Here is a 72,089-nt window from a genome sequence, read left to right as displayed (position 1 = left end):
TGGGTGTTAGTGTATCATTGTGACATTTGAAGAGACATTTGTTCCTATGGGATGAAATTCTTCAACAAAAAAAAAACAACATATGTCAGATCAAAAAGCTGTATACAAGACCAGATCACGCAATCAGACCTAACAATCTGGAGTTGGAACATTTTTAAAACACACACAAAAATAATTATGTGTAATCATAATAAGAAGAATATGATGCAATATGCAACCATAATTGGTAAAATCAGTCACCAATTAGTCCAAATATCTTATAAAAATTGCAGTTGCAGAACAGAACCATAAAACCATATGGGGCACAGGGCATCATACAAGCTAGAACCAATGCACAGGCATCTGAAAACTCAGACTGCCAAGTTTACCTGGTAGAAATCCCCTCACACCAGAAGTCTATAGACATACAGCATCCTGTATCACAACAGCTGAACTCTGATACAAATAAATAAATAAATAAATAAAGACGCACTGAGAAACATTTTCATGTTGAAAATACTATCTAGGGTGCATAATCAATAATATCATCTCACGAGCAAGAATACTAATGCTATCACCATGGCAACATTTGCATGGCTGCATGCCACCTTCATTACTGCATCAATTATAATAACTTACCACGTTTTCTTTTCATAACACAGGAAAACATCTCTATAGGAAACACAGTAGCTCAGAGCAGTAAGTCTCAAGCATCAAGTGTCCAAGTCTTCAGTGGACTGTTTCCAATTTGTTCAATCAAGTCTAAAGTCTGGAGTGACTTGATTTGAACATGATTCAGAGCCTCCAATTCTGCGAAAGGATTGTCAGAGAGCACAGACTGCATGGTCCGTCATTACATGTCATTAGTCCTCCTACTTAATGAAGAAATAATACAGTAAACAAATCACTCCAAGTAGCATGAGAAGCATAATTACAGCATTCACTCATGTTGACAGGTTGACACCTCTGCTCTGAAGCAGCACACACAGACGCACAAATAACCCTGACTTATTATCCATGTTTCATATGAACCTTTAAGGTCTTCTCTCAAAGGTCTATTTGTTATTTTCTCAGATGCAGTAATCGGATAAATCGCCTGCACATAAAGACGTGTTAATAGGTTAAACTACTATTATCAAACAGATAATGCTGGTTTCTCTGCAATGAGTATCTTAAAATATTTCTGGCCACTTTATTAGAAACACCCATCCTCTGCTTCCACTCGCTGGCCACTTTATTAGAAACCTTCATCTTGTACCTCCACTAACTGGCCACTTTTATAGAAACACCTACTTTATACTGCCACTCACTGGCCACTTTATTAGAAATACTTACCAGGCATTCCCACTCACTGGTCACTTTATTAGAAACACCTACCTTGCACGCCCACTCACTGGCCACTTTATTAGAAACACCTACCTTGTACCCCCACTCACTGGCCACTTTATTAGAAATACTTACCAGGCATTCCCACTCACTGGTCACTTTATTATAAACCTTCACCTTGTCCTTCCACTCACTGGCCACTTTATTAGAAACACCAACCCTGAACCCCCACTCACTGGCCACTTTATTAGAATCATTCATCTTGTACTTACACTCACTGGTCACTTTATTAGAAACACCTACCTTCTACTGTAGCTCCACTATATTGATTTACAGTAACCGACAGCAGTTTACCCCAACACCCAAAAATAACCAGACAAGAGTGACTCTGGTCATAAACTGACCACTGATTAAGGTCTTGAGCCTCAAACAGAATCTCACCCAAACAGACAGAACTCTCAAATCCTCTCAATTTACTTTGTATATCTGAACCGGTTTATGTACATGTAAAATTTTAGTTTCGGCTTGAGGATGCTGGCTTTGCTTTCCATAAAGCGCTGTACAAACACACACACACACACACACACACACACACACAAACACACACTTCTGTAGAACAGTAGTCTCTTTGAGTAATGCTAATCTAGCCCTGCTGGCCGGTGCGTGGGACCTGTTGTATTTGCACTTGATACTGTTGTTTTCTTCTCCATATAATAGCATTTGTTCATGTAGCAGCAGGAGACAAACACAGGTAAGGGGTTATTGAATTTTAAAGCCCTGTACATGTTCACCTACCACAGAGACGTCCAATCGACCCTGACAGCTATGACAAAGCCAAGGCCACTCTGAGGACTCTCACGGCCCGATATGTAACCAAGAGAATTAAGGAGACAGAAGGAAAAGTAAAGAACTCAATTTAAAGCCCCATTTCTTTTGAGCCTTTGAGTTTTTGAACTGATTAATGGTGGCTATGGATGCGAATCACGGTCAAAAAACCCCACACCGTTCATTTATTATATGTGTATTTAGCTTCCTTAAAAATGCATTAGATAAAATAGGCCGTTATACAGAGAAAAGGAATACCTTGACCCAATGGAGGTATCCTGTACACAAACAATTACCACTAGTGTAGCTCAAATGAGTCAAAGCAATCTATTTCCATAAAGAGCCAGAGTTAACCTTCACACTATAGAATACAGAATATGTACCATAATGGCAGCTATGTGCAAATCCTTTGGGTATATTCAGCTTCAGCAGTCATCTTCACATTCATCAGGCTGTCCTCTTTGAAGAGCACATTTTGGTGAAATAATGGAAGGAAGGCTTCACATTCTGAGCTGCCCTGCATATTAAATGAATCACGTTGTTTGAATTCATTTGCATGGAGTTCAGCTCTGATAAAAAAAGGAATAAGTCCACTGTGGTGCATTCCTGCACCAGAGCAATGTAAGTCATTTTTACAAATACACAAAGAAAACGTGCTCATTTTTATTAAAGAGATTCTGAAAGGGTGAGTGTCCTCAAGCATTTGGCAGGCGGTGGAATTGTATGACTAAGTTTGTCAGACTATGCGTGGGTGAAGAGGACTAGAAGAACCATGCGGCTACCCATACCTTATGCTTTCCCTCGCTGGCCACTTTATTACAAACCCTCTACCTAGTGCTTCCACTCACTGGACACTCTATTAGAAACAGCTACCTAGTGCTTCCACTCGCTGGACACTTTATTAGAAACCCTCTACCTAGTGCTTCCACTCACTGGACACTCTATTAGAAACAGCTACCTAGTGCTTCCACTCACTGGACACTCTATTAGAAACAGCTACCTAGTGCTTCCACTCGCTGGACACTCTATTAGAAACAGCTACCTAGTGCTTCCACTCGCTGGACACTTTATTACAAACCCTCTACCTAGTGCTTCCACTCGCTGGACACTTTATTACAAACCCTCTACCTAGTGCTTCCACTCGCTGGACACTCTATTAGAAACAGCTACCTAGTGCTTCCACTCGCTGGACACTTTATTAGAAATCCTCTACCTAGTGCTTCCACTCGCTGGACACTTTATTACAAACCCTCTACCTAGTGCTTCCACTCGCTGGACACTCTATTAGAAACAGCTACCTAGTGCTTCCACTCGCTGGACACTTTATTAGAAATCCTCTACCTAGTGCTTCCACTCGCTGGACACTTTATTACAAACCCTCTACCTAGTGCTTCCACTCGCTGGACACTTTATTACAAACCCTCTACCTAGTGCTTCCACTCGCTGGACACTTTATTACAAACCCTCTACCTAGTGCTTCCACTCGCTGGACACTTTATTACAAACCCTCTACCTAGTGCTTCCACTCGCTGGACACTCTATTAGAAACAGCTACCTAGTGCTTCCACTCGCTGGACACTTTATTAGAAATCCTCTACCTAGTGCTTCCACTCGCTGGACACTTTATTACAAACCCTCTACCTAGTGCTTCCACTCGCTGGCCACTTTATTAGAAACACCTACCTTGTGCTTCCACTCGCTGGACACTTTATTAGAAACACCTACCTTTTACTTCCACTCGCTGGCCACTTTATTAGAAACACCTACCTTTTACTTCCACTCGCTGGACACTGTATTAGAAACACCTACCTTTTACTTCCACTCGCTGGACACTGTATTAGAAACACCTACCTTGTACTTCCACTCGCTGGACACTTTATTACAAACCCTCTACCTAGTGCTTCCACTCGCTGGCCACTTTATTAGAAACACCTACCTTTTACTTCCACACTTGTGCTTTATTAGAAACACATACTTTGTGCTTCCACTAACTGCCCACTTTATTAGAAACCCCAACTTTTTGTCTCCACTCACTGGAATTTATTGTTTTATTTTTATGTTTCTGTCATTTAACAAAAATAGAACTGTTAGTCGGAGTAAAACATGAAATTTGATCCTTTTTTCTCACGTACGTTTTCTGTGTAGCCTGAAGTAAATGTCTGATTTGTCATTTTTACAAATCAACAAAGAAAACGTGCTCATTTTTATTAAAGAGATTCTGAAAGGGTGAGTGTCCTCAAGCATTTGGCAGGCGGTGGAATTGTATGACTAAGTTTGTCAGACTATGCGTGGGTGAAGAGGACTAGAAGAACCATGCGGCTACCCATACCTTATGCTTTCCCTCGCTGGCCACTTTATTACAAACCCTCTACCTAGTGCTTCCACTCACTGGACACTCTATTAGAAACAGCTACCTAGTGCTTCCACTCGCTGGACACTTTATTAGAAACCCTCTACCTAGTGCTTCCACTCACTGGACACTCTATTAGAAACAGCTACCTAGTGCTTCCACTCGCTGGACACTTTATTACAAACCCTCTACCTAGTGCTTCCACTCGCTGGACACTCTATTAGAAACAGCTACCTAGTGCTTCCACTCGCTGGACACTTTATTACAAACCCTCTACCTAGTGCTTCCACTCGCTGGCCACTTTATTAGAAACACCTACCTTTTACTTCCACTCGCTGGCCACTTTATTAGAAACACCTACCTTTTACTTCCACTCGCTGGCCACTTTATTAGAAACACCTACCTTTTACTTCCACTCGCTGGACACTGTATTAGAAACACCTACCTTTTACTTCCACTCGCTGGCCACTTTATTAGAAACACCTACCTTTTACTTCCACACTTGTGCTTTATTAGAAACACATACTTTGTGCTTCCACTAACTGACCACTTTATTAGAAACCCCAACTTTTTGTCTCCACTCACTGGAATTTGTTGTTTTATTTTTATGTTTCTGTCATTTAACAAAAATAGAACTGTTAGTCGGAGTAAAACATGAAATTCTCGCGTCCGTTTTCTGTGTAGCCTGAAGTAAATGTCTGATTTGCCACCTCAGGGCAACCATGACATATAAGCTATGTCGGAGAACATGTCAGAGAAAGTGTGAGAATATCTGCTATAAAGCTGAAACTAAACCACAAGTGCCCTTTTCAACCTGCCGGTAAACCGAAATCACTCAGGGAAACCCACAGACGAACAGCTCAAGGAGAGAAATAATGTGAAATGCATACAAAAAGGTTTCGTTCTGATGCTCGTATGACCAATACTGATGTGTAGCAAGTGTTTTTGACATGTTTACTTAACCCTTTAGACCCCAATGAAATTACAGAACACTCATACAGTTGGAAGCTGATCCACTTTTTATGTTTGTTTATTGAATTTTAGAATACCTGACATTTAGAAGACAATTGAAATTGTATTTTGCAGTAAGAATATGAACCATCAATTTAAAAAACAACAGTTTACCAAATCAGTACAGCTGAGAAAAAATAGAGTAAATAATATATAATGCATTAACATAAAAAAAAAACATTAAATCCATGGGTCAACTAAATTAAATGAAAAATTCATTCTCGACATGGAGTCATATATCTAGAATCCTAAACCTCTTAAATTGTTCTGTGTCTACACCCTTTTTGCACATTTTTCCCGCTGTTACAATAGTAAAGAAACACTGACACGCCCTAAATCAAGCTGCACGGTTGACGGCTCGCCTAAGATCACTAAAATAGGGCCCATTGGATTTTAGTTAGACTGCCTTATAACCAAATGTTGGTACTTTATGTCAATATGACTTTGGAGTTTGGTTCCTTGACATCACAACTAAAAGCCAACAAAACATTGATGTCAGCTATTGTCACTATCCTATATCAAAATTATGTCCGTGCATTAGATGTTGTCCTGACATTGAATTATAGTCACCCGAAGTCACACCCTTACATTTAACCAGATAACACTGTCTATCAACACTGGTGATCAGTTTGGAAGTTTCCATCATGCTATGGAGAATCTAAGCTATTGTGAGAGTAAAAGGAGGTCTTCCTAATATAAGTATAGTGTATAGACCTTCTATGTATTGTTGCATCTTTGTTTTCATGCCCATGTGGCCTGTCCACACAAACTACAAACATACAGAATATGCTTGATTTAGGTCGTCAGTGTTTCTTTACTATCATAATGGCGGGAAAAGTGCGCCTTGCGCGACTCGAAATGCGCAAAAGGGTGTAGACACAGCACAATTTAAGAGGTTTAGGTTTCTAAATATATGACTCCATGTCGAGAATTCATCTAATTAAGTTGACCCATGGATTAATGTTAATACATTATATATTATTTACTCTAGTTTTTTCTCAGCTGTACTGATTTGGTAAACTGTTGTTTTTTGATTTGATGTTTCATATTCTTGCTATGCAAAATACAATTTAAATTGTCTTCTAAATTCCATTTTATTGATTGTAAAATTTTATTGATTGTATTTTAAAATTCAAAAAACAAAATATCGGCTTCCATCTGTATGAGTGTTCTGTAATTTTATTGGGATCTAAAGGTCCAAATCCAAATCTGAACAAACACAAACCTAAAACACACACTCGAAGGGAAAACGGCTCTGTCTCACGGTCTTGTGTGGGCTGAGCTCTCTTTGAAGAGCTGACTGTAATTCTTATTCTGTATCCTGCCTTCATTTCGAACTTTCACTGACCTTTGGCCACTCCAACACAAAACGAAAACATCAATATCTGCAGATAATTGGCCTGGTTATCATGTTGGTCATTCAAGGGGCAAACAGAGGAGCACTAGCTACCAAAGCAAACACTCAGAGATACAGTGATATTTGTCCTTGGCTTAGAGTGAGACAATTTCCAGTCACTCAGTTGTGTTCATTGCGTCCTACAGGGACAGAGGAGGCACCTTTTTGTAGACATGTGGCTAAGCTGAGACAATACAGGGCAGGAAGGACTTAGGTAAACTAGCTAGCACTGGCCCTTTCTAAATTAACTGACACCACACACACAGAGTGCTGCCATAGCAACAACCTCCATGGCAACTAGGATGGATGCTGTGACCCAGGAAGAAGGGTTGATCTGATGTGGACGGAGATGGAGCCACTGTGGTGTAACGGACAGCCTGCAGAAGAACAGGGCCTCAAAATTGACCCAGGTGAGGAATGTCTCCGGTGCTGCTGTTTCAGTGCTTCACTGTAATAATGATTTATTACACCACAGAATCAGGTCTTAGCGAATACTCCTGTGGCTAAGGAAGGTTTCTTGGCAAATCAAAGTGAATGAACTTACCTCAATGTCCACTTTATTAGAAACCCCTTCTTTGTAGTTCCCCCTGCTGGTGTTCAGAGACTGTAGATCATCTCTTGGTGTACAGTTGGTGTTAGTTGTACTTTAACCCATCATCAGTGGTCAGAGCCACTCTTGTCAGGATATTTTTGAGGGTGGACACACTCCAAACCTTACAATGACACTGATGTGTGTAAAAACCCCAGCAACACCACTATGCATGATACTGTTGACCTGCAGTTGGACCCTGAGGTAGATGAGTTGCAGTAGATGGGGGCTGATGAGTTGCAATCTGTAGCTGTACACCTGTAGTGGACTTGAAGAAGAAGACGAGAGTTTCTAAAGCAAGACAAGATAAAATTCCAACAAAATGAAATGACAATTCCTAGTGTTCACACATAATAGACAGCAATGGATAAAAAAAAAACCCTAAAACAATGCTAAGGTAGAAGATTAAACTAAGAGTTTAAAAATGGTAACATTTTCTTTGCGTGGTTCTTCATAGATGGACGAATACACTCTTAATAGAGTATCAGTAACACATCAATAGCATATCGATGCAGTAGCAGCAGTGAAGCATCTGAATACAGTGAGGTAAATTTCTAGAAGAAGTTCTGTTGAGGCATTACTGACATTAAGTAGATTTACTGTTAATCTGTTACATCAATTCTTAACCTTAATCTTAACCCCAAACATAATCATAAAATGAATCCTGGCCCTAATCCTAACAATAACCCTAACCTCATCCCAAACACTAATTCTAACCCTCATCCTGGCCCAAGTCCTAATTTTACTTCAACCCAAAAACATCAACCCTGGCCCCTTCTCAGCTTAATCCAGTTAAACTCCAGTTCCATACTGATGTCAGCCAGCAGCAGGTCTTTAGCAGCTGGTTGAGGATGTTGGGATGGTCTGTATTAGACCTGTTAGATGATTTCTTAGATGAACATTTGCTGAACAGAACTTGGGTTTTCCAAATAAAGTAAAAACCCTGAATTAAGCATGTATTATGTATGAAGATAATTCACTGCTGCTATATCACTGATATGTGGTTGATGTGTTACTAAAAGTCTGATAGTGTTTATTTATCCTAAAAAGGACAACTTAAAGTAGCCTGAAAGTTGAAAGTATAAATGTACTATTAAAAATATTTATGTTAAATATTTTACACATTTCTTTGTGATTTTCTTTATATGACTTTTTCAATTGTAATACCTTTGGACTGAGTGGTCAGTTATTGTTTGTTTCTGCCATGCCTGCCCCTGTTCTGTCATGTCTGCCTCTGTTATGAGTCTTGTCTGTCCTAGCCCCACCTGTCCATTAATGTTCCCACCTGTGTCTCCTTTGTAACCACGCCCCCTTGTTACTTCCAGGTGTTCCTAATGTTCTTCCTATAATTACTCCTTTGTTTCAGCCTTCCTTTGTCTGGTCTTGTGCATGTCTATGTTGGTTTCATTGTGATTCTTGTATTGTTTATTTGGTAATCTTAGTGCTTGTTTGGTTTCTGTTTGTTTTATCTTATTTTCCTTTATTAAAAATATCCTGTCTGTACATCCATCTCCGTCTTCAACCTTTACAAACCGTAATGTTTAATTTTTCATTATTAATATTGTTTTTGTTTTTATTAGTTGGATTCTTTCTTTGTTTAAATTTGATTTATTATATTTTGGTAATTTATTTTTTGTGATTATATACTGTAAAACACTGCATCAGCTGAATCTTTGATGTAAAATGTTTAGCTTTGATTAGTTTGTTAATTAATTTTTAAAGTTTCAGAAAAATCAAGAGAGTAACTAATGTGATCACTCTGAACTGCTGCTCTCTCGTAATATTGTGAGCAGCATTTAAAACACTGCATAGATAGAAAGGGCAAGCATTGCTGTTTCTTATTATACTGTATGTACATCATGTCTGTAAGTTAAACCAATCCTGAGTAATGAAGCCTGAAATAGGCACTTAGAAGTAAAGGTGCTGAACAATGCTATAGAAGAACCACTTTCGTTAAAACGTTAGTTACTTAAGAGCTGAATGAGTGTGAAGAACCTTTACATTCTAACAGCAGCTTTAGTTTCTTGTAAGTGACAGTTCTTCAAGGCATGTTTTTTTCATTACAAACCTAGGGCCTTATTCACCCACCATTCCTAAGAAACCAACTTATGCAGTTTATACAAAGATTCTGACATTCACCAATGTTTCCTTATTTGGAATGTGTTCAATTTACAAGGACAATGGGATTCATCATTATAAGAGCATAGCTGTGTATGATAGGCCCACCCTCATTCTTTAAAGTTAGCAATGTGTTCTTTTCAACTGTTGTCTTGACCTTCCAGATCTCATCTTGAACTCTACCCTAAACTGTCCTTTCGTAATAAACTCCCACATTTCTCTTAGTCTTCCCTGCCTTGTAGGGATTAATTACATTTACTGTTTTAGGATCTTTAGACAGTTGCTTAGAGGAGCCCATTCTTGGTGTTTGAAGAGTCATAGATTTCATAAAGCTTAAAAATTAAATTCAACTGACACTTCCTGATTACAGTTGGTGACATGTCTCAGGCCCGGTTTGCAAATCAAGATCAAGATATCTGATATATTTGTTTTTATTTTACTTTACATTTGTATTTTTATGGACAGATAGACAGATATTTAATTTATCTGGAGAGGTAAAAACTGACGTTTTCAGATTATTATTCCTGCCGTATTTTTGTGGCCCAAAGCCCAAATGCCTGTAAGTTTAAACTGTGTGGAAAGGTTTGGGTAGTTTAAAGGAATGTAACAAACTGTGTCTCAAGAAACAGTCTAATGTCTAAACACTCCTCTGACACAGCTTGTTTCATTTTGTAGCTAAATTCCTTTCATTCACACCCTCATCAGCTATCATAGATGACAAATGTCTAAGTAACTGTTTTGTTTGTCAATGAAATGCCAATACCACCCTAGATATGATAGATCCACCCCCATGCTTCGCAGTTGGCATGGTGTTCTTTTTATGAAAAGCAGTAGTAAAGTGGACAGTGAGAATGTATGGAAATATTCAATGTGGGGCACAACGATGTGCCCAAATATGATATGTTTTAGCAGTGTTTTAGATGCTTAAGGGAAGTTGAAGAACTGTGGGTCAAAAGAAAATTCAATGTCTAAACACTCAACTGTCACAGCTTGTCTCTTCCCATTACTTGGCCAAATTATCTTGTATATGTTTTAGTTTTTATCTTGCTAGCCTGTTCAGTTCAGAATTATAGACTTGACAATATGAAAATAACAGCTAAAACAAACATCCTAGAAAGGCTAACATAAATTGCATAACTCAATATACATTTGCATTTAAAGCTAACAAGGGTCTATTAACTATTTTATTTATTAATCAAATAGCAATATTAATTAATTTATTTATTAATTCAACCTGTGTTCAATTCTCCTGTTGGAAAAACCTAAAGCTTCCTGCCACTTTGCCTCCATGATAAAACTCAGGTAGCATCTACATATGATTTAGCTTTCAGTACAATGCCAGTGCTACTAAGTGTCTGCTTTTAAAAATGTCTGAAATTCCTGCAAGCTCTGCCACAGTCAATAGGCAACCATCTTGCTAAAGTGAGTTTGAATATTTTATATTTTATAGCTATGATAGAAACTCAATCCAACCACAACAACAGCAACAGAATCGTGCTGTAAATATTATAAAGCAGTCCATCAGGTGTCTGTTTATACTTTTCTAGAATAACAATATTAGTTACAGATTTGCATATTCACTTAGTTATCAGCTACCAAAGACCATTGGTATTCAAGTAATCTTGGAAATTGATTGGTTTAGTTCACAGCAGCATTTTTTCCTATGGCAGACTAGGGTTCAATATCCCAGGCCCAGCACATCACACTACACCAGTAATACGGCAAATGTGATTTCTGTGATTTTACACTGTCTCTAATGTCTAATACATCTAATGTGAGAGTCCAGAACAGTGCCATAATGCTGTGGTTCCCAACCCTGGTCATTAATAGGCTATATAATTTTATGCTGCCCATACAGACATATTACTGTTCATATTAAAGCAGCATTATGCAAGAATTGGTGTTTCTTGGGCACCCTCTACAATCACAATTCACACTTTGAGCCACCCCTACAGGACACATTTTTTCTGGTGCCCACTTCATCAGAGTTGTAGAGCCCAGAGTAGTAACAATAGAGATGCTATTCTCCTTATTACAGGTCAGTGTAGCGTCAGCATGAAGCTGTTATATTAAAATAAAAATTTTACATAATGCTGCTTTAAAATAACAGTTTAACGAAATATCATAGAATGGCTAGCAAAAACATGGCTACTTATTTTCATTCACTCTTTGTGACATTTTTATCATTTTCTTTTTTTTTTTTGTTCAAACCCTAGTCTGCCATGGAATAGGTGCCATGGGATATGTGCCATGGGAAAGGTGCTGTTGTTACCCACTAAACTACCACAACATATATATATATATATATATATATATATATATATATATATATATATATATATATATATATATATATATTATTGTGGCTTGGGCAGGCTGTGTGTGCAGAGTGGATTTAATAGGGGCAATCTACTAGGCCTGCTCATCATGCAAACAACATAGGATGAAGGGACAGAAAACAGACAGAAGGCAGATCCACAGGGAGTTCAAACAAGAGGAACACAGCTTAGAATTCAAGTAGGAAACCAAAGACGTCTTAGCCACATACTGAAACACTTCAGCCTGAAGGCGTGTTCAGTTAGGGTGGGCAGAGTCCTGGACACTGATAGAACAGCGCTAACACTACCTACATTACCTACAACAACAACACTAATGAGGCAAATCTTATATTAACTAATAACAGACATAATAATAATAAAAGACATAATTTCTGGTTATTTCTCAAAATTCATTAAGGCTGTCTTTTAAGGTAGACCCTGCATGTTTATCAATAGTTTTAGAACATTGTAAAAGTGGGATATCAGCACATTGAAAGCCAGTCAAGCCATTTAAATTGGTTTCTGTCACTGGAAAAATTCTACCATGTTGCTGCATTTTAAACATGTGCTGATTCCCCAGCCAGGGCCAGCTCAATCTTGAATATGAGTGGTTTTCTATTAAAAAATGATAAAATGGTAATACAAAGGTTAAATAAAAGTAAAGAAAACACTGAGGTGTAGCCTGAAGGCTTAGAGCAGCACTGCTGAGGTTCAAGACTGCTGCTGGGAGGAAGAAAGGGTTTTTCGGAGCTTGTTTACCTCCATTCCCCAGACTACATGCTGCTGTCCTCCAGCATGTGACTCCAGCGCGGCTTAATACGGGGAATGGTGCTGTGCTCCAAAGGTAAATAATAAGGTCCTGTGAGCTGCAACTGTAGGGACGGGCTCCAGGCTAGAAAAACGTTAAAAAAATAAAAAATGGGCAGTGACCTGTCAGACAGCAGCTACAGTAATTGGACTGCTTAAGAATTATATGCAATTTTCTGTGGTTATACCACACAGCACTTAGATATTTATAGCCAGTAACCCAGTTCCCATTTATCTGGAAGGGGAATGAGACTGATTAAGTCATCTACCTATCCATCGGTCCATGTAGCTGTCTCTCCCACTGTCTATCCTTTTTCACCATCTTCCTTTCCCAGTGATGCTTTTAATTGACTTCATTTAAATGCACACCATTTGCCCATAAAATAAATGAAATTACACGGGATAAGAGGATAACTTAATATCCCTGCAGCTAATCACTAGGGTTACACATTGGGCCCAGCAAGTAAGAACTTGCACTATGAGCTCCAGATAGCTGTGAGATGAGTGGTCACTAAACCACTGGTGGTGCAAGGGCTACAGTGGGGCTCTGCTTCCCCAAGGTGGTGTTTGGTGGGGTTTGTGCTGACTAACGTCTGGCCTTCAGGACTTAAATGTGATGTATTTGCTGCTTAATTCAATAAATGGTCTCTTTGCCCATGTTGTCATTGTCGCACTGAAAACCTTGCATCTTCAACACAGTAACTTTACAAGAAACTTAAATTTCATTGTCCTCAATGCCCCATTACTCTACCTACATCTCCTTAATGCGCCATTACTCCACCCTTATCTACTCAGCACCCAATTACTTCAGGCCCATCCCTCAACACCCCATTACTCCACCCATTTCCCCAATACCCCATTACTCCAACATGTCTTTTTAATGCCCCATTATTCCACCCCATCTCCTCAGCACATCATCACTCCACCCCATATCCTCAATGCCCCATTACTCCACCCTATCTCCTCAACACCCCATGTCTCTAAAGCCCATTACTCCACCACAGCTCCTCCCCAGCTCGTTACTCCTCTCCCAACTCCTCAATGCTCTGATAGGTCTGTTACTTTGTCCCATTTCCTCCAAGAGATCTGAGTAAAGTAAAGCTTTGGGTGAACCTTCCTCTGAGAAATTATATATATATATATATATATATATATATATATATATATATATATATATATATATAAAACTGGTCAGCTGCAGCTGACAATGTTCATTTACATTTTGTCTACTGCTCCTTTAAATCAATTCAATTTTAAATCAAGTCAATTTAATGCTTTACTTGTGTTTTTAATTTGTCTTCAATGAGTCACTGATCTGGTGTCTTACTGCCTTCTCAACTACTCCAAAAAGACACATTTTCTGAGTGTGAGAACATTGAAAAAAGCTTCAGCTCATGATGTTGTCATTTCTTTAGTGCTCTTGATTGTTTCCAGACACTGATCTGACATTCCGTTCCCGCCGTCTGCTCTCAGCTAATAATGACCCCTATTCAACCACAAGAAATTAAGCCGCAGCAATTTTCTTAATGGATGTCTCGCTATGAATTCCTTTAATTTTTCACTCCCATGGAAATGAAAATGTTGGTTGGGGCTGGCACAGATTGGCTGTAGGATTTATAAGTTAATCAGGCAGTTTGTTCAGGACAATCCTCGCCTCCTCGAAATTTGCGAGGCAGAAAGAGAGCAGGCGGGAGCGCGGGTTTTAATTTCAGGTTCGATTGGTCACTGTCTGTGTGCTCGCTGCTAAATTATCCAGACTTGACCTTTGGGTTTTCTACGCCGCCGCTCTGTGGATGGATTTTAATTTCTCTCGCAAGCGAGATGACAGTGTGACGGCACGGTTAAATTTATCCAGATTTAACCTTTTACTGCATGAGCTCATTCTTCCTACGCATTTGATTTCATACAGAGATTTCATGCCTTGTACATGTGGTTCCTTTTGTTTTGTTTTTTAGATTTAGAAACGTTTTGATTCACAGTAAATCTGATATTAGCGCTTGTATCTCTCAAAATATCTGTTTTAACAGAATAGGTTAGAAGTCTATAGTAAACCATAGAATTTAGTATTCTTTTAGATTAGAATTATTTAAAAGAACCATCCTATTATTACAATTTTCAGTCAAACGTTTATTTAAAATTTCAATAGCTGGACTTATACATCAGAATAACCATCAACATAATTCAGAACTGGCAGAGGAATGGACCAAGTCCTTATTTCCAGTGGTTGGGATTAGTTTCATGAGAAACATCACACTAGGTCTTCTGGAAGTTCTAGATGTAACCAGTTATGTATCCGTCAATTGTTTGAAATAAATAATAATAAATAAATAAATAACAGTGGCGGCAAAGCTCTTTTCTTAAAGAGTCACTGCAAAACTGCAACATACTGTCACGCATGTCTCTTTGTTTGGTCTTACCATGTGCTTCCTAGCACATGGCTCTGTTTGTCTCTTGTCATTCCTAGCCCCACCTGTACTCAAGTGTTCCCACCTGTGCCTCCTTTGTAGCCATGCCCCCTTGTTGGTCCCAGGTGTTCCTTGTTTGTCTTTGTATAAGTACCCCTTTGTTTTAGCCTGCCCTTGTCTGGTCTTGTGCATGTTAATGTTGGTACACAGTATGTTGGCTTGTTTTAGTATATTTCATAGATCTAACATGCTTTAAGAAATCACTGAGGGTCTCTAGCAGAAATTAACAATAATGCTGAGCTTTCCTTACTGGGATTTGACATTTATAGCCCAAAATAAAGGCGTAACGCTCGAATAGGTCACAGTTCACCACTAAAGAATACTCCTGCAGAGTGAGAAAGAGAGCTACAGTAGAGTCGCTCTAAAGGAGAAGAGTAGAACAAGCTGAAGGATGGCAGTGCATAGCTTGAGGAATGACTGAATCAGCACAGCAGTGATACTGAAATTATAGTGTTCATGAGAGCGTGTGTGGCGACAAGGTCACTACTAGGTTGCGAGTTTGTCTATACCCAGCCAAGAGTGGTTCTGCGTCAGAAACTGAAGGGTTAGATCAGGGGTGGGCACTTCTGGTCCAGGAGGGCCGGATTCCTACACGTTTTTTTTTTTTTTTTGCTTTTCTTGTTTAGTCCCACCTAAATTCAACGTAAATGTTAATTGCCAGGTTTAGAGGGTGTGTTAGAGCAGGGAAATCAGTGCTGGGCACTAGGCCCCGTTGCCCACGCCTGGGCTAGAGAATGGATACTGCAAATCATGTATCAGATGGGCTACAGGAACTGTATGAGCTGAATTAATTGGACCATTAATTAGACTTTCAGCTTTGTAGGATAAAATAATGAAAAAATACAGAACAGAGATGAAAGAAAGACACTTGTCAGCCCACCTCAGCCTGTCCTGCACACCTGAGTCCCTGAGTTTATTTTTAGCCACCTTATTAGTGTGAGACTGCTAATGTAGCAGTGTGATTTCACGCCGGTGTTAATCTGAGATGAAGGGTGACGGAATAATCAACTCAATCAACGCGTGAGTGCTAACTCATCCATTCTCCCAGAGTTTCGCTGCTTGCGTTACGCTGATGATAATTGGTTCGTTACTGTTATTAACAAGAAGAGGTGGTGTGGGATGTAGCAAGACAAATACACACCAGCTAATACGCTTCTGGCAGTCCAACCCACTTCTGCACAAATGAGCACATCAACAGTAAAGCACCGGTTAAACAGGCAAGGATGAAAATGGGATCCTTTCTGGAGGTGAATCAAGCGGTTCTTTGAGATCCAGTGAAAGTTCTTTAGATCTTTAAATGGTCCAAATGTGATTTGTTTCTTTATGGTTCTTCTGTGGCATTGCTCACAAAAACATTTGAAGCACCATTATTTTTAAGAGTGAGGATCTCAGGCCTGCTTGAGAGAGTTAGCTACTAGAAAGCTTAAACCACTAGTCAAGACCTTTAACCAACAAGATCTCATAAAACTTGTATATATTAAGTACATTACTAAAAATGTACCAAAAAACTATCGTCCACTGGTGGCGCTGTTTTGCCAAATACACAAAACCCAGCCTGCCCTGTTTTAAAAGCTGAATTGAGAAAACACTGTCATTACAGCTATATCCACGCTGCCTCTTCCTTTTATTCTTTTTTTGAATCAACCAACTCTTATAGAAACTGTAAGAATTCTACATTCTATTAGGGCTAGGGTAAGTGTAAGGGTTAGGTTAATGTTCAGGTTAGAAATAGGGTTAGGTGTAGTAGGTTAAGGTTCAGGTTTAAGTTGAGGTGTAGGTTAATGTAATACAAATACGCTGGTTGCTTTGTAACATTCTCTTTTTAAAATGTTTGTTTTCCGTGTCTGGGTTGTGTCGTTAATTTGTGCATCTGTACGAGAGTCAAACTATGTTTAGTGCACATTGTATGAATCCTGAAATGGTCTTTTAGTTACATATGCAGCTATTCCTCTTTGGACCAGGCTGCTTCAACATACTGCAAAAGCAGTACTACAAGACAAAAACCAATATCATGTAGGGTAGAACTTTTCTTTAAGGACTATTTAGAAAACATTTGGTTGTCATAGCACATGCATGAGTACTGAATTTATACAGTTGCTATTAACTGCAAGTCTAGTTTTAATTGCATAAACATATTTCTACTGCATACTGAACTTCCAAGGCATCAACTTTTTCCATAGAACTGATTAGAGGTATTCTTAACTAGACATGTCTATTACAAAATTATAACATTTTGTTGTAAATAGAAGAAATGTAAAATGTGCAATATTATTTGTTGTTAAATATCATTTTATTATCGAATTTACTATTAGTCTCCTTAATATAAGTCTCCTTCAGAGACATTATATGTGCATAACACTGGCTTATAATTATGCTTCATAACAGTGTTCTAATAGAATAAATAACTCATTTTAGTGAATGACCACTTATGTCCCTACAATGCCATGTGCTTTAATAAACATCCTTTGCCAACTGTTCATAAATACTTATCATATTTTATCATAATGGTCACTCTATAAATATCTTATTCAAAGCCTATGTATGTCTTATATAGTCCCTATGAAGGGAGCCTTAAAATAAAGTGGTACCAAATACACAGCCATGTATGGCAGGTGCTACTGGAAAAGATTACTGCTTTAGAAACTGCCCAGTTCTCTGCAAGAACATTGCACAGCCAGTCACAGGGCAGCTGCAGAAGTGGAACTGCTGCATCGCTTCCCGTTTGGAGCTTTTTGGGATGTTTGTCAGATGCCTGCTTGCTGAAGCAGATCTGGTGTGATTCTAACCCAGCTCTGATTTCCCTGAGGAGACTACAGACTTCGGCACAGCCTCCCACCTGACAGCATGACTAACCTGGTGCGTGCAGATGGCTCCAGGGGATACCCGCTCTCTTCCACGCTGCTGTTCTTCTGGATGAGCTCAAGAAAGAAAGGAAAGAGAGCGGGGAAGGCGGACTCATTCTCTTCGGGTGATTACGTTTATTGATTCCCTGTGAGCTTCTTCACACAATTATCTCGCTATGCTGGAGACGTATAAAACGTTATGCATCTCCCTCGACCTGGGGCACCCTGAGAAATGAGGCACTGGTGTCAGAGGTGCAGACCCAATTAGAGCTCTGAATCTGCTGCCTTCCAGTACACGGATTATAATCTCAGGCAGAGGCAGTAATTGGTGTAACCACATGTTTTTCTTTTTCCGAAAGCAGCAGTTACCTTCAACCTACTGGGTGTAATAGACTGTACTTGGAAGAGTGCAACACTGACTTGCTAGGGAATGTGGTTGTCACATAGTCACATCTTTTTCCAAGCTCATAATGGTGATAATTTCTCTATGTCTGCTGTTTATATATGTAATAATCCAGTGTTATCAGCAGACCATAGTTCCCTTCAGCCACCTTAGGGCAGCGTCTGCACAGTGTTTAGAGTGCTGGGTTATTGATGACAGGGTTGTGGATTTGAAATCAAGGTCTGCTAACCTGCCACTGTTTGGGACCTTAAGCAAGACCCTTAGTCCTCTCTGCTCTAGGGGACCCATAGCACTCTCTTTGAGCATGTGCTTTGACCCCAGCTTTTCAAGCCCCAGAAAATGCATCTTTTCTATAGCAGATCCAGATACAACCACCATCCCACAGGAGGCATCTGCAATTATTCATACCTGTGAATGAACCTGGTGCCCAATACTGATCTAGTTTCCCTGCTATGACTCTTTCCCCTCTTTGGACCTGCTTTATTGCTTCACCGGTGTGATGTTAAGATCATGTTAATGTCCATCACTTCTTGGGGAGTTTCCGTCCCTCTCAGTGATTCTTCCTCACATTCTTAAAAAGTCTCTTCTTTTGAGTCTTGGTTCCCCCTGACTAAGCAGAAGCTGATATGAAGAAAAAAATCTTATATATTTTTTTTTCACATATACCACTAAGGTGTACCCCAAGCAATTTATAACATTTGCACAAACATACATACATTTCATCCAGTATTTTGTACATATTTTATGATTCACAAAGAGCTTCTGTCCACTGGTGGTGCTGTTTTGCTAAATACATACAACCCAGCCTGTCATGTGCTCAAAGATGAATTGAGAAGACAGCAGCGCCACTTCTGCTTTTCTCTGTTATGGAGATTCTTAATAAGGAATTAATGAATGAAAACTCCCAGAGAAACTGTAAGAATTTCACATTCATCTGTGGATAAAATTTGGGTTAGAGTTAGGTTAAGTTTAGCCTATGTTTAGGTTAGAATTTGGTTAATCTGTAGTAGGTTACATTTAGATTTAGGTTTGGGCTAAGGTGTAGGTTGGACCAGGGTAAGGGTTAGGTTACACTTGGGCTAGGTTAAGGTTAAAACTAAGGTGTAGGTTTAGGTGTAGAAGGTTTAAGTTGAGGTTGAGGTATGGGTTCAGATGATACAATTTTACAACTTTCTGTGTTCAAATCATTTCATTTCTGCAGGTCTGGGTTGCGTCAGTACGCTGTAAATTTGCCAGTATTAAATTAACACTATGAGTCTTAAATCAGCACTGTACGTCTTCATTTTTAACACTTACAATGTTGATTTAACAATGGCAAACTTACTGTGTAGTTATGCATATGCACAACGGTCCAACTTTGTTTAGTACACTTGTGTGAATCCTAAAATGTAGGAATTCCTCTTGACACCAGGCTCTCCAAACAGTGATTCTTCCTCATAAGCTTAGGAAGTTTCCCCTTTTGTATACTGGTTATTCTTAGCCATCTTCTCCTCAAGCTCTTAGAACATCATTTTAAGTTGTGGTCCCTCCATGTTTGTTTCTTTAATAGTGCTTTATTCCTCTCAGTGGTTGTTCCTCATGCTATTGGGTAGTGTTTCCATTTTTAGCCTTGGTTCCCCAATGGGGAACACACATTGAACTCCGGAAATGTGCTCTGACACAGTGCCTGTTGTATAAAACGCTATTGAATATGATGATATAGCCAAATGTCTCTGGCCTCTGGAGCACAGTGAAAACGTTGCATAGCTTAAATTGAAACAGGTTTTCCTTTGCTCTGTTACTCTCTCTGCAAGCCCCAGGACCATCACAGAGGGTAAGCTGATGAAAAGCTAAATGCTGGCTGAAGGCTCTGTATGTGGTGGTACACAGTTACCTGCCTCCATCAATTTCAATTTGTTGCCCCAATAACTCCCTCATGCAGATTCTGTATTCACTGCTGAAGGACTGTTTAAATAATGATGCCGAGAGATATGGATTTTTAATTAAACTAGAATGAAACTTAGAACGTTGGACGGAAAAATATATTAATTATACTTGCCATCTCTTTCTCTCTCTCCCTCCGTCTCACCCCATATATTATTTTGGGTACACAGCCAATTTGCCAGTGTTAAATCAACACTGATAGTGTTAAATTAACACTGTGAGTGTTAAATGTGTTAAATGTGCTGTGTAGTCCAGTAGCCATTAGGTTGTTGATCATCACTACATCACTCTCTTTTACTCTTATTTACATACAAGCACTACAGCCACACGTCTGCCCATTCAAACACAAAATCATCTTCTCATTAAACACAAATACTGACTCTTCTACTGAACATCTCCACCATGTTCTCACATCTACCATCCTGTAAGTGTTCCACACAATCAGTAGATCATCCAGATGTTTATAGACTTCACCATCATTCCTCAGTGGGTTCTTCCTCTTTACTTTTGAGTCTTGATTCCTTTCAGTGGTTCTTCCTCTTAGTTTCCTTTTGAGAACATTGCACAACTCAATTTGAAATTGAACCATAGGTCACACGACTGCATATTGTTTACCAAGACCCAATAACCCCAGTAGACCACCTCTGTTTCTCTGATTTGTCTTTGCCATATTGTATCCACATATGCTTTGCACTTTCTCTCTCTGCCAGCCCCAGGACCTTCAGAGAGTGTGAAACGGAAGAAGTCCTAGCTGAAGGCTCTGTATGTGACAGTACGCAGAGTCATTCAGTTCACACAATCTGTTCAAATCTGTTACAGTTGAGGAAGCTCTGGAAGTTGTGGCCAAAGAAGCTTGACTGAATAATTGTCTTCAGACGACACTGAGCATTCCCACGGGGGGCTGCTTGCTATCGCATCCTTCCTCAAACACACACTGGCACTCCTCCACACCTAATCACTGTAGAAAGTTCATCTGAAGTTTAGGCCTCGAGGGCTCGCTTGAGAAGATGAGAATCTCTCAGAAAGTTAAAACAAATAGAGTTAAGAAAAACCAAACGGAGCAAAAGGTGCAGCAAAGGTAAATAAAAATGGATAATGGAGGGAAAGGTTTTACTTTTAATATGATGCCTATGCTGATCCACAACAAAAACTGAGGCTGAGATGTTGGGATTGGATCTTCTGTTCGAGTGCACAATGTGAAGAAGCTGATTTATGTTTCTGTCTTCTGCAGCGTCCTGTTCACTGAGATATCAAAAAATAAAACACTATCGACCAGCTACAGCTTGTACACAATGCAGCCGCTCGAGTTCTGACTCACAGAAGTAGAAGGGAACATTACACCTTTTCTTGCATCAATGCTCTGACTGCCTGTTTCCTCCATCATTGATTTTAAAGTTCTTTTAAATCTATAAATGGTATGGCACCTTCATAAATTACAGACTGTCTGACTGGCTGTATCCAAAAATCGAATCTTAAGGTCATAAACTCGCTTCCCAGAGTAAACAGTAGAAAAGCAGATTTCTGTTTTTAAGCTCCAAAGATTTGGAGTTCTTTGCATGCTCAGGTCTGTCATGCACCAGCTGCCAGGAAAAGAAATACCTTATGTTTTGTTTTTTCAAAGCAGTCTGTAGAACAGTTTATATGGTTGGAAGTGTCAGACAAAAAAGTCCTTATTGTTGTTATTGCAGTTATTGATTGAGTGGTCAGTGCTATAGACATTTGCACAATTAGCCATAATTAGTCACAATTTCTTAGTATAGACCATGTTCGTGGAGCTAAAAAGGGGTGAACTTGGCTTTGTGGACTGGAGTTCAGAGTAGCTTTGAGGTGGGTGCATGAAGCCGAAACCCCTATAGCTGAGGTGGGCAATGGGGAGGAAGGGAGGAAATGGGGTGGTGATGGGTGTGAAGTTGTTCCTTGCAAAGTTGGGTTGAGAATGGAGGGTTTATATAGGGCTGATGAGGAGGAGTTGGGGCAGGGTTCATCCCCCCGAATGTAATGTCATATCTCAGTCAATCACACCATAACAGTTGTGTCCAACCATGGGCGGATCTACCAGGGTGGCATAGGGTGGCAAATGCCAGCTTATAAGAGAGCCTTATCACCCCTGCTGCCACCCCAGTTGGCAGCAACGAATTAAAAGAAAAGCGATGGCCAATTTGACATTTATGAGTGTGAATCTCAAATGTCCGAGTGCAGTGAGCGCAGCACGAGATAAAGGCAGAGCGGCAAGAGACTGATTTGTTTGGAAAACAAGTGGCACAAAGCGAGGAAGCCTGGAGTTGCGAGGAAAGGAGACACGAGAGGAAAGAGGTTAAAAACAATTAACTATTGATCAAGAAATTAAATTGTAATGAAAGCACAGTGCTGGTGCTTTTCAGTGCTGGCAGTGGTGGCTCAGCAGTTAGAACGCTGGGCTATTGATAACAGGGTTGTGGGTTCGATTCCCGGGCTCGGCAAGCTGCCACCTTTACCCTCTCTACTCCCCGGGCGCTGGAGTTCACTAGTGTGTGTGTGTGTGTTCACTACCATAGATGGGTTAAATGCGGAGGACACATTTCGCTGTACAGTGACAAATACGTGCACCTTTACCTTTTTTTGGTATAGATGCGATGCTGATGTTGAGATGATGTTGCGAGAATGTTATTTCTCTCACTATACATGCAATGTTAGCTAGGTCTGATGCTAGTCATGTGTAAAGTAGGCTATAAAACCTAATATTGATTTAACAACTATCAAAGAAAACATTGTAAATGTTACTTACAGAAGTGAAGAGGAAAGAGGAAAGGTAGCATATATAGTTTTTCATAGGCGAGAGGATTAGAAAATGAAGGTAAACGGTGAAGATGAGGTGGAAGAGGAGAGAAAAAAGTGGAACAAGAGAGAAAAGAGGTGGAGAGAGAGAGAACGGAAGGACAAAGTTATTGTTGTTATTGTTGTTAAATGTCTCTTCTTTTGTAAATACAGTATAAATCTGTTCAAGCTACTGAGGGACAAATGGGGAGAATGTGTGATCTGAGTAAACAGTAAAAGCGATGTCCAGCAGCTTGTTTGAGAGCCATGATCCATTTATTTCCAGTGTATTTATGCTTAGTACAGCTCAGTCCATAGATCTTCATGGGTGAATTTTCCTTTGGATAGTTTCTTCTTGTACAGATGCTGCCTGCAGCGCTGTCACTCTACCACTTACTCTTCCTCACACACATCTACCACTCATCACCTGTCTTACCTTAATGCCTTTCCTTTGGTAATGCCCACCTACAGTAGTGATACCATACTTCTCTCTCCTATTAAGTGAGATCACATTGTATGGTCACTTTCCCTAATAGTTTCATGTGAAACTTCAAATGCAAGACATCGATTGCATGAGATTAAGTTTGTCTGTATGAGTTTGTAAATGGCAGCCTGTGCCCTTTTATAGTGTCTACATACTATTTCTCATCAAACTGTGATTAAATTCACTATATATATACGTCATATGTTGCCACCCCTCAAAAATTCCTGCCCCCTTCTCTCCTCCCCATACATATATTTCTAGATCCGCCTGTGTCCAACTTTCCAGTGTTTAATCTGAGGCCCTCCCCGGACTGTGATTTGTTGTAATCCCAAATTTGTTTGACATGAGACGTCCTCCTGACTCAGTTTGGTCCTGATAATTCCCTCCTTTGTTCTGAGACCTCTGACTCATTCTGATTGGTCATTCTCCTGGCTCTGACTGAATCGAATCACTGCCTCATTGGTTATGAGACCTCCACTGACAGACTAGTCCTAATCTCAGTGACGTTTGTTCTGAGAACCTTTAGCAACTGTGTTTGGTCTTAATCCCTGCATTATTCAATCAGAGACCTCTGCCTGACTATAGCTGTTACAAAGCCTAGGCTGCAACCGAGGTAGGGCCTATGAAAACCCCTTCTTAACAGCCTGTTGGTCACACAAATTAAACAGTCTAACCAAGTTGTGTGGTGACATCACCTGTACGATCCTGCCTCTTGCAATTGTGGTGCAAAACACTTGTGTTTTTTTTTTTTTTTCATAGAAATGAATGGAAGGATACATCAGTTGCCTCCTCCAAATCGGTCCAAAAGAAGGCTGAAAGTAGAAGGAAGAAGTCCTTCACTTCAGCTTATCTTTGTGGAAAGTTACTACCTCCATGGCTATGTTACTGTCCCCTGACTGCTACTGGTCGTATTGACTGCCTCATTTATTTTGAGGGTTCCCCCTGATTGTGACTGGTACTAAAAACTACCTTGTTTGTTCTCAGGCCTCCCACTGACTGTGTTTGATCTGATGCTGGCTTCAAGTCATCTCTGTACTATCGTATTTATGCTATAAGCACACATGAATGCCACCACAATGTTTTATTTAAAAGTGGGAAATGGGATTTTTAGTTTCATGGATTTTTCAATACTTCAATACTGCTGTAATTTAGTAGCAACAGATGAACACTGCGTAAAATGTACAAAACCTTTATTTGTTTTTCTCTCATTTTCCTTTCATCCACACACACACATACATACACACACATACATATAAAAAGGAATATGAAACTTGCATACAACTGTTGCTTCTTACTGGATAAAAATATTGCTCATCCAATGCTTTTGTCGTACTTGTGAGCTCCAAGGTCACAAGTAGGAATGTCAGAGAAGAATTTGAAGGCAGCATCTACTGCCGTCTTGTTTGTTTTGAGAGCTCCCATGAAAGTGAGTTGTTGTAATCAAAACCTTATTTGTACAGAGACTTTCATCCATTACAGGGCAGCCAGCACATCTCTTAATTGCAAAGTTATAGGCATCCACACAAGCCAACTTGGCTGGTAGCTTTTCTTACAGGATTACACCAAATAATTCACATTCATTACACCCTTTCCAGGATCTCCAGGAGACGCTGCACACTGCAGCACGCTCTAGCCTACAAAGTGTATATCTTCCTTTAAAAAATGCAAGAAATTAATATATCCCGTGCTGTTTTCCTGAGGCAGCCCTCTGGCACACAGCTCTCATTCTACACTCGTTTCCTCATTAAACAGCATCAAGAAGGATTTAACTAGAGCATTACTTATGCTCATATTCAGCAGCTGCCCTGATCCTCCTCTCTTCAGAAAACCTTTCAACGTCCTCTCAGTTACTGAGTTTCCTCTGTAAGCAACAATGCGTGTAGCAGTGCTGAGAACAGGATTGATTCAGGAATGCACTATTGGTGCATCTGTTGCATGTAAAACAGTGCGCCTCTTTCTGACAGGCGAATCCATCTTCATTACAGCAGACAACGGTGGAGGAGTCTGTGGCCCTCGCTGAGAAAGGGCCTATCCCACAGATGCTGTCAGCTGATTCATATCAAGCTCACTCTCAGCACCTGAACTGACAGATCTAACGTTCAGCCACTCGGCCACTGGGGAAAACTGATGGAGGGAAAGCAAATAAGAGTAATGAATTACGGAGCTCGTCAGTATTTATTTTGGCTTTGTCTTGCTTGAAGCTAGTCAGCTAAGGAAGCAGGTGTAGCTAGCTGGGTGCTAGGCTAAAACCTAACCCTACCAGACCAAACTACAATCTCTTCCGCTAGCTAACCGCATACTATGTCACCTGGACACCAAGAGGACAAAAGTGTTCTTACAGTGTTATAGTATTAGAAGCTATGTTAGGTTAGGCTGTGTTATGCGGCTGTGGGCTGCAGCACTGTCATAAACCAGCCAATATAAGCAGAGCTCATTTTTTTCCTACAAGCCCACTATAAAGGTTGGAAATGGGCTTGTAAAACTGCATGAACATTTTTTAACCCTGATCAAAGTTGCATTCTTTCGGTTGATACATTAAACAAGAACTTAAAATGGCAAAATGTAGGGAATGTTGAGTATTGTGGTCTCCATAATGATTTTTGTATTTAGTAGTACCTAAGCTTAGAGGTATCTTTTGAATCCTTTCCTACACAAACTAGCAATGGATATTTTCTGAGTAAACAGTGAAGCACATAGGTCTGCTAAATGCCTTAAATATAAATGTAAAATACATTCTCTGGCACCTTTAAACTTGAAGATTTTGAAAAAAACAACAACACACAATTAAATATTTTAATATTTTAATAAGGCCAGTACTGCATTTAACCATGTTAACACATTTGTACAAAAAGTATTAGAATGTATCAGAAAGTTCATGAAACATTGTTGGTTTCTGATCAATTATTCCTATATGTCTTTTTTTTAACAGCACATAACTGTATTACTATGTTATCTTTATACTAAATGTTTGGTTTTGGATATTTGGATGGGACTCTACAGTAATCTCTTGTGTTAACCAGGGCTGTATTCACATGATTCAGGTTGCATTGCCAAAAATAATGGCTTCTATGCAGATTATGAATTAGCCTGGTACAAATGCACAAAACCAGAATTCAATGAAATGAGCGATTCTGGTCATTTTTAAGCTAACTGGCTGTTACCTGTGCATTAGTTGATTAATTAGTGTTCTTTCATATCAAGATAAATGTTGTATCGTCAGCAGAGTGCTTGCAGGAAAAACAGAGAATGTGTCGAGTTAGCAGATATGTGTGCATTCATGGCCTGTATCTTCTCAGGCGATCAGTTGCCAGAAAATGTTTGCACTTCATCTTGGGATGAAATTACTTTTAAGGGTTTCATTACATAGACGTGATTACACTGGTTTCATGAACTGAAAAAGATTTATGTCATTGGAACACTTAAAAATGAAGCTGCTTCAAAGCTTTCCTCAAACAATGAACCATGAATCTGAATCATAAATACTTTTTTATTGATCCCAGGAGGGAAATTGTTACAGTTACAGTTGTTACAGTTGCAACCGTTTGTGTAAGAATAAACACTCTATAAAATAACATAAAAAAAAAAAAAAAAAAATTAAATATGTACACGTACATATATACATTATATGAAAAAAATAAAGTGGCAAAGTGGCTGTAACTGTGATAATAAATATGGATATAAATATGGATATAAAGCAGGTACAATTATTGCACCTCTGAGTTATTGCACACATATTAAAATGAATTGCATTACTATTATTATTGCACATTTGAACAGTATAATATGTAATATCATGTTTGTAAACGATGTGTGAACGTGAAGAACCTTTAAATTGATGAATTATCTAACATCATTTGAAGGTTCCTTAGACCTCTTAAACACTTTGAAACCCCTTTATTCATAATAGTGAAGGATGAGGAGAACACTAACCGCCAATTCTGTTACATCGGGCAACAGACACCCACACTAGCTAATGAATGGAGGTGAGAGAGCAAGGTTCTGTAGCAAATAAAAAAAAGGTTTCTGCATGTTTAAAGTAGCAGTAACTTCTGGCTCCTGCAGATGGCTTTGGACGAGGATGATTGGTCTATAAATACCTGTAAATGACTTCCCCTCACTGGCTCCTCCTCCATTACATATTACTATAGTGTCACGCCATATGATGAACATACCTGTAGCTGTGCAGGGCACTCCCAGTGAGGGCAGTGGGGTTGAATACTCTAAGCAGAGGTTCTTAATAGGCGGACTACAAGAATAACAGAGGAAGAAGAGAACATCCACAAGACCTAACAGCTGATATCGATACCTCGCAACGAAGTTAACTGTGCATTTTATTTTTAAACTTGATGGGTGCAAGTCATCTGAACCACTGTGCAAACCACGTAAGTGCTATTAGTATTAATATTTACAGCTAAATGGTTTCTGAAGAAGGTATATGCGGCTTGTCAACTCAACAGTCATCTGTGTTGGGGTGAGAGAGATTAAGCAAATGCATTATTAACATGTTTCCTCAAATAAACGCCAGTTTAATTAAAATGACCAACAATGTTTAAATGACTCCTTAAAACACCTATGGTCCTCAATATATATGTAAAAAATACTATTTTGGTAACAAGGACCTCAATTGATAGCAACATACGCATTGTCTAATAGATGGTTCAAAATTATTAATATTCTATAATTGTCATCCTCAGGAGAAGAAAAAAATCAATGTTGGAGTCATTTTCTATTAATCCATTCATCCAGCAATTTTAATACAACATAAAGAACAACTGTCAGATGTTTATATATATATATATATATATATATATATATATATATATATATATATATATATATATATATATAGAGAGAGAGAGAGAGAGAGAGAGATAATCCAGGTGCTTTTCTATGTGTCTTTAAAGTGGTAATGAGCACTTAATCAAACCTCCATTATGATTACCATTATGATTTTATTTTTTTTAACTTCCTTTATAGATCTGGATCTTGTTTTTGTGTTCTAGTTCCAGAATGATGTTGTATTCAGTATTTCCACTGTGTGGGCCTCCATTATAAGAAACACCATATTTTTTGTCAAAGTAATGGTGCCATTTCCCATCTTTTCTGGCACCAAATCCAAATACGTTTACCTGTGTATGAGACAAAAAGAGAGAGGGTGAGAGAGAGAGAGAGAGAGAGAGAGAGAGAGAGAGAGAGAAAATACCGCCATATTCATCAACTCTACTAAACACTAGTCAGTTCTGCAAATTGGAGTTATTATTATTATTATTATTATTATTATTATTATTATTGGAGTTGAGCATTTATTGTTTTTATTTCCACCCAGTTTGGTACTGCCAATCAGAAACTCTCTTTCTGAACAATAAAAATGCAGGAATGGGAATATAAGTTACAAATCATGTTTCACTGTAATTGTTAACAAATGAGGCTGTACTATGCTTGTACTCCAGTACTATTACTGTAATAATTGTATAGTAATTACTAATTCAAATCCAATTCAAAATCAAATCCTTTACAAATCACAAAACTGGAGCACTGAGCTATCCTTCTCCTCCTAAAATAGGGTAAAGAGTGCAGCATTGTAGCCAGTTTCATTATCTATCTATAAAGTTACTCTCTCCTCCTTTTTCTGCTTTATCTGCTTTACTGGTCAAAGTCTAACTGTTCAAGTGGATTGGAGCTGATCTAGGAATATTTTAATGAATCAGGTTTTGGCTATGTTAATACCAAGCCAGTTCCAGAGTCTTTGTTTTAACCACAGTGTTCAAAGTACCATTTGGTGCCCTCAAGGCGCCATTAATGAACATTATTCCCAGCTGGCAGAAGAAAGAACTTTCTCAGAAGGTACAGTCAAGCTGGAAAGTTTGCACACCCCTTCACTTTCTCCATATTTTATTACATTACACTTATTCTACTTTTAATAAATTGTGTTTATTTTTTGTGACAAGATTCACAAAATAGCCCACAAAAAAATTATCTGTAGACCTCCGAAACAGGAATGTGTCATAGCATAGATCTGGAGAAGGGTACTGAAACATTGCTGTAAATAGAAGAACTTTGGAACCATAAAGAATCTTCCTGGACATGGCCGCCTGGCCAAACTGAGTGATCGAGAAAGATGGGCCTTGGCCAGGGAGGTGAGCAGGAACCTGAAGGTCGCTCTGACAGAGCTCCAGTTTATCTTTTGTGGAGATGAAAGAACCTTCCAGAAGATCAACCATCCAGGCAGCACTCCACAAACCACGCTTTTATGGTAGAGTGGCAGGATGGAAGCCACTTGTAGTTTGCCAAAAGGAACCTAGAGGACTCTTAAACCATGGGAAACAAGATTCTCAGGTCTGATGTAACCAAACTTTTCCTTTTTAGCCTGAATAGCAAGCATCATGTCTAGAGGAAACCAGACACCGCTTATCATCTGCCTAATCCCATCCCTACAAGCATGGCAGTGGCAGGATCATAATGTGGGGGATGTTTCTCAGCAGTGGGACCAGCGCGACTAGTCCTGATAGAGGGAAAGATGAATGCAGCTAAGTACACAGAGATCCTTGGAGAAAACCTGCCTCAGAGGGCTCTAGACCTCAGACTGGGGTGGAGGTTTACCTTCCAACATGACAACAACCCGAAGCACACAGCCAAGAGAGCAAAAAAGTGGCCTCAGAGAAAGTCTGTGAATGTCCTTGAGTGGCCCAGCCAGAGCCCAGACCTGATTCCAATTGAACATCTGTGGAAGGATCTGAAAATGGCTGTGTACCGACACTCCCCAGCCAACCTGACAGAGCTTGCAAGAATTTGCCAAGAGGAATGGGCAAAAATGTCCAAAAACAAGTGTACCAAGCTCACAGCTTCTTTCCCAAGATGTCTTTATTATATATATATATATATATATATATATATATATATATATATATATATATATAATAAAATTATTGCAGAACTATCACACACATTCACCACTATAAAACAGATATTTCACATCAATAGTCAACAAACAACAGATACCAGCCCAGAATGTGTACAACAGACACACTCACACACACAGGAAGTGACTGTTTTAACATAGCTGGGAGCTGATTGGTCAGGGAGGAGAGTCAGACTGGATTATTATTATTATATTAAACATTTTAAGAAAAGGCTCTACTGAACCAGCATCAGACTGATACTAAATCAGATCTGTATCGGCTGTTTCTCAAATAGGTTGTTTCAAGTAGGCTGTGGAAGTGTGTATGTGTGAGGGTGGAAATACCTAGTTTGGGTTAATGTTATAGTCGGGTTTTGGGTTGAGGTTTGGATTAGGTTTTGGGATGAGGTTTGGATTAGGTTTTGGGATGAGGTTAGGATTAGGTTTTGTTTAATGGAAGTGTAATTAAGTGTAATTAATATAAAGGACAAACTGTAAATCTACGTAATGTCATTAATTTCTTTTTTGTCTCTGTCTTTTACTAATTACTAATTATATAAAGATGCTTTATGATGAAAACAGTTGTAAAAAGCGCTATACAAATAAATTTGACTTGACTTGACTTAATGCATCGACAGAACCTCTTCAATATTTTTACCTCAGTGTATTTAGATGCTTCACTGCTGCTACTACTGCACTGATCTGCTGATGATGTGTTACTGATACTCAATTATGAGGTTATTAATTATCTACAGAGGATCACTCCAAATAAAGTGTTACCAACATATGGAAACTGTATTTTACCAAAGTCAGAGCAAAGACAAAGCCTCGCACACCCACTCACTTGATTTTAAGGTTCTTCACACTCAAGTGTGCAGTGCCTTGTGTTTTATAGTTAGTTGACATGTGTGGAACTATAGTGTGGAAATTGTCATCCTTAATGGTCCTACCTGGTCACAGACATGTAGGGAGAACACAAGCATTATGAAGCCGGTGGACGGGTATTTGCCATGTTTTTGCAGCCAGTTCTCATGGATGTATCTGATAAACTCGGGGTGTAATATCATCACCTTCAACAAAAAGCAGGGAGCACTATTAAAGGACAAAATCAAACCTTTAAACCTTTAAAGGCACCAGCTGACATATTGGACATATGTACATGTACACATACTGAGCACTTTATTAGGAAAACTTACTCGCACACCTACTCATTGATGCAATTATCCACTTAGCCAATCGTGTAGTAGAAGTGTAGTGCTTAAAATGTCTAGTGTTTACTCATAATGGTGTAGACAAAAACACCTTGTTGAAGAGGTGAGAGCAACAGAATGGACAGACAAACTCCATATTTACCACTCTGTACAATTATGGTGAGCAAAAAAGCATCTCTGAATAAACCTGACATCTAACCTTGAGGTAGATGAGCAACAACTGCACAAGATCTCTTAAATCCCATGTAGTGTTCCTAATAAAGTGCTTAATGAGTGTATATATTTCATTTGGGAAGTTAAGAAAGGTAACATTAGAGAGTGTGGTCTTCACCTTGTCCTTGTTAGCTTGCACTGTGCTTTTTACTGCTTTATATGTGCTATAGAACAACAAAAAAGAAACGAAAGGGTCATTTTAATTTCTTCAGAATCAGAAAATGACAGCACCTTTTCCAACCCACATTTCACTTTATGTATCACTGACATTTCACATTTATTTAAATTTGTCTTCCCATATCCATCTCTAATAGGAAAACCTATTGAGATAGATCCATAAAACTCAGAAAACTTAGAAAACTTTGTATATAACAAGAACTTCCATCCATTGCTAAAAGCAATGACAAAAAAGTCTAAGCTTTTGACAGTGGGTGGAAGTTCTTGTTATATGCAAATACTTCATAGTTTGCAGACCATCACACAGACAGTAGGAAGGCCAGTTCTCCTTGTTTATTAATGAGATGTATTAAATGTGTTACTGTGATACTGTTGGATCTTAACGTGACAGTGTGTGTTCTCACCGTTTGATATGTTTGGTGGTGAAGATGCTTATGAGCCACTGTAGATCCAGAACTTTGAATGGTACCAGAATGAGGTGAGTAGAGTTGTCAATGTCCATTGCGCTCTCGGGGTAGATGGCTCGGTGAGTGGTCTTTGACCCGACGTCTTTCTCAAAGCCTGTGGTGGGACCTGCATTTATCCTGTAGTACAATTAATATATGCTGTCTGCGTACCGACATACACTTAAAATGCCTTGTCATGAGTATTGGCATACGCTATTCATAAATATTAATGTATTTTTTTATAAATACATTATTCAATGATTATGAATGTGTTATGAAGCCCCTATGTAGATACCCTTTAAAAGGTAAAGGTGCACGTATTCGAAATGTGTCCTCATTTAACCCATTTGGTAGCGAACACACACTCACGTGTTAGGGGCAGTGAGCACACACACACACACACACCCAGAGCGGTGGGCAGCCAACTCCAGCACCCAGGGAGCAGAGAGGGTAAAGGGCCTTGCTCAAGGGCCCAACAGTGGCAGCTTGCCAAGCCCGGGAATCGAACCCCTGTTAACAATATCCCGGCGCTCTAACCGCTGAGCCACCACTGCCTCATTATGTTTTTTTGTTGGTGTTTAACAAGGTTGCTAACAATTGTGAAGCTGAATGTGGCTATTCCATGATGAAGCTACTTCTACATTAATGCCATTTCTCTGATGCTCTTATTCAGAGACTTACATTTAAATGATGTTACATTTGTAGAGGAATATAGAGTCTTCCTCAATGACTTTATTTAGCATTGTGTGGTTGACACAGGGTTTGCGATAAATGTTGTTATCTACTATGATACAACAGCCACTACGCCCCAACACCAACAGGCTGTTCACTTCTTGGTTGATACATGGTCCCAAAATAACACACAAAACTGTAGACTGGGCTAATATTCAATCACAAATGAGCAGTAATGACATTGTTGTAATTCACTGGATTGCTTTAATAGACAGTATTGTCTTTATGATATCTCATGCATTCTGACTCCCAGATAGGAGTCCCAGATATGAGGAATATCAGGGTGTTAACTTTAACAGTAATCTCATTGTTTCTATAAAGATAGAAAGGAAGAAAACATTCATATCTGTTATCTATTAGGCAGGTTAACCATAAGCTTTGTCAGTACCTTATGACGAAGTCATGAGCATCTATCAGTGGGCCATAATGAGATCCTTCCAGATTGCCTGAGTTGCCCACCACAGCACACATTCTGCAGCGGTGAGGACCAGCATCTGAGTAGTGTTCTTTATCAGGGAACAGCGAGAACAGGGTCTTCACCACAGCGCTGTAGTTCACATCACCGTGCCTAATCTGAAGACTCTGCATATACATAGGAAATTACGTTTTTCATTGTTCAGGTACTTTAAGAAAGGAAATATTTACACATTGTGATTCATTTTGTCAATTACAACTATTACAGTCTTAAATATTACTAAGATGATGCTTATTAGTTAGTACTGTGGAGTGAGCACCATGAACCCACATCAAATTGTGCCCTCTCTGACTCCGGCCACTGATGGCAAAGTGGCATGAATTAGGATTCAAACTTGCAACCTCTGGCCCTTTTTTTAAGTATACTATGATTTTCTAGATCTGTATCTGGGTTTCAGCATAGATGTTTTCTGTAACACTGTAGGGGTGCCTGGGGTCCCTGTTCTTTTCTCTCTCTCTATTTTAGGCGTAGTCTTTAAATGGTTATACTGTTATGCTGTTATAAAAATAGCTTAATGTAGAAAAGAATGTTTAATGTTTAATTTGTTCAGATGGAATATGGAGAGAGCTAAGCTCCACACTGCATTAGAGTACTCAGAAAGAAGAGAGTGCCTCTACAGCATGTGGTAAAACTTCCATAAATTCTTTAGTGTACTGGCACACAGAGGAGAGCTGTAGTGGGGAAAAAGTGCTATCTGTCTTTATAGAGACACTTCTGCAAATTTGTCTCGTTGGGCCTGTTTCCACCTGGCATTAACATGTGTTTTGTATCTGGATAGTATCTTGTTCTACTTGACCGTTATTCTGACAAGATTTGATTTCTCTTCAAAGCATGCTTCAATAGTGTATATTGATAGATTCAGCTGCCTAAACAAACATTTACATATTTACATTTACATTTAAGGCATTTAGCAGCTGCTCTTATCCAGCGCGACTTACAAAAGTGCTTCCCTATTCACTCAAGAATAACCTCAGCTAGGTTTTCAGGAAGTTTTGAAATTATTTGAAGTTCTCCTTTTATGAGAACTCCTTAGTTCTCCTTTTTAAGATGAGTTTTAAATAGTTTGAATTTGTTAACAAACTATTTAATCAATCAGGAATTTGATCCGATCAAGATTGAGTCAATCCTGTAGTACTCCGAGGTGATCATTTTTCCAACTTTCAGTAATATTAGCACCATTGTGTTTTTTTTTCTTTCTTTTTTTTATCTGTACATTCCCATGACTATTAAGGGTGTTATGTTTTATTGACTATATCTTATTATTTGCTATATGTTAATCTCATATAAAAGGCAACTGTTGGTGGGGAGAGTTTAAAGTTGAATTTTGAATTTCTGCTTTTATACCTGATTTGTCACCTCTAAGCTCTAAACAAACCAGTAAGTAGAATATATTGATAAGCTAAAAGTATCCTAGCAAGAGACTGCCCCCAGCAGAAGTATGGGACAGTTCACTATATTAGTTAATCACTACATTAGGGTACATATAAGGTAATTGAGGTGATAAGACTATTAAACCTGTAAGGGATAACACTGCCTTCATCTACAGGTAAATACGTATAAGCATAAGGGCACCCTCAAACACAGCGAGAGTTTCTTTTGACAGATATATTTCCGCTTGCCTGACGGATTCTGATCACAGATAGACCTGTTCACAGAAAAATCCTGTTTCCACTTGTATTAAATGTGGACAAGGTCCATCTCCTGCCACCTCCAAGTGTGGTTTGAGTGATCTGGACGTAAACCGAGTTTATTCCAGTTGATATCCATATTAGCATCATTTTTAAATCTCCAGGAGCTTTTAAAATGATGCTAGTATGGAGAGGCTTTTATTGCCATACCATCTGGGTACAAGTAATCAGTAAAGCGAAATTACATTTCCTCTAGGACATTCCTCCATTTTTGTGGTATTGATCTGATTCCAAGTTTGCACAGTTTGTACAGTTTGTATCTGCACTGCACTGTTTCTGCCACCGTGTTGCACCATAGTCCTGGAGGAATGCCATTCTGCTTCACTGTGTACTTGTACTTAGATAGAATAACAGTAAAACCCTTCTGACGTACTTGAATTGACTTGATCTTTGGGATACCCATACTAGCATAATTCTAAAGGAGTTAATCCTTGGGATATGCATGCTAGCAAAAACCTTAATAAACACAGCTCTTAGCTTTTAATCAAACCATGTGAATCAGCAGCAAAAGGGTTAACAAGGATTGCAATTCATGACCTTTTCGGTTGTAGATTGTGGTATATGTCCTGAAAGCTCTACTGCAGGTTTTCAGGAAGTGTTGCATGATGTGAAGTTCTCCTTTTTATGACCTCAGCCACTTGAGCACTTGCATTTGATACAGACATATGTCTTAGTTCTCCTTTTTAAGATGAGTTTTAAATAGTTTGAATTTGTTTACAAAATATTTAAACAATCAAGAATTTGATCCGATCAAGATTGAGTCAATCCTGTAGTTCTCCGAGGTGATCATTTTTCCAACTTTCAGTAATATAAGCACCATCTTTTTTTTTTTTTTTTTTTATCTATACATTCCCATGACTATTAAGGGTGTTATGTTTTCTTGACTATATCTTATTATTTGCTATATGTTTATCTCATTTAAAGGCAACTGTTGGTGGGGAGAGTTTCAAGTTGAATTTAGTTTCCTGTGCTTTTTATACCTGATTTGTCTATCAATAAAAGAAACCTCACCAGAAAAGCCAGATCTAAAATCCACTGGGGATCAGTGGGAAAAGTCCTTGTGTTTTTCTTACAGGAACAGCTTCACCAGGTTGAAATGTTCAAATAAACGAGATATCACCTTACTTCATTAAAGCCACCTTACAGTGCAGTGAAGTGGCAAATTACTAGGTTTTCATCAAGAAATTAGATTTTTTAATCATCTGTGATTAAGGGAACCATTGCGAATAAAACTGCCAATTTCCAGCACAGATTACATGGCGTGGTCAAAGTTTAGCTTTTTAGACACCAGCTGCTCTTTATGGATGGATATGCAGTGAAATGTCCAAAATTCTGGAAAGTGGTCATCAGATTCACGTGACCCAACAAGGCCATTCACTGATCCCTTCATAGACAGTGCTCCTTCTGTGGCTATGGCTGAGTTTTGATAATGGCAAATTTTAACAACATCAACTTTTTCAACAACATAACCATGACGTCAACCCTGCCACCTACCCCCGTCCCCCTTTGGAGGACTATTTAAACATTGTTAGCATTAATTATTTCTCTTTAAAACATGGTAACTGCGTATTTGTGATATCCACAAATTGTTCTCCTCTTTTGTCACCCTAACTCTTCTTCATTCAGTTCAGACAATTTCCAAGAGGAAAGATGAAAAAGGCACAAAAAACAAACAAACAAAAAACACAGAATACAGACCCACAAAACAAACAGGACAGAGAAATGGACAAACAGATAACACAGACAATATAGAAGGCCTAGGGCAACCCATAGAACAAATTAATAAACAACAAAAAAATTATAATTTGAACCAGGGACTACTTTACACATTGTGATTTTCCTAAATCATGTATTTTAATTGAGATTTAGTTTATCAAATGTGTAGTCAGTTCACTAAAAATGCTAAGGATTTCAAAATGAGATCCACATTTTACTAGACTGTGTGTTAAGAGTGCAAATATTTTTTTTTTCTAATAAGATTAAGTCTATAGGAACATTACTTTAATTAAATCTTGTAATGTTTTGCTTTGATTTCCAGTTGATGGAAGTTAAGCTGATGCTAGTTGATGCTAGTCGAGGCTAGCTAGCTATCTAATGCTAATGCACCCAAATACTGGACGTCTTTGATTATGATTTAAATTAAAACTGTTGTAATGTTGAGGTTTTGCCAAGTACACACAGAAGAGGTGTTAATGGTAATGATATCCATTAAAACTGAAAGATTTCCAACAACCTCACTTTAGCCAGAATGCATAAAAATAAGTGTCTTGAGTTTCTAATGAACGTTGCATACAGATATCGGATTCAGAGTTTAGTTTGTTTTATGAATAACATTCTCTATTCATTCTGTTTAATCCAGACATTCGTGTTACATGTCATAGCAAAGATATTAGTGAGGTCTGAGACCTTTGAGGGGTGTTTGCTGTCTCTGAAAGGTCTGAGTCCTTGTGTGGGGTAGGTGTGGTGTCATTGATCTGTAATTTTTTTTTTTTTTAATTTTTAATTGTACAGTTTTCTTTTTCCACCTTGTGAAATATGTAATATGTAATAATCCATAATAATATGGATTATGCCATATTGGTATTATTATGTTATTTAGTTATACATGGTATCCATTACTATTGGTAAACTTTCTCTCTACCAAGAGTGTTGTCATTATTATGGGTTGTGAAATAAAGAGTGTGTGATCAATTTGCTACAAAATGAAAGGTTCTGGATATTTACTTCTCTCCTTTTTTAGGTTATTCAACATCAATCCACTGGCTCTGTGGATCTGGATGTAACCAGTGTATTTTATATAGCATAGTAATACAATACATTTGGGGCATAAAGTCATGTTTTTTATAATGTTTATATTTTTATTTGTGGCAGTTTATTTTTCCAATAAAATTTAGTAATAACTGGGTCAAGTTTTGTTAACCATTTGCTAGTTGGACAAGTTGCCTTGGATTGTTTTAAATAATGAATTTATCATCAGTAGTATGGACATCTTGATAGCTGCAATTTGTCCAATAAGGTTCAATAAGAGTATCATCCAATGTTCAGTGCTACCCTCTATGTGTTTGATAATGTCTTAAAGTTAAGAGAGAAAAGCTCATACCTGTTGGTTTTGTTATAGAGAGGTCCTAAATATTTTAATTTGCTTTAATACACTTACGAATGTGTGTTGACAAGCTAATTCATTTTGGCAAGTAAAGTCCATGTGTTCTTTAAATAAAGTAATGTATCGTCTGGATATTATCTAGTTTGTGATTAATTCTTTGAACCAATATACCATGTTTTTGATAATTTTGACAAATTGCTATGACAAGCGGTTCTAAAAAGATTGTTATGTTCTCACAAATACACTGTGATGATATGGCATTATTAGTGTTGGCTGCTGCCTTAGGCTAAATCTATAATGTCTTTATCCATGAAATACATTTCTTACAAAAGCAAATGTTTCTACAAATTGAAATTCCCAATTCACTTTGCCGATTGCTTTTTCCTTATCAAGGGACACAATAATTGTTTGTCATTCTTTTTATGTGCAAGATTAATAAAAGTGGATAAATAAAACATACTGGTTGAAGACAGGGACATCAGTATGCAAAGCTTTAGACTTTCCTGTAGTAAACTCCAGCTAGCTGGTTCACTGGATAATAGCACTGTGTGGTATCTGAAGGATGATCTTATTAAGTCTTATTAAGTTGCATATGACCAATAAGCTCTTCATTGATAAAACATAAACCAATATTATTCAGCTTAGACCAAAAAGAAAAGTTAAGTGTGAGACATTATTTAGACTGAAGTGAGAAAACTCAATGGCTGTTACACAGGAGCTGATTTTCAGAAACACAAGGACATCACTTTTAATATGATTTCACACAGGACTCTACCATGTATAGGAAAACTGAATAAGATGAATATAATATATATTATAATTTTCAATCATTTGTTAAGACTTATTTTTAAAAGTACTCTCTAAAAAAACAGGCTAATACCTCGTTGTAACACATATAGGCACTGCACTGTGTCATGTTAATTTCCTTACCTGCCACCATTTGCTGGTATTCGTACTGAGCTTGCTATTTTGTCTGGACATAAGCTTTGGCACCAGTGTCTTGTAGCGTTGTCTGAACCAAGGATCCTTTTTACCTCCTGCTATACACTGCACACAGGCACATACATCCTCTGAAAAAGGATCCAGCTGCATCAGGTTTAACACAACCAGGTAGACAATGGCTCCCACCAGCAGTGCCTGAAAGAGACTAATCAGCCAAGTACGTCGGACCATTCTCTGCAGTGCAGTCAGATAGGACGGCAGACCAAAACGTGTTGTGCTATCTGGATGGAAAATTACTCAAAGACATGCAGAAGTGTGTGGCAGAAAGAGGGTGGGAAGGCCCTGTCACTGCTATTGCCGGCAGTCCGCCCACCTCTTACTGAAGAGAAAAATGACTTATGTTACTTGGGGGGTGAAGCTACACTTTTACCTTACTGTGCAATGTGGTTTCTTGCAAGAACAGAACACGTCAGATCCTGCCACAGCATATTAAGAGGTTTTAGGTTGGAACTTTTGACTAAAGAACATTTACATGTCTTGCTTTTTTACCACTTATAAGCAGACCTATAGTGTGGTTTAGATAATGGTCTACAGTGCTTTACAGTTGGTATGAGGTTGGAGGCCCAGGGCAGGGAGATTCTCCACCTGAGATTCAGCTGAGCAGTCGTGACGGCAGACAAACTCACTGGCACCATCTTGGTAAGATATGAATGTCTATTAAATCATAAATCATATTATACAGCATATGTTTCATATGTCATTTCGTGTGATTCTGCCTGTCAGTGGCGAGTCTAGAGTCTGTTGTGGCCAGAGGCCAAAATTCACAGGGGTGCCCCTCCAACCAATGTTCCTCATTATTAGTTCATCAGTAGCATGAAATGTTTTTTCTGTAGAGAATATTTTACCTGAACCCCTTAACTCTCCAAGGCTAACTGCCCACTAAGGTGAATTACTCAGTAACTACAGAGACATCTGTACAAACTGGTGGTGCTGTTCTGTGGTAATAGAAGTTTGTAATAACACTTTCAGCTGGTTAAAACATCCAGCATGTACACTTTCCTGTTTTTTTAATGCAGAAGCGTAAACAGCAGTGTTAAACGGCTTCCTGTTGTGTTGTAAATAATAGCTGAGGCCTGTTCCTAAATACACCAATAATGCAACCCAACACACTTACCAGAGTTTCCACTCCATTCACGTTCAACTCCACCTGAGAAGCTCATCCTGTGTCAATTGTAACGAGGACGCAGGTCTGAACAACGGGACAGATTTACCATTGATTCAAACTGTTATCAGCAAGGTTTGGTTAAAAGCCTTCAGAAACAGACCCCTCTGCATAGTACATTGGTAAGTAGTTAGCTGATGCTAATTTTGAGGATGTTTACAAATGTTTACAAGTAAGTTCTAGCCTTTAGTCTGACTTGATGGGATGTTAACATAAAGAAACGCTCTGGACTCTTCAGATACATCTCTGTTACACGCCGCCGTCTGAACCCCACTGCTTTTCACACTGAACACATTTACAAACAGCACTCTGCAGCAGGCGTCACACAAATCTTTTGAACCTTTGCATGGTGTGATTCAGCCCAGGCAAACTGATATTAATAAAAAAAAGCAAGATGATATTAATATAGCATTGCTTGTTTTATATTAACTGGATATACTAATTAAATATTAATTCTTTTAAAGCATAAACTAAATTACATTACTGTGGCAAAATACCTGTTTGTGACTGGAGATTTTAGCTAGCTAGCAAACTAGCTATGTCTTCAGCTGTTAGTGGTAATGCATTACTTTTATTGATCAGATAATGTCAGGCTAGCACACAGTATAAACCAGTTTACCTATTCAATCATTAGCATGGGGAGCTGGTTAAGGTTAGTGTGTGTAGTATGATTATGAATTATCATAAGGAAAACTGAATGCTAGCCTGGCAACATTACATAATAACAATAATAATAATAATAATAATAATAATAATCAACATTAAACCTTAAACATATTCACATTACCAAGCTTTACTTGTCTTGAATATGCTGTAGAACCTGCCATGCTATAACGGCCCCCAGGTAGTGCTGCACCTACTGATTTGAAATATGAATTGAGGGCACTAACATTAATATAGGGTGGAGTGAGGAACAGCCTCATGCAGGTTAAAATTTAACATGGATATTTTATGCAGTTTTTGTGTGTGATTGTGATTTTGATCATATTACATCCACGTAGCGCTGGTAGCTTAAATTCTCAAGGTTCATATTTTGCCCCATAAAAGGAACTTTTAGCACAAAACTTCAAAGCTTCATTGCTAAAAGTTTTATTGGGACAGGTTTGTGTGCATAACTGTATGTATTTATTTATACAAATGTATTTATGCATATGTTTAAGCAAAATATTTATGTTTTACTGTGCTCATGTTTACTGATATTTCTAAAAAAAATAAAATTGCCACATTTCACAAAGTCATCATTATTCTTTTCCTATTCTGCTTTACACAATTACCCTAGCTGTACATAAAGCAGGTTGATTTACCATATTTTTTTTTTTTTTTTTTTATTTATTTATTATTTTTTTTTTGGTTGTTAAAATGTCAATGTTGTTTCAGTATTATTTCAGGATGCTAAAAGAGTTTATGTTGACAATTTAATGTTGATTTAACATCTATTCAATGACTGATTGCCCAATTGGGATTTTTAAAGCTTTTTTTTCCCTTTAGACCGACTTTACAACTATATCAGAAAATGTTAACCAGCAAGAATAACAAAAAAACTTATGATCCTCTTATGGTCTCATGGTTAGAATGTAATGGCAAGAAAGCATCACAAGAATATTGCAATAAATATTGTAATAGAATATTGTAACATCACATTGAATATTATAAAACTTGCTGTTTTTTTAGGTTTATAGATTTATTTGCTTTAAGATATTTGTTATATTCTACATTAAGATGTTTCTTCTGTGGAGAGTTCTACAGTGTGTGTGTGTGTGAGTGTGTGTGTGTGTGTGTGTGTGTGTGTTTAACGTTGTGGTTTGTCAGATAAGCATTTCTAGAGGCCTCCATGCTCTCTTTAGGCTGACCACAGTGAGAGCACAGGAAGTTACAAGAACGTCAAGCGTTCACAAAACACACACAGATTGTCTGTTGTCAACTGAAGCTGGAGTTAAGAATATCCTGCCTAAATATGCCATGTTCCTCTGTATAGTATATAGTATAGGCAAAAGTATGTAGCTGAAGGTGTGTGGCGTGCATAAGGTGCAGAGATATGAGGCATGCTATGACATGTAGGAATACGCAGTCATCTTATCTTATATTAACACTATATTGCCAAAAGTATTCACTCACTCATCCAAATCATCGAATTTAGGTGTTCCAAACTATTCCATGGCCACAGGTGTATAAAATCAAGTATCTAGGCATGCAGGCTGCTACAAACATTTTTGAAAGAATGGGTTGCTCTCAGGAGCTCAGTGAATTCCAGCCTGGTACTGTGATAGGATGCCACCTGTGCAATAAATCTGGTCATGAAATTTCCTCGCTAATAAATATTCTACAGTCACACAGCCACAAAGTGGTAGGCCACGTAAAATCACAGATTGAGGACAGCAGATGCTTGTGCACAGAGGTTCTTAACTTTCTCAATCGCTACAGATCTCAAAACTTAATGTGGCCTTCAGATTAGCTCAAAACAGAGTGCATAGAGAGGTTTGTGGAATGGGTTTCCATGGCTGAGCAGCTGTATCCAACCCTTACATCACCAAGCGCAATGCAAAGTGTTGGATATAGAGGTGTAAATCACCACCACTGGACTCTAGAGCAGCTGAAACGTGTTCTCTGGAGTGACGAATCACGCTTTTCCATCTGGCAATCTGATGGACGAGTCTGGGTTTGGCAGTTGCCAGGAGAACAGTACTTGTCTGACTGCACTGTGCCAAGTGTAAAGTTTGGTGGAGGGGGGATTATGAGCACAGATGTTTAACATTAGTGTCTGACCTCACAAATGCGCTTCTGGAAGAATGTTCATGAATTCCCACACACTCCTAAATCTTTAAGCTGTTTAGCTGCAAAGGGTGACCCAACAAATACTTTTAGCAATATAGTGTATGTAAACACTACAGTGCATAAGGTGGTACAGTATTTTAGCAGCAATGTTATAATTATAGTGTGCAGGTATATACAGGGTGAGACCATCAATAGAGATGTGTGTGAGTGTTTGTGGGTGAGTGTGACAGGAATGAGGGGGTTTTAGTTCAGTTCTTGCGTGTTGAGGAGTCTGATGGCCTGGGGGTAGATGCTGCTACAGAGTCTGGCAGTGATGGCTCGAATGCTCCTGGACCCAGGATGCTGCCAGACAGCATCAGTGAAAAGAGCCTGTGTGATAGATGGGTGGGGTTGTCCACAATACTAATGGCCTTGCGGACACAGCCTGTGGTGTAAAAGATTGACTGGAGAGAGACCCTGATGATCTTCTCAGCTATCCTCACAATTCGCTGTAGGGTCTTGCAGTCTTTGTCCCAAACTAGACAGTGATGCAGCTGCTCGGGATGCTCTTTAGTACCTCTGTAGAACATGGCGAGGATAGGAAAGGGAGATAAGCTTTCCTTAGTCTCTGCAGAAAGTAGAAGCACTGCTGGGCTCTCTGTTTAGACACTAATGAGGAACATAGATTCAACTTCCCACAACTAGAAGACACACAAGTCTTTATCTTCTCATAGAAAAACACTCTTTGTTCTTAATGCTGTTTTAGCAAATGACAACTTTGTACATCTTTGTATACCAATCAAGTACATCTGAAGAAGTTATCTAACTCAAGCAGATATTGCTCATACAATAAATCTTTGGCCGAGGGGGACGGCTAGTCTGGACAATTAATTTGATGTATGTGATTGTTAATTATCTTAACTGGTAATATCTTATATAATACATATAGCCATACAAAACAATATAATAAATATTTAAATAAGTAAATATGGAAATTAATCAAATATGGCAACAACAAAAACTTCAAGTGATATAAATAACACAAACTAATAAAGTTTAATAAAGGAAAGCATAGTGCTTTATTTAAAAACAGCAAACTGAACTGAAATGTGATTTGATAGCAGCGGTTCTGTTTACCAAAAAGTGTGTGGTGGCGAATAGCTGGGCTATTTCAGATATGTTAGGGTGTTATAAATTCCTAGGTTGGAAAACATAAGTGAGTTTTGGGCTGGAGGAAGGTCAGGATGTGCAGATATTGAGAGATAAGCTTATTTTAATAGTCGGGAAAGCTGTGAAGTTTTTACTGGAACAACAGGCTCTTTTTTCATCTTAAATTTCCTTTAGTTTCTTTTACCTTGTTTAATCTTTCATGTATTTAGCATGATTTTATTTTTTCATCACTATCATAGAATTGGCTAAACTACCTTGGCACCCAGCCTAATCAACACAATCAACATGTGGTACCACAGATCCCTTCTGCCTTTGTATATTCTGTATTTTTGTGTATATTTTGTGTGTATTTTGTATTTATTTAATATATTTTTTATATAACTTTATTTTTAAAATGTTTAGTATGTATACAGTTTGTCCTCCTGTAGAGCATCAACCTGAGCCTCAGCACAAGCATTTCAATGCATAAATGTCCTGATATGTTGTGCAAATGACAAATAAACTTGAAACTTGAACAGCGACCACTGGGAAACACCTGAGCAACCACCTGGGATACCATATCAACAGCCTAATAAACAACTAAGCAACATCATGGCAACCATCTAAAATCCCACAGCCATCACCTTGCCACATTGTAGCACCCATCTAGTATCCACTTAGCAACACCATGGGGTAATAATAATAATAATAATAATAATAATAATAATAAAATTTTATTATGGAAATATAGCACCTTTTATTTATAAATCTCCAAAAAGGTCACTTTACAGGAGGCAAAAATGTTCTGAACTTTGAATGGAGGTCAATGGAAATAAGAGTGTATTCCACGTCATTTATTCCATTTCTGTTGGCCTATTCATAGAAATAGACTTTACCAGAACTATTCACACAGTGTACAGAGAAGCTACAGGGTTCAAACCATGCAGATACATGTTTTTCATTGGACAGGAGTGATATACAACAATCATTTCACTGAGGTAAAGATGAGCATGATCATAAATACACTGGGGGAAAAAAAACTAGAACCTTAAAATCTCTTCTAAAACTAACAGGTGTGCTTGCTTTTTTACTTGGGGTCATCTTTAGCTTGTAAGGTAGGCTGGTTTTAAATATACTTCTAACTAGATTCAGCTAACACTCTTGTCTTAAGGTTAACATAGAAGCTTGGTGCTCACTAGTTGATTGAGGTGCTGATTGAGGTGTAGTTTCAGGCCAGCTAGAAGTGTGAATTGCAGAGGAGGAGCCAAGTGCCTCCAATCTTGATAAATTAGGTGTGGAGCCACTCAGAAATCAGTGTGCTTGCTTTTTTACTTGGGGTCATCTTTAGCTTGTAAGGTAGGCTGGTTTTAAATATACTTCTAACTAGATTCAGCTAACACTCTTGTCTTAAGGTTAACATAGAAGCTTGGTGCTCACTAGTTGATTGAGGTGCTGATTGAGGTGTAGTTTCAGGCCAGCTAGAAGTGTGAATTGCAGAGGAGGAGCCAAGTGCCTCCAATCTTGATAAATTAGGTGTGGAGCACTGTGTGGTGCACGTCTGTAGCGGTTTGTTAGACGCCATGACTCCTAGCTAGAATATCTGCTGCAAAACCTTTTTTACTCAACTCTATTCTGTAATACTTGAAGATGTGCTTTGCAATTCCTGTCCTCACCTCTGACAGCAGCCGGAGGTGCAGATACCAGTGCAGACGCCGCAATTCCGGTAACCTCATTTACCCACCTTGTTCTAATACCAATGTGATGGTAACTGGGGGACTATGGAATTGCCAGTCTGCAGTGCAGAAGGCAGATTTCATTTCAGCTTTTGCTTCTGCTCGGTCTCTAAACTTCCTGGCACTGACTGAGACGTGGATCACCCCGGACAACTCTGCAACTCCAGCTGCCTTGTCGTCTGCCTTTGCCTTTTCCCACTCTCCACGAAGGACTGGCAGGGGCGGCGGCACCGGTTTACTTCTCTCTCCTCTGTGGCGCTTCACCCCGCTCTCTTTCTCTAATCTTGACATTTCCTCTTTTGAATTCCATGCTGTTACTGTCTCTTCTCCCACTAGACTTCTCATCATTGTTCTCTACCGTCCTCCTGGTCCTTTGGGAAGTTTCGTTGATGAACTGGATGTTCTCTTGAGTGGACTCCCTGTTGACGCCCCACTTATTCTACTCGGCGACTTCAACCTTCCATCAGAGAAACTCCAGTCTTCATGCCTTCTCCCAATCCTATCCTCTTTTGATCTCGCGTTCAACCAGTCTGCACCAACACACAGAGCAGGAAACACTCTGGACCTGATCTTCAGCAGACCTGTCCCTGCTCTGGACGTGGCTGTGACTCCTTTGGACTTCTCTGATCACCACCTTCTCTCCTTCTCACTCCCCCTCTCTGCTCCTTCAACCAGCACCTCTGCAAACTCTTCCACTCTTCACCGCAATCTTCGCTCTGTTTCCCCCTCAGCTCTTGCCTCTACTGTCCTGACCACTCTTCCCCATCTTGAATCTTTCTCCTCTCTCCCACTTGAAACTGCTACAGACACTCTCCTCTCTTCTATCTCCACCTCTGTCGACCTTCTCTGCCCTTTCTCCCCTAGGTCAGCAAATTCTTCTCCACCTTCCCCGTGGCTGTCAGATGTTCTCCGCAACAACCGTAGAGAGCTAAGACTGGCTGAAAGGAAGTGGCGGAAATCACAACACGACTCCGACCTCCACTCTTATCAGTCTCTTCTCTCCAGGTTTAGAACGGAAGTTGCTGCCGCTAAAGCATCTTACTACAGGGGGAAATTGGAATCATCTGCATCTGACCCACGCAAACTATTCACCATCTTCTCCTCTCTCCTCAACCCTCCTACTCCCCCACCTCCCACTACCCTGTCTGCAGATGATTTTGTCTCCTTCTTTGAAGAAAAGGTTGACAAGATCCGCCGATCTTTCCCCCCCGCCTCTACCCCGCTCTCTAGGCACTGCCCTCCTCCTCCCTCTTCTCTGACCTGCTTCTCTCCTCTTTCCACAGATGACCTCCTACATCTTCTCACCTCCAATAACCCTACCACCTGTCCACTAGACCCTGTTCCTTCTCCTCTGTTCCAAACAGTCGCTCCAAACCTCCTTCCCTTTATCTCCTCTATCATAAACAGCTCTTTGTCATCAGGTCAGGTACCATCGGCCTTCAAGTCTGCCAGAGTCGTGCCCATCCTAAAGAAACCAACTCTAGACAGCTTGGACATCGGCAACTACAGACCTATCTCTCTTCTCTCTTTTCTCTCAAAGATTCTTGAACGTTCTGTCTACAACCAACTGTCTCTCTTTCTCACTCTGAACAATCTTCAGGACCCTAACCAGTCTGGCTTCAAAGCTGCACACTCTACTGAAACTGCTCTCATTGCAGTTACAGAGAAGCTCCATGCAGCTAAAGCTGCCAGACTGTCCTCGGTTCTGATCCTTCTTGACCTCTCCGCAGCTTTTGACACAGTGGACCACAAGATCCTCCTGTCTATTCTTGCCGGTCTTGGAATTACCGGCTCTGCATGGCAATGGTTTGCATCATACCTGCAGGGACGCTCATACCAGGTAACGTGGCAGGGCGACACGTCCGCTCCTTGTAGTCTCTCCACTGGTGTTCCACAAGGCTCAGTTCTTGGTCCTCTTCTTTTCTCACTGTACACTCACTCTCTTGGTAAAGTGATATCCTCTCATGGATTCTCTTACCACTGCTACGCCGATGACACTCAACTCATGCTCTCTTTCCCACCGTCTGACACACAGGTTTCTGCCCGTATCTCAGCATGCCTCGCCGACGTCTCTTCTTGGATGGCGGCTCACCATCTCAAACTCAACCCCTGCAAGACGGAGCTGCTGTACATCCCGGGAACTGCTGGACCAAGAAACGATCTTGCCATCACCTTTGAGAACTCACTGGTCACTCCTTCTACTGAAGCCCGAAGCCTTGGTGTAATGATGGATGATCAGTTATCGTTCTCAAGTCATATTGCAAACGTAACTCGGTCCTGCAGATTCCTCCTGTACAACATCCGGAGAATTCGACCCTTCCTCTCTAGAGAGGCCACCCAGGTCCTTGTTCAGTCTCTCGTCACTTCCAGACTTGACTACTGCAACTCTCTTCTGGCTGGTCTCCCTCTGCGTACCATCAGGCCCCTACAACTCATCCAGAATGCAACGGCACGGGTCGTCTTCAATGTCCCAAAATTCAACCATGTCACTCCGCTGCTGCGTTCTCTCCACTGGCTTCCTGTAGCTGCCCGCATCTGATTTAAAACCCTGACGCTGGCCTACAAAGCCAAGAACGGACCAGCTCCTCCGTATCTGATGGCAATGGTCAAAAGCCGATCCGCACCAAGAGCCCTTCGAGCTTCAAGTACGGCTCGGCTCGACCCGCCATCCCTCAAAATCCGTGGAAGACAAGCGTCCAGGCTTTTTTCTGTCCTGGCACCAAAGTGGTGGAACGAGCTGCCCCTGGGTGTCCGAACGGCCGAGTCACTCGCTGTCTTCAAACGCAGACTGAAGACCCACCTCTTCAGAGAGTACTTGGACGATTAGTTCTATTGTCGCCTTATTGTATTGTGTTTAGCAATGTCTAAGCTTAGAGGTATCTTTTGAATTATTAGCCTATTCTAACTAGCTGAGGTTTTCTTGGGTAAATAGCAAAGCACTTTGTAAGTCGCTCTGGATAAGAGCGTCTGCTAAATGCCGTAAATGTAAATGTAAATGTGTAATATGATAGCACTTTCTCTTGTAAGTCAGAACCCTGGCAGCAGCATTCTGGACCCGCTGCAGGTGTCTAATAGAGGTCTTTGGGAGAGCAGATAAAAGAGCACTGCTGTAATCTAATCTTGATTTGACAACTGCATGAACAAGTTTCTCACTATCTGCAGGAGAGAGTTTGTGTCAGACCATGGCAATATATCGAAGGTGGAAGGGAGCTGTCCTGCAAGTAGCCATCATGTGTGACTTAAAGCTAACCTCATTATCAGAAATGACACCTACGTTTTTACAAACCGTTTCACCTTTAGAGGCCTGTTATTTAATCAATCTGAACTTTCTTTGAGTCTCTAGTTCCAGAAAATATTGTAGACATCCACATATGTATGTCACCTATGTAATCAAGCAGTGAGCTCACAGATTGTAAGGCTTTTGCATTAAGATAATAGTAATTCAGCTGGATGGTTAAAAGCTTTTCAGGGATTTTACCAAGAAAAGGAAGCGTCATCAGAGAATGAGCCCAGAACCAGCTTAAAGAAGTGTCAGCCTAGCTGCAATCCTGCTTACATCTTACGTGCCTTAATCTTACCTAAAATGTGACCACCTGGGATAGCATAGCAACCACATTGCAACACCATAGCAACCACCTAGTAGCACCATAACAGCAACATAACAACTCGTTGCTGTCAAAGCCACCACCTGGAACACAATGGGGACCATTTAGTAACACCACAGCAGCCACATGGGATACCATAGCAACCACCTAGCAACACCAACACCATCCAATTACCACATTCTTCATTCAGAGACCTCTGCCTCACTCTGATTCTGATCTCTGCCTTGTTTGTTCTAGGGCCCTCCCCTGACTGTGACAGGTCTTAATCACTGCCTCCTTTCATCTAGAGACCTTCCCCTGACTCTAATGACCACCTTGTTAGATCTGAGGCCACCCAATAACTCTGATTAGATTTATTTTGAGATTGCCCTTTGACTCTAATTGGTCCTAGTCCCTACCACTTGTATATAAACACATATAAAGGCCTATAAAGCCTCCTCTGACTCTCACCTCTCTACCTTGTTTGATCTGACATTCTCCCCTGACTCTGACTCATCCTATTGAGTTCCTTGGTTATTTTGAGACCTCTCCCCAACTCTGATTGGTCCTAATCCCTACTATATTTGCTACAAAGCCTCCTGCTGACTTTGATTGGTCCTAATCACTGCCTCCCTTGTTCTGAGAGCGTCCTCTGACTGCAGTTAGGTCCTGATCGTCATCTTGTTTGATGCAAAACCTCCTTCCTGCCCCCTAACTCTGATTTGGTCCTAATTTTATTTATTTTTTTAGTTCTGAGGCCTTCCCCTGACTGGCTCTAATGACTGCCTCGTTATTTTGAGACCTACCCCTCATTGTGATTTGTCCTAAACATTGCCTTGTTTTTGTCAGGCCGACCCCTGACTGTTGAAAATAATGTATTTATGTAAGCATGAGAGAGTCATAGATACTAGTAGAAAACAAACTGATTTGGAGGCAGAAGTATTATTTAGCAGCAACACATAAACACTGTAGTCTAAAAAATTAGACTACAATTCAGCCATCCTAAATTCAGCCATGTCACTCCACTGCTGCGTTCTCTTCACTGGCTTCCTGTAGCTGCTTCCCGCATCAGATTCAAAACCCTGACGCTGGCCTACAAAGCCAAGACTGGACCAGCCCCTCCGTACTTGATGGCAATGGTCAAAAGCCGATCCGCACCAAGAGCCCTTCCAGCTTCAAGTATGGCTCGGCTCGACCTGCCATCCCTCAAAATCCACAAAAGACAAGTGTCCAGGCTTTTTTTCTGTCCTGCACCAAAGTGGTGGAACGAGCTTCCCCTGGGTGTCTGAACGGCCGAGTCGCTCGCTGTCTTCAAACGCAGAATGAAGACCCACCTCTTCAGAGAGTACTTGGGTGAATAGCAGAGTACTATGGTCACCTTATTATCTTGTGTTTAGTAGAGTCTAAACTTAGAGGTATCTTTGAACTATTAGTTTATTCAAACTAGCCGAGGTTTTTCTTGGGTAAATAGCACAGCACTTTTGTAAGTCGCTCTGGATAAGAGTGTCTGCTAAATGCCTTCAATGTAAATGTAAATATAATGGCTTTTACCAACCACATGCATACTTTGTACATGCTAAAGATATTTGCTTAACTAATGCTAACATGTTCTTTCTGACCAAAACCACCTAAAAAAGTCTTGATGGCAGAATGTATCACTATATTGTTAGTTTTGAAAGCTCCTCCAACAGTTAATCAAAACCTTATTTGTCACGAGACCTACCCTTGACTGAGATTTGTGCACATTTTGTCTGCTCACTTAACATGAGTGAGGCTCTTTTTAGGAAGCCTATTCTTAGGACAGCACTTTTACCAGTTTGTCAATGTTATTTAAATTTTAGGCACCGCCAGCTTCATATACAGATCAACCTGAAAATATTGAAATGCAAGTGTTAAAATGGAAACAGCAGTCAGCACAGTCTTGTAATTGCAAATGTATAGACATGTACACAAGCCAACCTGGCTGGGAGCTTTTCTTACAGGATTACACCAAATAATTTAATTTACTTCACTTTCAACAAGATCTCTAGGAGATGCTCTGCACTTCAGCACACTTTGGCCTACAAAGTGATATCTTCCTTTAAAGATGCAAGAAATGAATATAAAATCCTGTGCTGTTTTCCTGAGGCAGCCCTCTGGCACACAGCTCTCATTCTACACTTGTTTCCTCATTAAACAGCATCAACAGGATTTAACTACACTGTAAAAAGCCGTTTTGCATTTTAGCCAGGGGAACTAGTGTTATCATGTTGAGTGAACTGACCAGCCATTACAGCTAAATAAAATGGGTTCTGAAAATATCCACTTAAACATGAACCGGAAAACTTACAACTGTGTAAAACCTCTTTGGATAATGAAAATATTTATTTTTCCATTTTATTTTCACATTGTGTTCTGGCACCATCTGTTTACATATTGAGCATGTTCTCTCACCAGTCCAATCAAAGTTTGTCACATATGTAGTCATACATAGTACAACTAGCAGTTAAATGCTTTAATAGCTGTCCACTCACATGAAACAATAAGAGAAAATAAGGAATTTCTGAACAATATGAAATATATTATTTAAAATGTAAACTATAAGTTTATAAGTTAAATTAAGTCAACAAATATTTGTTACATTTGTATTAAATTTTATATGATAAAATATTATGTTAAACATTATATACAAATATATGTTATGGCTTATTTACAGTGTAGAACACTACTTTTCCTCATTTTCAACAGCTGCCCTGATCCTCCTCTCTTCAGAAAACATTTCAACGTCCTCTCAGTTGCTGAGTTTCCTCTGTAAGCAACAATGCGTGTAGCAGTGCTGAGAACAGGATTGATTCAGGAATGCACTATTGATGCATCTTTTGCATGTAAAACAGTGCGCCTCTTTCTGACAGGCGAATCCATCTTCATTACAGCAGACAACGGTGGAGGAGTCTGTGGCCCTCGCTGAGAAAGGGCCTATCCCACAGATGCTGTCAGCTGATTCATATCAAGCTCACTCTCAGCACCTGAACTGACAGATCTAACGTTCAGCCACTCGGCCACTGGGGAAAACTGATGGAGTGAAAGCAAATAAGAGTGTTACGGAGCTCGTCAGTATTTATTTTGGCTGTGTCATGTTTTGACTTAACCCCTTAACACTCCAAGGCTTATTAGACACTAAGGTGTATTAATCAGTAACTACAGGGACTGTAGTAAAAGCTGGTGGGGCTGTTCTTTGGTAATAGAATTTTATAATAACACTTTTGGCCCGCCAGCAGGCCAAAGGCTGTTTAACGGGTTACTGTCTAAAACCACTTTGGTTGTGACATATTGAAAATGGTTGATGATTTATGCTCAAAGAACCCAGATCTTAAACGTTCTGCAATACCCAATATTTTCAAAGTCATATTAAATGTTTTTGGGTTTTTTTTATTAGAATGGAAGACGGTATTTATCAATAATGAGAGTTTGTGTCATCTTCAAAAGCAAAACTTATGTAGGGGAAACAGATCTGAAAACTAACCAATTCCAAAACCCTTACACCCTGTGCAAGGCGTCCTTACACCCCACCAACAGTCTGTTTTCACGGCTTCCACCTGCGTCGTTTAAACAGCAACGGTGCTTGTGATTTCTACACCGATGGGCGTGGTGGTCCTGAAATGAGGTGTGTTCAGGTTAATTTCTGGGGTATTACTATCTTGTCTTGCGGCACTGACTGAAAACAACCTAGGCAGACGTCAACAGTCAGGCGGATTTGGCTATCTTGGCAATGAATTGTCAACACAGGCCTGTGGCAAATGCACGTACACCCTTGCTTTGCGCCATTAAAATAGCAATTCAGACCAAGTCAGACCGCACCTGGCTCTTAAAGGGAATGGGGAGTAACGCTACTAAGAGGCTTAGTACATTTTGAAGGTAATGTGGCTGTGTGGATTCATTCATTGTGACCAAACTTATGATCTCCAGTGACAATGGCAACGGGACGTTCTGTTTAGCTGATTGATCATGTTTTGCAGCTGCTGCTTGAGATTTGTGAAAAAGTAAGTAGAGGAAACACAAAGGTTAAACCAAACCTTTTTAAAATGTAGCGCTGCCCAGTTGTTTCCATCTTTACTGAAAACATTAGCTTTATTTAAAATGTAAGATTTTTTTTTATTTATTAGTTAGTTAAATAAATAAGTATGCATTACTTCATTCATTTATTATCTGGCCAAGGATGTACAGTTCAGAAGATTCTGAGCAGAACCCAGAATGAGGCCATGGGATTCTCATGCACTGCTTCATCCAGTCTTCGGGCACGGTTTCTGGAGAAGGTGTAAGACTCCATCTGCTGGTGAAATGGTGGAGATGTTTTTTTTCTTCATCATCATCCTCCATCATGCCTCTCCCATACTGCACTTTAATGTTGCACTGTGGTTTGATGTCTTGCCAAGGTGTTTCTTCCAGGTGGTGCTTTTAAAGCTGCAAAGTCATAATCATTTCTGGAGGTGAGAGAGAGAGAGAGAGAGAGAGAGAGAGAGAGAGAGAGAGAGAGAGAGGGATTAAGCCAATGAATTATTAACATGTTTCCACAGATAGTCATTACACATTTGATTTAAAATATACAATAATGTTTATTTCATGAGCTCATTGTTTTGCACAGTCAGCTCCTCCATCCTTCATTCAGAGTGGAAAGGTGAATAAGAACCCAATCAATGTAAATGTGCAAGCAGAGCATGTGTTACTTTAAGTACATTAAACTACATGTAAAAAACATAAGGTTCACAAGGCTTATATATATATATATATATATATATATATATATATATATATATATATATATATATACATACTCACAAAGTGATATGAAAAAGTTTGGGCACCCCTGATAATTTTGATGATTTTCCTTAATAAATCATTGGTTGTTTGGATCAGCAATTTCAGTTGAATATATCATATAGCAGACGAACACAGTGATATCTGAGAAGTGAAATGAAATTTATAGGATTTACAGAAAGTGTGTAATAGTTATTTCAATGAAATTAGGCAGGTGCATACATTTGGGCACCCTTATTGTTTTATTAATTTGAATACCTTTAGCACTAATTATTGGAACACATTTGTTTTGTAAGCTCATTGATTTCCTCTTTGCATCTTTTCTGAAGAGTGTCAACATGGGAGCCTCAAAACAACTCACAAATAACCTGAAAACAAAGATTGTTCAGCATTATGGTTTAGGGGAAGGACTAAAAAGAACAGAGTATATCAAGACAAACACTTGCTACCCACAGTAAAATTTAGTGGCGGTTCCATCGTGCTGTGGGGCTGTGTGGCCAGTGCAGGTACTGGGAATCTTGTTAAAGTTGAGGATCGCATGAATTCCAGTCAATATCAGCAGAATCTTGAGAACAATGTTCAAAATGTTCAATTTTGTTTAAATAATTATTGCACACTTTCTGTAGCTTCTCAAATATCACTGTGTTCATCTGCTATATGCCAATGATTTATAAAGGATCAAAAAAAGCCTTGAGTCTTCTTGGATATAATGCCACAAGGATTGAACACCTGGATTTGGGGATTGTCTGCCATTCTTCTCGGGTTGAATGGGGACCGTTGGTGGATTATGGGCTACTGAGTACAGAATGATGAGCCTCAACATATCAAATTATGAAAAAGTAAAAGGGTCTGAAGACTGGAACACTGAATAGATGGTTCTTTTAAACATGGTTTTTATAAAGCACTTAGAAAGGGTCCCACTATTAAGACATTTTATTTCAGATTTCTTTTTTGCTTTGACTTTAGGATGTTCTTCACTTCCCAATACAAAATGATCAAAATGAGCAGGCCCCAAAATATAAACAGCTTTATCTAAAGCTTGGTAATGGTTGTTAATAGTTGTATAATTGTTATATATCATCACTGTCATGCAAAAATGTGTATCTCCAAAGTGTCAATTTTACAGGAGATGGAAAAAACCTTTTTTACGTTTAATGGAAGTCAATGTTAAAGACTTTTATTAAAAGTCATTTTGGAGCATTTCTATTGGTCCCATTCAGACACAATATATAGAACCACTGCCAGATTCACATAGTCAAAAAAAAAAAAACTAACCAAAACAAACAAACAAGAAACAACAAAAATGGAGAAACAATGATTTGATATGACATGCATTAATATATGCCTCTAGTATAATTATTAACAAGACATACTAATAATGAATAATACAATTATTTATAATAGTGTTGGATACATTTTTACTTTCATAGACATACACTAAGTGTATAATGTATTAGCTTATTAGGAAAAAAAACCTAATAGTGTATTTTCAAATAGTATATTTTCAAAGTAATCAGTTTTAGTTTGGTATTAATTAAATGGTTAATCGAAATGGAAATATTTACTAGTGTATGAGTAAAAAATATTGAACTTTTAGCAGTCATTATCAGTGTGGTACATAAATAATGCTTAAGCTGTAAGTTCTTGAGGTCTGTAAAATGCTACTGAACGTTTTGAATCGTCAGAAAAATAAACAATTTTACCTGCCTTTATTTTAACTTCCTGTATAGATCTGGATCTTATTTTTCTGTTGGAGTTCCAGAATTATGTTGTATTCAGTGCTTCCACTATGTGGGCCTCCATTATGAAAAATACCATATTTTTTGTCAAAGTAATGGTGCCAGTTCCCATCATTTCTGGCACCAAATCCAAATACGTTCACCTGTGAGAAAGAGAGACAGAGAGGCAAATCAAGGGTATCGTCTGCATGTGCTATAGCTTACTTAAAATAAACATTATGGTAGTGTTTCCACCAACTTCACTAAGCACTAGACAGCTCTTCAAATGACACTAAAGCAATATTAGATTGGATTTCAGTATTAAGTAGGGCCCCCTTGTGCCACCACAACAGATCTGAGCATTCAAGGCATTGACTCCACAAGACTTCTGAAGGATGTCCTGTGGCATCTGGCACCACTTTAGGTAGGCGCTGACCACTAAACACCAGGAATACCACACTTGACCTGAATTAGGGACCAGGATGATGGTTAGGATTAGGTTTTGGGTAAAACTGGGTTAGGTTTTGGGTTGGGGTTAAGGTTTGGATTAGGGCCAGGGTTAGGGTTAGGTTATGGATAAAACTGGGTTAAGTTTTGGGTTGGGGTTCTATTGCCTTACTTAACAAACCCTTTGTAGAGGCTTTATTGTAAGGAGTGTACAGTGTGGACCTGCTGTGTGGAACGTATCAGCTCTTATGGTCCTACCTGGTCACAGACATGTAGGGAGAACACAAGCATTATGAAGCCAGTGGACGGGTATCTGCCATGTTTTTGCAGCCAGTTCTCATGGGTGTATCTGATAAACTCGGGGTGCAAAATCATCACCTTCAACAGAAAGCAGGGAGCACTATTAAAGGCCAGATTTTTGCAGAGATGCTGGGTCAAACTTTTAAAGGCATACACCATAATACTGCAAGAAATGTTAAATGTTCTTAATACACTTACAGAGCAATTCATTAGGTGCATGTATTTATTCATGCAATTATGCAGTGCAATGCATAAAATCAAGGCAGACTGGTTGGAGCGGACAGGAAGGCTACAATAACTCAGCTAACCAGTCTGTAGAATTGTGGTGAGCAGAAAAGCACAAACAACACATCCAACATTAAGGTGGATGGTCTACAACAGCAGGAGGCCACATTGGGCCACATCCTAATAAATTGCTTAGTAAGTGTATATTTTAAAATTTGGGAGATAATATTGGAGAGTGTGGTGTTCACCTTGTCCTTGTCTGCTTGTATTGTTGTTTTCACTGGTATATATGTGCTATAAAACAAAAATATAAAAAAGTGACATTTGAATTTTTTTGGATCAGAAAATTAATAAATAATAAAAGTATTTGGGGAAATAAATAAATATATAAATGCACAGAAAGTGAGGAACATAATTGATAACCTCTTCTTTAATCCCAGATTTGACTTTAAATGTCTTACCATGTCCATTTGTTATAGGAAAAGTTACAGTGGTGTAAAAAAATGTTTGCCCCCCTTCTGATATCTTATTTTTTGCATGTTTGTCACGCTTAAATGTTTCAGACCATCAAACAAATATAAATATAACACAAAGATTACAAAAGTAAAGTCAAAATGCAGTTTTTAGATGAACGTTTTTATTATTAAGGGGGAAAAATCCAAACCTACATGGCCCTGGGTGAAAAAGTGATGCCCCCTCCCTCGTTAAAAAAAAGACCAAAAATTATCCCAAAAGCGCAGCAATGACTCATTCAAGAGGTCAAAAAAGACCCCACAACAACATCCAAAGAACTGCAGGCCTCACTAGCCTCAGTTAAGGTCAGTGTTCATGTTTTCACCATAAGAAAGAGACTGGGCTAAAATGGCCTGCATGGCAGAGTTCCAAGACGGAAACCACTGCTGAGCAAAAAGAACATAAAGGCTCGTCTCAGTTTTGCCAGAAAACTTCTTGATGATCCCCAAGACTTTTGGAAAAATACTCTGACGAGAATTGATGAGACAAAATTTGAACGTCTTGGAAGGTGTATGCTCCATTACATCTGGTGTACAAGTAACACAGCATTTTAGAAAAGGAACATCATACCAACAGTAAAATAAGGAAGTGGTAGTGTGACGGTCTAGGGCTGTTTTGCTGCTTCCGGATCTGGAAGACTCGCTGTGGTAAATGGAACCATGAATTCTGCTGTCTACCAAAAAATCCTAAAGGAGAATGTCCAGCCATCTGTTTGAGACCTCAAGCTGAAGCGCACTTGGGTTCTGCAGCAATACAATGATCCAAAACACACCAGCAAGTCCACCTCTGAATGGCTTAAGTAAATCTAAATTAAGACTTTGGAGTGGTCTAGTCAAAGTCCTGACTTGAATCTGATTGAGATGCTGTCACATGACCTTAAACAGGCGGTTAATGCTCTGAAACACTCCCAATGTGGCCAAATTACAATAATTCTTTAAGGATGAGTGGGCCAAAATTCCTCCACAGTGCTGTAAAAGACTCATTGCCAATTATCGCAAATGCTTGATTGCAGTTGTTGCGGGCAATCACTTTTTTTCACTTTTTTGGACTTTTCACTCTTAATAATGAAAACCTTTATTTAAAAATGCATTTTGTGTTTACTTGTGTTATCTTTGTGTAATATTTAAATTAGTTTGATGATCCGAAACTTATTTAATTTAAATGCCATAAACAAAATAAATTAAGATATCAGAAAGGGGGCAAAAATGTCCAGAACTCTTAACAGTAACTGTTTAGCACACTTGTCTTTCCTTACTAGCCAATCAAAATCCCCATGCTATGAAGTTCATGCATATTAATGACCAGTGTTCAGCACCTGTTTTGGCCAAATGCGGATATTTATTGTAAGAGTGTTTTTACACTTGTCCTGAATACACAAGTCTACACCCAGAACTGATTCTGGGCTCCTTTCGGGGAGGGGCTCATTATCACTGGTTTGCTTTCATAGAATTCCATACGAACCAGGCATTGATTGCACAATTGTAAACACCACTTTTCTGCCCGTTTTCCTAGGATACAAACAATCCAGCAGCTATGAAAAGCATTTTTGGGAAATCGTGGCATTTCACCATGCAGGAAGCCATTCTCGTAGCAGAAGCTTTTAAGCCATGCAGGCGAAAGTTGATGCAGTCACATGATAAACTGAACCAATCATGCAACCCTGCTCATGGCACCGGGAGCAGATAGGTTCCATGCGCCCAGCAGATCGCACTAGAGTCTGTCTGAAGCAAACCTCAGACCATCAAGTTTAGGAGGACCAGAGAGCAGTTCTCTGGGCCACTCCTGGGCTACACTTGACCAAACATACCGAACTCTCAGAGCAAGCGCTCCTAGTTCCAGAAAAATGTCTGGTGTGATAACGCCCTAAGAAAAGCAGGAGTACTATTTGATAAAAAAGCACAGAATTAATACATTAACAGCAAATAACAGAATAAATGAATTATCTTTTAAAAATAGTTTGGAAGTACTTCATGCAAACGGTGAAAAGCTAAGTGATTATTATTTTATTATAGCAAGTGTTTATTAATGAAAAAAATACTTTAATTGTCCAGCTCATTGTCAGGTGTGTGTTCTCACTGTTTGATGTGTTTGGTGGTGAAGATGCTGATGAGCCACTGTAGATCCAGAATTTTGAATGGTATCAGAACAAGGTGGGTAGAGTTGTCTATGTCCACAGCGCTCTCAGGGTAGATGGCCCGGTGAGTGGTCTTTGACCCAACGTCTTTCTCATAACCTGTGGTGGGAGCTGTATTCATCCTGCAGTACAGTTTATACATGTTCAGTTTTACATGCTGATGCACTCTGCATTTTAATGCACCTGCAATATTGCAAATATTATATTTCCACATACTTTTGAATTATTTCATTTACACTGGCCATTGTGTGTTTATTTACTGGGAGTATTGGGAAGTTCACCTCTCTCCATAAAAAAAAGTGCAATACCCCTCCACTCCTAGCGCCAAGAATGAGAAAAGCTATGCTTGTGCAACTGCTATACCAGTCTGAAAACAGTAGCAATAGTGTGATTACACTACATGTCCAAATGTTTGTGGACACCCCTTCAAATGAATGCATTCAGCTACTTTAAGTTGCACCCATTGCTGAAACAGTGTGAGTGTATACATGCTGCTGTACAGACGTATTGCCAAAGCAGATAACAATGAACCTATTGGCTCCATGCCTAATGCGAGTTGTGGGCTAGAGCCCACTCCACTCCTCAGCATTCAGAAGTTGTGGAACTGTGCTCCCTGGAATGATGAATGGTGCTCTACCCACTGAGTTGAATAAGTTGGGGAGTTGGGAATGAACTGAGGTGGTGATCATCCAACATCCTGACCTCACTAAAGCTCTTGTTACTGAATGCAATCAAATTCAGTAGTACTAGTAAAAAGCATTCTTTTGGCAGTTCAGAGTCACTCCAATAAAAGCAATTTAATGCCCTTGATTTTGGAAGAAACATGAATGAGCAGGTGTCCCAGTACTTTTGTCCATATGTTGTATTTGTTAACAGCTGAAAACAATTCTGTAAAGTCGCTACAGCAACCAGAAATATGGCATGCATGCATTTCTTTCGATGGTTTGTTCCCCAGCAGGACTGCCACATAGCAAGTTGAGTATACATAACCTGATAGAAGATTTATTGATATATTAGAGATTTTTTTACAAACATAGATTTAACTATTTTTTACACTATTTAAAATGTTTGGACACAACTTTTGGTCTGTTTTTTGTTTTTGGTGGGTGGGATTTATGAATGCCTGTTGGGTCACAGCATCATTCAGTCATTTTGGTCTTCTAAAGCCCTATTTGGACAGGATTCCTCTTACATGAGAAGGTGGGGTAATGTAATTATTACCAGCATGACCAGTGATTTCAATCCCGTTCCAATGCGCCATGTCAGTCATTTCTACAGACTGCGGGCTCCAGCGCCAGTAACAATTCCGGCACCTTTCACCTTCCGTAAAACAAGCTGTAAAAACAACCTTTATTAATTGTTCATATTTACCCTGTGTGAATTAAAATGTGGGTAAATATCTTTTGAAGAAATTGGTTTTCACATCTTTTCTTGAGTATGGAGGAGGCATTTCGAGGAGGCATTTAGTATCATTGTGCATAGCACAGACACCTCATTCAAGTCTGCTGTAAACCTCAGTCAAATCCATAAGACAATCCAGAGGACTTCCCAGAGGCTGTGTGTGATGCTTCTGGCATCTCTAAGCAATTTGTTGTGTTTTGTAGCCTATAGCCTATATATGTTTTTTGAACATGTAGCTGCTAATGTTCACACTTATTACTATAAGCAAGTTATAAAATTTTTTTGGATTTGGATCCATTGCAAATCACTCATAAGTTTAACAGTTGTCCTGTAGTAAAATTCCATTACTCCACCTCCCTATGTAGCACTAATCCCATCCTTACAGGCACTAAGACAGGTAAAACCACCAGAACAGCATTTAATTGCACTCTTATATGGATGAATTCATAAAATTACATAGAGGGATCATCTCTTAATGTTTTTAGTAGTTTATGAGCTTTACTGGGAAGAACTTATGTGAAAACAGTTCTGTTTTTATATTAAACACACACAACACACAACTTGCCTCAGGTCATGTGATAAATTCATTAGGTGGCACACATAACATTTCCAGACTTTCTGCTCCACTATCACTCATGGGCAGACTTCACTTCAGTGACAAGAGACTCCTGACATTCCCCTGGACAGTCTGCAATGTTGACCCTCAAAACCCGCCTCCACACATACAACGGTGCCAGTTAGTGGCATTGAACCCAATCAACTTTTCCCTCTTCTAGCAAATAAGCAATTAACTTTTTTTACAAATATAGTGACCAGGTTGATGACCACATCAGTGCCCTCGAAAGCAAGTCCTTGAGGTGCTGCACCAAGGCAATTGGCTGGCCAAGCTTACTAAGTCCTGTCAATGCTGCTGTGACAGCACCAAGAGCTGCACTAGGAGCTGAGCAAGAGCTCTGCTACAAGCTGGGCTTCTGCATTCAGCCAGTAAACATTCAACCAGCCCAAGGCACCTGCCACATCCTCAAAGAGCTCCTCAAACGGCTTCTGGCTCATCCTGTAGAGTCATCTTAGTAAAGATGGGATAAGCTACAGCTTGAGCCCTGAAGGTCCACAGCAAGTTCCAAAGAATCTGGCCTTTATTGACCTATAAGTAATTTCCTAGGTTTATATTTAATATAATATGCTGTTCAGGTCTCGAGGTTAGTTAGTCCTGGATATTCATACTTTGGTCAATCTTTAACAAGGGTGCCAATAATTGTAAAGCTTATTGCAGCTGTGTCAATATAAATATCCTACGTTTGCATTTATTTTACTTTTGGCTAATTAGCTTGTTGGTCAGACCTGTCTGTGGCGAGAGCAAGAAGGTAAATACAGGAAGAACGTCCTGTTTTCTGGTCTATTGCATATTTCTGTGTGGTTTACTATTGAGAGTTGACATCTGTTATTAGCTGTAGTCATTTTCTAGGCAGTATGCTAGGTTAACAACTGGCTATTGGAGCCATTTAGCTCCAACTTGAAGAGTACACCTGATGGTTCAGATCAGAGATGGGGAAAAAAGAGCTGTTAGCTAGTGAGGCAGGTAAACATTCTTTACAAGCTTTGTCAGTACCTTATGACGAAGTCATGAGCATCTATCAGTGGGCCATAATGAGATCGTTCCAGATTGCCTGAGTTGCCCACCACAGCACACATTCTGCAGCGGTGAGGACCAGCATCTGAGTAGTGCTCTTCATCAGGGAACAGCGAAAACAGGGTCTCCACCACAGCAGTGTAGTTCACATTACCGTGCCTAGACTGAAGACTCTACACATACATATGAAATTAGTTATTTATTTGGAGTAGTCCTTTGTGAATAATTAATACACTCTTAATAGGGGTTCAGTACCAAATCATCAGCATATTGATAAAGTAGCAGTAAAGGAGCATCTGATGTAAATATCTTAAAAGATGTTCTGTTGATGCATTAATGACATTCAGCAGATTTACTGTTGATCTGGTACATCAAGTAGACTTAATATCTTACTTTCATCAAACAAAACCTAACCCTAACCTCAACCAAAAACCTAATCCAGCCCTACCCAAAACCTAACCCTAACCCAAAATCTAATCCTAACCTCAACCCAAAACCTAATCCTAACCTAAACCCAAACCTTAATCCAGCTTTATACAGAACCTAACCCTAACCTCAACCCAAACCTTAATCCAGCCTTATCCAGAACCTAACCTTAACCCAAAACCTATTCCTAACCTCAACCCAAAACCTAATTCAGCCTTACTCAGAACCTAACCCTAACCTCAACCCAAAACCTAATCCAGCCTTACTCAGAACCTAACCCTAACCTCAACCCAAAACCTAATTCAGCCTTACTCAGAACCTAACCCTAACCTCAACCCAAAACCTAATTCAGCCTTACTCAGAACCTAACCCTAACCTCAACCCAAAACCTAATCCAGCCTTACTCAGAACCTAACCCTAACCTCAACCCAAACCTTAATCAAGCCTTATCCAGAACCTAACCTTAACCCAAAACCTATTCCCAACCTCAACCCTAAACCTAACCCAACCTTACCCAAAAACTAACCTTAACCCTGGTCCTAATCCTAACCCCAACCCAAACCTAAACCCAGCCTTACACAGAACCTAACCCTAACTCAAAACCTAATCTAGCCCTACTCAGAACCTAATCCAAAATGTAATCCTACCCCTTTATCTCCACCCCAATCCCCTTTAAGGGTCCCTTATTCTCAACCTAATCCAGTTAAGATCCAGTTTCAGACTGGTGGCAGCAGAAAGCAGAATAGTTCAGTAAAAGTCTATTGATAATCTACTGTATCTTTAGATGCTGCTACATCACAGATCTGGTGTTGATCTGTTACTGAGACTGTGTGTTTATTTCCTCTAAAAGACAGACACTTTCCAGCTTAGTCTTAAAATGGTTATACTGTTAGACTGTTATAAAAATAGCTTTATGTTAGAAAGAATGTTTAATGTTTAATTTGTTCAGATGGAATATGGAGAGAGCTAAGCTCCACACTGCATTAGAGTACTCAGAATAAGGAGAGAGCCTGTACTGCACGTGTTACAATATCCATGAACTCTTTAGTGTACTGGCACACGAAAGAGAACTCTAAAAAAAAAATAAAAGTAAAGATAGAAAATAAATAAATAAATAAATAAATAGAAAATAAAGCAGATAGAAATTGTACTAATGAAAGAACAAGTTTATGAATCCCCCAGATGGAAAGAGATCATCAGCATGAGTCCATTACTGCTGTAAGTTCTGGGACACTCTGATTTCTAACATGTCTCTCTTTTTTTTTTTTTTTGTATTGCTTTTTTATTTAAACACAGTAAACAAGAGCTCATATGGTACATACACGCACACACAGAAAAAAAATTGTATAAACACCAATCCTTCAATAATAATAAAGTGAAATGATAAGGTATACAAACTCTCTTAGTTCTAGTCTCATAATAATGCTGTTAGTTAGAAGTGAGATGATCCATGAAATAATCCCAAATGCCCTTTGCCCCTTATTCTAACTAACATAAACTCATTTAGAGTTTCCACTTAACATGTCTCTCTTTAAAAGCAAAGCATAGACCTTGAACACATATAGGCACTGCAATTTGTGACGTCTGTGTCTTTACCTGCCACCAGTTACTGGTATTTGTACTGAGCTTGCTGTTCTGCCGGGACATAAGTTTTGGCACCAGCCTCTTGTAGCGCTGTGTGAACCAGGGATCCTTTTCACCTTCTGCTATGCACTGAGTACAGGCACATACATCCTCTGAAGAGAGATCCAGCTGCGTCGGGTTTAACACAACCAGGCAGACTATGATGACTCCCACCAGCAGTGCCTGAAAGACGTAAATCAGCCCAGCACAACGAGCCATCCTTAAAGCAGCAGGTCATATGAGGCTAAACATGATCTGTCTGCATTAAAATTACTCAGAGACATGCAAGGGTGTGGCAAAGAAGAGGTGGGAAGGTCCTGCCTCTGCTCCCTTTGTCCTTAGTGTCCATGATTTCCCACAAAGACAATTTCAGCAGCAGAATTAGAACCGTTTGAACATTTTACCATTGCAACTTTAGTTTAGCCCTGAATCCAGCACAGGTTTTCATACAGCAGGTGGAAAATCACTGGTGTCTCTCATATGCTAACCATGCTGACAGCTAGTGCCTATCCAGCATAGGTTTAAAACCAAAAATATGAATTACAAAAGAGGACTAATATAGAGATACCAACTAAATGATGATGTTCATCAGGATTGAGTATCAGTAAACAAGAGCTCATATGGTACATACACGCACACACAGATACAAATTGTATAAACACCAATCCTTCAACAATGATAAAGTGAAGTGATAAGGTATACAAACTCTCTTAGTTCTCTTAGTTAGTTAAAAGTGAGATGATCCATGAAATAATCCCAAATGCCCTTTGCCCCTTATTCTAACTAACATAAACTCATTTAGAGTTTCCACTTAACATGTCTCTCTTTAAAAGCAAAGCATAGACCTTGAACACATATAGGCACTGCAATTTGTGACGTCTGTGTCTTTACCTGCCACCAGTTACTGGTATTTGTACTGAGCTTGCTGTAATTCAAAAATTTGAATTACAAAAAAGGACTAATATAGAGACACCAACTAAATGATGAGGTTCATCAGGATTGAGTATCAGGATTATATCTGGATATAGCCACATAAAAACGTAACTGTAAACAAAACCCAATACACACTTAAAACTGATCACTTGAACCACTTCAGATGGTCTGAGACACATTTGATTCATGTGACAGCAGTATGAACACATTCAACTTTCCAAGACACATTAGACAACCACATCCCCTCCAAGTACAACTGAAACACCAGTAATAATTGTTGCATAGTAAGCAAATTTGCATATTCTAACCCACACAGCAATCAGATTTCAGTCTGATACACATCAGACTACCGAGTGTAAATGTATGTGGCTACAATGTTAACAGAATGCAACCCAGATGCTAGTCACATGACTTGAACAGGTTGTGAAGGGGGTCAGAAAATCTTCTGTCTGTGCTCTTAAATTGAAGTGCAGTTGGGTCATGCAACAAGACAATGATCCAAAGCACACTACCAAGTCCACCTCACAATGGTTAAAAATAAGTAATATAAACTATTGGAATGATCTAGTCAAACCCCAACCTAAACCTGTTTTATGGCAGGACATGAAACATGCAGTTCATGCACTTTCCTTCGAATGCCCCAGGGCTGAAGTTGTTCTGCAAGCCTAAAATTCATCCATGGTGTTGTGAGATGCTTGAGTTGAGCTTGAGTCTTTTTTTATTTCACAAATGTTTGTCTATTGCACTTTGGACAAAGACACCCATATTTACCATTTGCTGGGAACACAGGTGGAATTTGGCCTCCGCCTTTAACCTATTGATTTAGTGAACACAAACATACACACAGTAAGCAAACATGCCCAGAGTGGTGGGCAGTCATCACCAAGTGGCAGCCAAGCCCAATTATCGAACCCACAACCCTGTCATTAATTAGAGCCCGGTGCTCTAACTGCTGAACCACCACATAGTCTTGTGAAATGTTATATTACTTGATGTTGCACCATAGTCCTGGGGGATTGTTATGTCACCCCCACAGGGTCACTTTTAGGTCCTTATTGGGTTTTGGGTTAAGATTTGACATCAGTCAAATCAGACAGTGACAGTGAACAAATACTTTTTAGGGCAACTGTAACATTACACCCAGCCCATGCATGAGACTCTGGCAGCACTGGGCAGCTCCTTTAGTGACAGGCTGCTTCACCCCAAGTGTGTGAAGGAGCGGTATCGCAGGTCCTTCCTTCCTGCTGCCGTCAGACTCCACAACCAGCACTGCTCCCAGCGGACATACAAACATACAAACACACTTAAACTACACACATGCTCAGGGCATGGAGATCCCTCAATGTAAAAATACAATGTGCAATAACCGCCACCTCCACCCACCCACCCCCACCCTCACCCTCACCCTCACACACACACGTGCAATTAAGAGTCATTTGCAATTACCTGTAAATAATATTGTTATTGCTTTTTTACTTTTATTATTTATATTGTGTATATAATGATAATTTATCTACATTTTTGCATCTAAGTGTCTTGCTATCCCTTTTCCACTGTGTCACTGAGAATTTCCCCACTGTGGGATTAATAAAGGATTATCTTATCGTATCTTACATTACATTTTCATTCAGAATGTTTTTTAATAATGCAGATCTCATTTGGAAATGTTTGTGAACTGTTTCCACTGACTAGTCTGTGGGTCAAACAGCAGCACTTTAATCAGCAGAACTGGCTGTTCAGGGTAAAAGCAGGCCTTTTAAATGATGTTTACACTGATTGTTTCCATATTTGCCTGAGAAAGGCTCATCAGTGTTTACATGGACGTCCTATCAGTCTTGTTATATAGCCATCCTCCCTCACTCCACCCCTCCACATCTTAGTCCCTGTAAAGGGAAATTAACTTGGTGGAACTCCATGCACAGCTTCACCCTGTCCTGTTCCTCCAAACACTTGATGATATAAAAATAAATAAAAATGAGCAAATATTATACTGTTTGGCTCCAGAAAGGGATGTTTTTAGCCTTTGTTTGTGTTTCAGATTCCAGCTTCTTGTATACCTGTATCGTCTGCTCCGGCATCCTGATTGCTGCTCTGATCCAGGTGTTTTGCCTTTACCCTGCGGTTTTGCCTTGTTTCCAGTGGCATGCAAACACCCCTGGTCAATATTTCTGTTACTGTGAATAGTTGAGGATGTAGAAAATGTACTAATCTCCAAAAGGTATGAAGTTAAAGATAAAACATTCTTTTCAACATTCAACAGGATTAGTGTATTGTTTTCATTTCATTTTATTATTTATTCAATATTACAGTGAAAAAGGAAAGGAGCACTGTGCAAAAGTTTGATTATTCCAAGATTATTATTATTTTTTTATACATACGTAACTACATACTACATTGCTAATGCTTGACTACATGCTTAAATACAACTTAAAAGCGTTAAACTGTGCTTTTTTCTGACAACTTCAGCAAAAGCAAGTGAATTTAGGTATATGTTTTAAACATAACTGTTACTACACTTAAGGTACTATAAATGTACTACTTTGTGTAATATGTTTTAATAATTTAAAATTAAATGTAGTCTTAGTTAAGTATACTTCAATATGGGAATAAATACAATAAAGGAAGCGTATGTCCTAAGTTGTATTAAACTCTTTTTGAAAGCCATTTCTTTCAAATTTACTTCATAAATAATAAACTAGACTTGACACTTAAAAGCACTTTTGTTAAAACATGTTTAGTATGTCCTCTATCAACACATTAAAGTATAATTTTAAATGTAGTACATTTAAAGTACATTTATGTGTATTTATATGTATATGCATTTATATTCATAAATTATATGAAATAGAAAATGTTCTTTTAGTATCCTTTACCTAATTTAAATATACTTTGAGTGATCTTATGTATACTTCCTTTTCATCAGGGAGGTGAGGCAAATGTCAAAACTTTATCAATATTCTGATTTCTTAAACTTTGACTGACAAAGTTTAAATATAACTTTTGGCTGCAATGAACAAAGACATGTTTGGAGAAAAAAATGGTGCTATATTTCATAAAAAGCACCTCTCCAACTGTTAAGCACAGGGGTAGATGGATATGCTGTGGGCTTGTGTTGCTGCCAGTTGATCTAATCCAAAAGTTGAAAATGAAAAGAGGATGGCTTCTACACCAGAATAATGACCCTAAACACACCTCAACATCTACAAGGGAATACTTTAAGAAGCATAAGCTAAAAGTTTGCTATGAACCTCAAGATCCCTCAATTTAGACATCATCGGAAATCTATGGATAGCCCTCAAAAGGGCAGTGAATGCAAGACGGGCAAGAATCTGACATAACTAGAAGCCTTTTGCAGGACGAATGAGTGAAAATCCACCAAATAAGAACCTGAAGACTCTTAGTGTTTACAAGCTGTGATAACTGCCAAAGGGGTGTTACAAAGTCCTGACTATATAAGGTGAAGCAATGTGTCATCTAACTGCCTTTTGGAAATTAAGTCATCTTTTTCTTGCTAAGCTATTCAGAGTTACAGTTATTTTGACCAGGGTTGTCCAGTTTGAAAATAGCCTTGCTGCAACTACAAGGATGGCAAGCTCCTTTGTTTGAGGGGAAGGTTCCTCACCTTACCACTCATCCTCTGTGCCCGAATCCTTTGTTTGTAATGAGGTTTAGAAATGGTTGTCCTCAGGTTCTAGGCTTGTTCTGCTGTTATGCTGACTATAAGATTATCTCCCTATGAAATAGTGCTGCTGTATTTATTGTAAATAAAAATGTGTTTATAGTTCTGCATTAATGATTGTTGGGGAGGTGGGGTCTTTAAATGCTGTTTTGTCTTTTGCCATTCTTGATGACTTGTACTGGTTTTGTACCTGATGGAGTGAAGCACAACACACTTCTTGAACTTGTATCTCTGGTGCGTTTGTTTTATTAAAATATAAACCTATAAAATTTAAATTTTAATGTCCAAAATGTCCATTTTACCCCAATTAACTAATTATTTTGTTACATTGGTTTGTGTTGAAAGGGACTTTTGAGAAATTACTATTAAAAGCTTATTCTATGAACATGTCATCTTTACCAGCCAGTATAACTTAAACTTTCCAAATATGCTTTAAATACAGTTTTAGATTTAATTAATTTGAGAAAATTATTTATTAGTATTTATTTAGTATTTATTTATTTTCTTTTTTACCTTACTATCTTTATAGACCAATCCCCTTATTCTTTGCCTCGTTTCCATTCAGGGGCTCTATGGACATGCACATCCTAGCAACAAGATTTCATAAAATTATTATTATTATTATTATTATATTATATTATTATTAATATAGGACCAAAAGTGTACATCGACATATTCATAATATTTGCACATGGATATTTCGCTATTGTAAGCCTCACACTACAGCTCCTGTGTACTGGTGGCACTGTTTTGCTAAATATACACAACCTGACTGCACTTACTACAAGAATAACTGAAAATTTTAAAAAGAGTGTAGCTACAGCTACATTCCTACAGTTATGGAGCTTTTAAAAAAATGAATGAATGGACAGAAACTGGTGGAAAAACTTTCACATTCTTACACAAGTTTAGTGTTAGGGTTAGGATAAAGGTTCGGGTATGTTCAGGTTTAGGTTGAGGTGTAGGTTCAGAAAATATCTGCCACACCACTGACAGAAATGCTACACAATACTAAAAAAATATTAAATTAGATTAGTCAAGTCAAGTGAGATTTATTTGTATAGCGCTTTTTTCAACTGTTGTCTTTACATAAATAGTGATTAATAAAAGACAGAGACAAAGTAGAAAGAAGAAAATGACATTATGGATCAAAGACCCCCGTGAGCAAGCCAAGAGCGACAGTTAGAATGGACAAAGAGATGTACACTTATATAAATAAAAAATAAAATAAGGCACCCCATGTAAACCTTTTTGGGCACATTTAAACATATGGACATTTGATCCTAATTTGAACAATATTGAGAAATTGAGATAATATAACTACATATGGGTAATATATAATAGTTCATTGTGGCAGAAAGGAATAACAAATGACATTTAATTAATTTCACAAAATTAATTGTTAGCCGGTTTCCCGGAGCTGATGGCCCGGCAATGCCGCATCGACAGTAGCTTGTAAAGAGTCGATGGCTGACTTCACATGTATCGGAGGAGAGGTGTTAAGTCCTTACCCTCGCAGTGCCGGGAGCATTGCTAGTTACAGATGGGTGGGTTTATTGGCAGAACCAGATTGAGAGAAAAGGGGAACAATTCAATAAACAAAGTTTATTCAAATAAACAAATAAATGTATGAATGAATTAAAAACACATTCTCTCTCACAGATAAGATGGAGATTTTGTTTGGTCGTGCCTCTGAAATGAGAAAGTCTGTAAACGTATGTTGTGTTGTCTGACTGACAGTCACCCTCTCCAGGTAGAACTGTATTGACATACTGTTATTCAGCTTTATGGATTTTACTATTGTTATCTCTAGTGCTGTAAGACGTTTTACAGGCCACCGACCAGATGGACAGGTCAAAGTCTTTCACATAAAAGAGAACAACAACAAAAAAGCAAATGTTTAAGGACATGGCATGCTCAGTATCTAGTGACATTACCTTTGATGAGTTTGTTGAGCTTGTAAACACTTTGTAGCAGCTGGGAACTGTGAGGAGGACAGTTCCCACCTGGTCCTCACAGCAGGATGATTATCCTGCTGTAGAGGTCATTCTCTTTTCATATTCAGCCCTGTTCTGGACAGTGTGATGTTTCCCTTCAAACTGTACTGGTATTTAACTATTAAAATATTCTCTAATGCACTGGCTGCAACACAAACCCAAACAATGACTGATCTACCTCGTGCCTAACAGTTGGTGAGGTGTTCTTTTCATAACATTCTGCCCATTTTCTCTCCAGAAGGTTTTATTTTCATCAGTCTACATGATGTTTTTCTCCTCCAAAATACATCATGTTTGTTTAGATATTCAAAGTAT

At 39.0% G+C, this 72,089-nt stretch overlaps 3 protein-coding genes across 3 annotated transcripts; 1 reads left to right on the top strand and 2 right to left on the bottom strand.

The window, feature by feature from the left end:
* Window positions 1-27,097: 27,097 nt before the first annotated feature.
* Window positions 27,098-39,885, bottom strand: LOC140550340 (CMP-N-acetylneuraminate-beta-galactosamide-alpha-2,3-sialyltransferase 1-like). The gene is made up of 6 exons (XM_072674286.1): window positions 39,504-39,885; window positions 33,696-33,889; window positions 32,534-32,713; window positions 32,071-32,116; window positions 31,479-31,598; window positions 27,098-28,759 (listed from the first exon to the last, which is right to left on the bottom strand). The coding sequence occupies exons 1-6, from the start codon at window positions 39,744-39,746 to the stop codon at window positions 28,592-28,594; spliced, it is 951 nt and encodes a 316-aa protein (XP_072530387.1). The 5' UTR covers window positions 39,747-39,885; the 3' UTR covers window positions 27,098-28,591.
* Window positions 39,886-46,284: 6,399 nt separating this feature from the next.
* LOC140549068 (uncharacterized) lies at window positions 46,285-48,909 on the top strand. The gene is made up of 3 exons (XM_072672332.1): window positions 46,285-46,401; window positions 47,911-48,210; window positions 48,406-48,909. The coding sequence occupies exons 1-3, from the start codon at window positions 46,285-46,287 to the stop codon at window positions 48,907-48,909; spliced, it is 921 nt and encodes a 306-aa protein (XP_072528433.1).
* Window positions 48,910-56,462: 7,553 nt separating this feature from the next.
* LOC140549789 (CMP-N-acetylneuraminate-beta-galactosamide-alpha-2,3-sialyltransferase 1-like) lies at window positions 56,463-65,384 on the bottom strand. Its single transcript, XM_072673536.1, has 6 exons — window positions 65,139-65,384; window positions 63,096-63,289; window positions 60,028-60,207; window positions 57,687-57,732; window positions 57,172-57,291; window positions 56,463-56,630 (listed from the first exon to the last, which is right to left on the bottom strand). Exons 1-6 carry the CDS (start codon window positions 65,382-65,384, stop codon window positions 56,463-56,465), a joined length of 954 nt encoding a protein of 317 aa, XP_072529637.1.
* Window positions 65,385-72,089: the final 6,705 nt, after the last annotated feature.

Source organism: Salminus brasiliensis, chromosome 2 (assembly GCF_030463535.1).
Source record: "Salminus brasiliensis chromosome 2, fSalBra1.hap2, whole genome shotgun sequence".
Taxonomy (NCBI): Eukaryota; Metazoa; Chordata; class Actinopteri; order Characiformes; family Bryconidae; genus Salminus; species Salminus brasiliensis.
Note: the sequence above shows the minus strand (reverse complement) of the source record. Positions and strands in the feature narration are given on the sequence as shown.

Bases quoted from the DNA above. Each gene is read 5' to 3' on its own strand.
- LOC140550340 (XM_072674286.1), bottom strand. From the start codon at position 39,746: ATGGTCCGACGTACTTGGCTGATTAGTCTCTTTCAGGCACTGCTGGTG. The intron at 32,714-33,695 runs GTACTGACAAAG...ATTGTACTACAG, and splicing joins GCTCATGACTTCGTCATAAG to GATAAATGCAGGTCCCACCA. The intron at 32,117-32,533 runs GTGAGAACACAC...GTTGTTCTATAG, and splicing joins ACCACCAAACATATCAAACG to CACATATAAAGCAGTAAAAA.
- LOC140549068 (XM_072672332.1), top strand. From the start codon at position 46,285: ATGTGCTTTGCAATTCCTGTCCTCACCTCTGACAGCAGCCGGAGGTGC. The intron at 46,402-47,910 runs GTAACTGGGGGA...TTTCTCTCAAAG, and splicing joins GTTCTAATACCAATGTGATG to ATTCTTGAACGTTCTGTCTA. The intron at 48,211-48,405 runs GTAACGTGGCAG...TCTGACACACAG, and splicing joins TGCAGGGACGCTCATACCAG to GTTTCTGCCCGTATCTCAGC.
- LOC140549789 (XM_072673536.1), bottom strand. From the start codon at position 65,384: ATGGCTCGTTGTGCTGGGCTGATTTACGTCTTTCAGGCACTGCTGGTG. The intron at 63,290-65,138 runs GTAAAGACACAG...ATGTATGTGTAG, and splicing joins ATACCAGTAACTGGTGGCAG to AGTCTTCAGTCTAGGCACGG. The intron at 60,208-63,095 runs GTACTGACAAAG...ACTGTACTGCAG, and splicing joins GCTCATGACTTCGTCATAAG to GATGAATACAGCTCCCACCA.